Source organism: Esox lucius, chromosome 2 (assembly GCF_011004845.1).
Source record: "Esox lucius isolate fEsoLuc1 chromosome 2, fEsoLuc1.pri, whole genome shotgun sequence".
In the NCBI taxonomy this organism is placed as follows: domain Eukaryota; kingdom Metazoa; phylum Chordata; class Actinopteri; order Esociformes; family Esocidae; genus Esox; species Esox lucius.
Window position 1 is genome coordinate 24,101,533 of NC_047570.1, and position 72,089 is coordinate 24,173,621.

Below are 72,089 nucleotides of genomic sequence, written 5' to 3' on the forward strand. Positions count from 1 at the left end.
TGAAATTATGAAATAGGTTACAAAATTATGAAAAAGATTGGGAAATACTTTGTGTTATTATGAAATATCATAACATTATTTTAAACAGAGCATTATAAAAAATACAAGGTATGAGAAAACCATATTCATAATTCACCGCATCCCCATGAACTTCACAAACTTTACAACTTTGTAGAATTAGACATTTATTCACCTGGTGGCTAATTCCTTTTGTTCATTTTAAACGGTAAATCATTTAGGATTGAACTTAAAAACCCATACATCTCTAGCCATTGCTTGTGTGACTTAATTTTACCCTTGATATTCATAATATCATAAAAGAATATAATACATTCCACATATTTCTTTTTCTTAAAAAACAACACCGGCGCATTTGAGATTAGCTATGTTTTTTTTTTTGATATTTGTTCTACATCTGGTATACTTTCCTACTGATATCTATTCAAAAATGTGTCCAAGATTTGCTGACTACAGACAGCCTTCTCCATTCTCCATATGTAAGTGCACACAGACAGGCTGGAGCTCAGTCCCTGCAGACCCTTTGCCTGACACATCACACGCTGAGCCCACTACAATGAGCTGAGTCATAACCACTCCAGGAACAAACAATGAACTTCAATCACGATTGTCTTCTGCCCTTTACAACATCCACCCTGTTTTGTCCTGTAACAAAAAGGCAACAGTCACATGTCTGTGCTCTAAGCGCCTGGCAGCTGCTCAGCTAGGTGCTAGCGCCTTTCTTCTATATTTTCCCCTCAACTCCTCCTCCTCGATGAGGCCTCCAGTGTTCTCCTCAGGGAGTAACAAGGATCTTTCCCAGAAAACTCCAAAAGGCTGAATGTCTGATGTTGAAATTAGCTGGGCTTGACCACCAAGTTGATCAGTAAATAGGTGGATAGCCAGGCAGATCTATACTCTAAACCTGCCGTCTATACTCTTCTGTGCCTATAACGTAAAGCGCACTGTTACCTTAAATGTGACTGATGTAATGTTTACTCTCTGTCCAAGTCAGGCAAAATCCGTGACTGCTCTTTACATTACATATCAAGCATGCTATTAGAGACACCAAAAATATATAATTGGACATGGGAATAAGAAGACCATTATAAAATATTTTCTGGACTGTTCCAGAGCCAACTGATTAGTAATGGAGCTGAAACCGGCCCACTATACAATTTCAGGAGCATCAGTGATTGGAGTCAGATCCATCCGTAAGATGGAATTTGGATTTTATACCCCTTCCACCTCCTCTCTCCAAGTCATCAAAGCTAGGCTTGAAAACAGGGCATGAAGAGCCATCTCTCCGTTGGCCTCTTCAAAGAACAGGAAGTGTGTCAGAGGGACAGGCCTTGATTCCCAGCAAACGCAGGCGCAAGCGGCTATAATAACAAGCTTGTCTGCGTGTCTGTGGCAGAGGAGTTCATAGAAAGGGGCCTGATTCCTCTGGTACAACATGTGATGATAGACTTAAGATGCAGAAACTGCTGTTTAGGGGAAATGTGCTTGGAGGGGGGCTTTGGTGGCTTGTATCAGGGACAACCTTGATGGTTCCACTACGTATTGGTTCTATATCCATCGAGACCTGAAAAATCTCCCAGGAAAGTGAGATGAGATTAGACTATTAAGCATGCCATTCGCTCCAAATCACCCCATTTTTGTAAACATAAGCAGAAATGTGTGTGTTCAGTCATTGTCTTTCAGTATCAGTGCACTACTGAGAGACACACACCACAGGTTTCAATTTCTACCGTCATAACTCACTATACCGACTTTAATCCAAGCAGATTTACAGACTCCTGTCTGTCAAATTAAGAAATGACACTCGTTGGTTCTGCTGAACTGTGTCTGAACGGCAAGCAAGTAGGCTGAAGTGGTTTTGTGGTCGCTGCCAGCAGTTAAGATGGAGGCGGAGCGCACAATTACAGTGATTTTATCTCCTGCTCTAAGGCCAGGGGCATGTCAGAAGCAGACACCCCTAATGGAACATAAACTGGAGTCTTCAAGGAAGCACCAGCCCTGGCCCTTGACCTGCACACCTAGACGTGTGTTGGAGGTGGTTCCGGTAGCTTCCTGGCTAGGTTTGAAACTGTTGCACAAGACCAACCAGCCATGTTAACCTAGCGTTGGTTGTTAGATGCCCAGAATAATGGCCAAATGGGTACTTTCCACTAAAACTGGAAACATTTTTGTTGAAATAGTAATGTTAAGGTGCTACACATAGGATTTCTGCCTCATGTGCAAGTTAAGTGAATTAAAAGAATCATGCTCTTTTTAAAACAAGAAACCAGGCAAGCCTAGTTCAGCCGGACCGCAATAAAAAGTATTGCCCTCTTAAGATTCAAACCCGGGTCGCCCACGTGAAAGGCTAACCACTACACCAGAGCTCTACATTCGACAGGTGTCAGTATAGCCTCTACCCTGAACAAATCCTCTTTTACCACTGGCCGTTTTAACAGTTAATTGGCCATTCGTGAATGACATTGATACAGTTAAACTGACTAACGTTTCTTACTATGTTTACCTCCACCACAAATAGCGTCTATGAATTGTTAGCTTTTGCCACTGGCCGTTTGAACAGCTTATTAGCCAGTAATAGGCTTTACCAGTATCTACTAACTTCTCAGGAATAATTACAAGAATTGAGCAGTTTCTAGCAAGACTGAAGATGATCTTTTCCATCCCAGAAGTATACAACTTCAGGTTTCGGTTTAGCCAGTGAAGTTTTCGTCAATACGGAATAATTCACAATGCGTACTTCGCTTCACCTGCGAGGAGATACGAACTCGGGACATATAGTCCACAAGTCCGCTTCTCTAACCTCTACGCTTTTTAACAAGGGGGGGGTCGGTCGGTCGGTCGCTCACTCACTCAGTAAGTCAATAAGAGACATTTGCTCTTCTTAGCCGGCTCCGCTTACGCTTACGCATCTATTCCTAAACTATTGTTTTCTCACTTTTGACAAACTGTATCAATTTTCTGCAACTGGGAATTTACAAAGATTGGCCAGTTGACAAACAGCTTTCCAATTGGACAACAAAGGAAGACAAGACATAAATTAATGGATTGAACCTCTGTTGTGTCGTTGCCATGATCATTAACATCAATAACTGTAGAATCTGAAGTCATATTGATGTTGAGGTAGAATGGTTTATGACTTTATTAAGGAGCTCAGGTGTTTTTGTTTGATTTCTGGTGTATGTCTGTGTGAGGTGGTTCTGTGTGGGGGTGTAGGTGTGGACACATACATTATTTAAAAAAAAAATGAAATTATGCTCATATAGATGTTTTACAGACAGATAATGTCAGCTCGCTCATGGCTGATCTACCACCCCCCAAGAAATATTATTTGTGGGTAAGTAATACCGTAAAACTCATTCAACTATTATTACTGATTTATTACTACTAATTATAATATCCCAAATGTAATAGCCCATTTAATAAATTCATTATTTTTTTTTTTAAACAAATTAAGATTAAAAATATATAAATATATATATATATTCCCAACATTATGGAATGGGATTTCCTTGCTAAACAACTCATTGTAGTACATCAGAATTTGTATTGATGAACTATCAAGTTCTGAAACATTTATGTTGTAATGTTTTCTTTCTTTTCACAAATCCTCTTGTTCAATTGTGTCCATTTGTGTGAAGTCAAGGTTGTTTTGGTTGATGTTCCTATAAACAGCTATATTGATAAATGCACAAGCTGTGAACATTTTCCTCTTTCTAAAAAGTACAACTCTGTGGAGACAGTAGTTTCTGCTTTGCCCAGTCCCTCCCCTCCCCTTGGCAGATTTTCTAAACATAATCCTGATAGACTGACTGAGAACTGGTAGTAAGTTAGCTAACTAACTTTACAATACACAAAACACTATGACTTTTAATAATTAAAGATGATTATTTGGATACATTTTTGGAAGTTACCTTACACGGTGATGTTGAACTGGAGTATTACCGGAAATTAGTAATTTGATTCTACTCATTTGTGCCATGCATCTCGCTAAACAAAACGTTTCTGTGGGAATTGACATACTACTTATTTTGGGAACTGTAGGCATAGAGGCTACAGTAGCTATTGAGATCTTTATCTAGCAATCATCATGTAAAATAGCTACACATGGAATAGCAAACCATAGTCATGAAATCATTTGAAAGCCGCAAGGGATTTCTGGAATTTCATCTGCTAAATATTGTCTGCCGTGAGGATACATTTTTATTTTTATTTCAATGATTCAGAGTTTCCCAGTTTATGAAATCAAGAAATAAATTAAACTATAAGCATCAGCACTACAAATTCTAAATAAATACAAATAAATATTCCATCCCTAACTATGCCAGATTCCCTTTTTTTGGAATCTGTTGTCTCCCCATGTGCCAAGAGGCCAACTATAAGTAAGCAATTATTATTCATGAAATCTGTCTTTCAGTTTGGAAATTGTTCACTGCAGCAGCAGGTGAATGGCATCCATGGAGGTAGGTACAGTAGTACATTCACTTAGCCCAAATAACAGCCTATCTATTTTTCTTTTTTGCATAGTATGTAAATAATTTCAATGTGTTTCAGACAGGGTCTGTGATTATATGTATATCCAACACAGAAACAAATCAATTTCAATGACTCTATACTCAATGTGCAATTTAAATATAATGAGATAGTACAGCATCCCGCTTGCATTGTCAGTGTGGTTTTATTTTACCACAGTGGACAGTATAAAAATGTATGCACTCATGAACTCCAGCAGAGATGTGTAAGTTTGCTCAGAATCTATTGTCTTGGAAGGGAAAGAAACATTCAGCTTTCACCCTGTTGCAAAAAGTCTACACACCCCTGTTAAAACGCCAGGTTTTTGTGATGTAAAAGAATGAGACAAAGATAAATCATGTCAGAACTTTATCCACTTTTAATGTGACCTATAATGTAAACAATTCAATTGAAAAACAAACTGAAATCTTCAAGGGGGAAAAATGAAAAATAAAACCTTACAATAACCTGATTGTATACGTTTGCACACCTTATAACTGGGAATGTGTCTGTGTTCAGAATTAATCAATCAATCAAACTCATGTTAAATAGAAATCATTACACACCCGACATCATTTAAAGTGACTCTGATTAATCACAAATAAAGTTCAGCTGTTCTACCTGACATTTTCTTAGTTGCATCTCCGAGCAAAAGCCATGTGCCGCAGAGAGCTTCCAAAGCATCAGAGGGATCTCATTTTTGAAAGATATCAGTCAGGAGAAGGGTACAAAAGAATTTCCGAAGCATTAGATATACCATGGAACAGAGTGAAGACAGTCATCATCAAGTGGAGAAAATATGGCACAACAGAGACATTACGAAGAACTGGATGTCCCTCCAAAATTAATGAAAAGACGAGAAGAAAACTGGTCAGGGAGGCTTCCAAGAGGCCTACAGCAACATTAAAGGAACTGCAGGAATTTCTGGCAAGTACTGGCTGTGTGCTACATGTGCAACAATCTCCTGTATTCTTCATATGAATGGGCTATGGGGTAGGGTGGCAAGAAGGAAGCCTTTTCTTACAAAGAAAAACATCCAAGCTCAGCTGAAGTTTGCAAAAAAAGTCCCCCAAAAGCACGTGGGGAAATGTGTATATGGTCTGATGACACCAAGGTTAAACATTTTGGCCATAATTCCAAAAGGCATGTTTGGCGCAAAAACAACTCTGCACATCACCCAAAGAACACCATACCCACAGTGAAGCATGGTGGTGGCAACATCATGCTTTGGGACTGTTTTTCTTCAGCTGGAACCGGGGCCTTAGTCAGGGTGGAGGGAATTATGAACAGTTCCAAATACTAGGCAATTTTGGCACAAAGCTTTCAGGTGTCCGTTAGAAAGCTGAAGATTAAGTTCACCTTTCAGCACGACAATGACCCAAAGCACACCTCCAAATCCACAAAAATATGGCTTCACCAGAAGAAAACTAATGTTTTGGAATGGCCCAGCCAGAGCCCAGACCTGAATGCAATTGAACATCTGTGAGGTGATCTGAAGAGGGCTTTGCGCAGTAGATATCCTCGCAATCTGACAGATTTGGAGAGCTTTTGCAAAGAAGAGTGGGCAAATATTGACAGGAAAATATGTGCCATGCTAATAGACTACCTACCTAAAAAGACTCAGTGCTATAATAAAATCAAAAGGTGCTTCAACAAATTTTTTGTATAAGGGTGTGCACACTTATGCAACCAGGTTATTGTGACTTTTTTATTTTTCCCCCTTGAAGATTTCAGTTTGTTTTTCAATTGAATTGTTCACATTATAGGTCACATTAAAGGTGGAAAAAGTTCTGACGTTATTTATTTTTGTCTCATTCTTTTACCTTACAAGAACCTGGCATTTTATCAGGGGTGTGTAGACTTTTTATATCCACTGTATATATATACACCCTCTACGGGGTGTTGGAGGGTTCATGGGAGTTTGCCCAACCAATCCACATGTGTTTTGTGGATTTGGAGAAGGCATTCGACTGTGTCCCTCGCGGCATCTTGTGGAGGGTGCTTGGGGAATATGGGGTCCTGGGTCCTTTGCTAAGGGCTGTCAGGTCCCTGTACAACCGGAGCAGGAGCTTGGTCCGCATTGCCGGCAGTAAGTCAGACTTGTTCCCAGTGCATGTTGGACTCCGGCAGGGCTGCCCTTTGTCACCGGTTCTGTTCGTAATTTTTATGGACAGAATTTCTAGGTGCAGCCAGGGGCCGGAGGGTGTCAGGTTTGGGGACCACACAATTTCGTCTCTGCTCTTTGCAGATGATGTTGTCGTGTTGGCCCCTTCTAACCAGGACCTTCAGCATGCGCTGGGACGGTTTGCAGCCGAGTGTGAAGCGGTGGGGATGAAAATCAATACCTCCAAATCCGAGGCCATGGTCCTCAGTCGGAAAAGGGTGGCTTGCCCACTTCAGGTTGGTGGAGAGTGCATGCCTCAAGTGGAGGAGTTTAAGTATCTAGGGGTCTTGTTCACGAGTGAGGGAAGGATGGAACGGGAGATTGACAGACGGATCGGTGCAGCTTCTGCAGTAATGCAGTCGATGTATCGGTCTGTCGGGGTGAAGAAAGAGCTGAGCCGCAAGGCGAAGCTCTCGATTTACCAGTCAATCTACGTTCCTACTCTCACCTATGGTCATGAGCTTTGGGTCATGACCGAAAGGACAAGATCCCGGATACTGGCGGCCGGAATGAGCTTTCTCCGCAGGGTGGCCGGGCGATCCCTTAGAGATAGGGTGAGAAGCTCGGTCACCCGGGAGGAGCTCAGAGTAGAGCCGCTGCTCCTCCACATCGAGAAGGGTCAGCTGAGGTGGCTTGGGCATCTTTTTCGGATGCCTCTGGAACGCCTTCCTGGGAAGGTGTTCCGGTCCCGTCCCACCGGGAGGAGACCCCGGGGAAGACCTAGGACACGCTGGAGGGACAATGTCTCCCGGCTGGCCTGGGAACGCCTCGGTGTCCCCCCGGAAGAGCTGGAGGAAGTGTCTGGGGAGAGGGAAGTCTGGGCATCCCTGCTTAGACTGCTGCCCCCGCGACCCGGCCCCGGATAAGCGGAAGAAGATGGTATGGTATATATACACGTATATATATATACACTCACCTAAAGGATTATTAGGAACACCATACTAATACTGTGTTTGACCCCCTTTTGCCTTCAGAACTGCCTTAATTCTACATGGCATTGATTCAACAAAGTGCTGAAAGCATTCTTTAGAAATGTTGGCCCATTCTGTTTGTAATTTTTATGGACAGAATTTCTAGGCGCAGCCAGGGGCCGGAGGGTGTCAGGTTTGGGGACCACACAATTTCGTCTCTGCTCTTTGGGGATGATGTTGTCGTGTTGGTTCCTTCTAACCAGGACCTTCAGCATGCACTGGGACGGTTTGCAGCCAAGTGTGAAGCGGTGGGGATGAAAATCAGTACCTCCAAATCCGAGGCCATGGTCCTCAGTCGGAAAATGGTGGCTTGCCCACTTCAGGTTTGTGGAGAGTGCCTGCCTCAAGTGGAGGAGTTTAAGTATCTAGGGGTCTTGTTCACGAGTGAGGGAAGGATGGAACGGGAGATTGACAGACGGATTGGTGCAGCTTCTGCAGTAATGCAGTCGATGTATTGGTCCGTCATGGTGAAGAAAGAGCTGAGCCGCAAGGCGAAGCTCTCGATTTACCAGTCAATCTACGTTCCTACTCTCACCTATGGTCATGAGCTTTGGGTCATGACCGAAAGGACAAGATCCCGGATACTGGCGGCCGGAATGAGCTTTCTCCGCAGGGTGGCCGGGCGATCCCTTAGAGATAGGGTGAGAAGCTCGGTCACCCGGGAGGAGCTCAGAGTAGAGCCGCTGCTCCTCCACATCGAGAGGGGTCAGCTGAGGTGGCTTGGGCATCTGTTTCGGATGCCTCCGGAACGCCTTCCTGGGAAGGTGTTCCGGTCCCGTCCCACCGGGAGGAGACCCCGGGGAAGACCTAGGACACGCTGGAGGGACTATGTCTCCCGGCTGGCCTGGGAACGCCTCGGTGTCCCCCCGGAAGAGCTAGAGGAAGTGTCTGGGGAGAGGGAAGTCTGGGCATCCCTGCTTAGACTGCTGCCCCCGCGACCCGGCCCCGGATAAGCGGAAGAAGATGGATGGATGGATGGCCCATATTGATAGGATAGCATCTTGCAGTTGATGGAGATTTGTGGGATGCACATCCAGGGCACGAAGCTCCCGTTCCACCACATCCCAAAGATGCTCTATTGGGTTGAGATCTGGTGACTGTGGGGGCCATTTCAGTACAGTGTCATGTTCAAGAAACCAATTTGAAATGGTGCATTATCCTGCTGGAAGTAGCCATCAGAGGATGGGAACATGGTGGTCATAAAGGGATGGACATGGTCAGAAACAATGCTCAGGTAGGCCGTGGCATTTAAACGATGCCCAATTGGCACTAAGGGGCCTAAAGTGTGCCAAGAAAACATCCCCCACGCCATTACACCACCACCACCAGCCTGCACAGTGGTAACAAGGCATGATGGATCCATGTTCCCATTCTGTTTATGCCATATTCTGACTCTACCATCTGAATGTCTCAACAGAAATCGAGACTCATCAGACCAGGCAACTTTCTTCCAGTCTTCAACTGTCCAATTTTGGTTAGCCTCTTTTTCCTATTTGTAGTGGAGATGAATGGTACCCGGTGGGGTCTTCTGCTGCTGTAGCCCATTCGCCTCAAGATGGTGCGTGTTGTGGCTTCACAAATGCTTTGCTGCATACCTCGGTTGTAACGAGTGGTTATTTCAGTCAAAGTTGCTCTTCTATCAGCTTGAATCAGTCGGCCCATTCTCCTCTGACCTCTAGCATCAACAAGGTGTTTTCGCCCACAGGACTGCCACATACTGGATGTTTTTCCCTTTTCACACCATTCTTTGTAAACCCTAGAAATGGTTGTGCATGAAAATCCCAGTAACTGAGCAGATTGTGAAATACTCAGACCGGCCCGTCTGGCACCAGCAACCATGCCACGCTCAAAATTGCTTAAATCACCTTTCTTTCCCATTCTGACATTCAGTTTGGAGTTCAGGAGATTGTCTTGACCAGGACCACACCCCTAAATGCATTGAAGCAACTGCCAAGTGATTGGTTGATTAGATAATTGCATTAATGAGAAATTGAACAGGTGTTCCTAATAATCCTTTAGGTGAGTGTATACATATATTCATATATATATATATATATATATATATATATATATATTATATGGCCAAAAGTATGTAGACACCCATAGTGCATAAAATCCAACATATAGCCATGAAATCTCCATAGACAAACATTGGCAATACAGTGGGTTGTACTGAAGAGCTCAGTGACTCTATAGATGGAACTGTCATAGGATGCCACCTTTGTCACAAGTAGTAAGTAAGTTGGTGAGATTTCTACCCTACTATATCTGCCCTGGTCAACTGTAAGTGCTATAATTTTGAAGTGCAGGTATCTAGGAGCAATAACAGCTCTGCCACAAAGTGATAAACCATGCAAACACATAGAGCCCCGACTCCTAGTGCTAAATTGCATAAAAATCGTCTATCATCTGTTGCATCACTCACCACAGAGTTCCAAACTGTGTATCGAGAGCTTCATGAAATGGGTTTCCATGGCCAAGCAGCTGCACACAATCCTCATATCAACATGCGCAATGCCAAGCATCGGCTGGAATGGTGTAAAGCACGCTACCGCTGGAGTCTGGAGCAGTGGAAACGTGTTCTCTGGACTGATGAATCACGTGTCACTATCTGGCAGTCTGATTGACGAATCTGGGTGTTGGTGGATGCCAGGAGAACACTACCTACCGGAATGCAGAGTGCCTACTGTGTTTGGTGGAGGAGGGATAATGGTCTGGGGCTGTGTTTCATCGTTTGGGCTAGGCCCCTTAGTTCCAGTGAAGGGTCATCTTAATGCTATAGGATACAAAGACATGTTAGACAGTTGGGTGCTTCCAACTTTGTGGCAAGAGTTTGGGGAAGGCCATTTCCTGTTCTAGCATGACTGTGCCCCTGTGTACAAAGCAGGGTCCATAAAGACATGTTTCGATGAGGATGGTGTGGAGGAACTCTAATGGCCTGCACAGATCCCTGACCTCAACCCCATTGAATACCTTTGGCTGAATTGCAACAGCGAATGAGAGCCAGGCCTTCTCGTCCAATATAAGTGCCTAACCCCACAAATGCTCTTTTGGATGAATGGGCACAAATTCTCACTCCAACATCTTGTGGGAAGCCTTCCAGAAGGGTGGCAGCTGTTATAGCTGAAAATGATGTGTGTGTGTGTGTGTGTGTGTGTGTGTGTAGGGGGGGGGGGGGGGTAGGAGTTTGGAGTGGGACTTCCAACAAGCTCATATAGGTGTGATGGTCAGGTGTCCACATACTTTTGGCTATATAGTGTACCAAGGTTAAATACATACTGCATTCTGAGATGCCTTTCTGCATGACACTAATAGTGTTTATTTGACTGTTTATGGCGTTTCTGTCAGCTTGAACCAGTCTGACCATTCTCATCTGACCTCTAATCAATAAGGTGTTTTGCCCACACAACTGGCGCTCACTGGGTGTTTTTTAATGACATTATTCTCTGTAAACTCTAGAGACTGTGTGATGAAGATCCCAGAAGGTCAGCAGTTTCTGAGATGATGGATGCACCACATCTGGCACCAACAATCACACCACGTTCAGTCAGTTAGATCAGGCACCTTCCATATTGTTGAGTAATTGTTAAGTGAATACACTTACTGTAAGTTTATCGGAACAATGCGTTGTTGCGTCATCTTTTATTATAATGTTAATACTGCTACTGCACTGTGATTACTCTTTTCTGAAGTGTTTCTGTTTCAAACAGTGTCCGGATTTACTTTTTTTTTGTCACTGTTCGTTCACTTGTTACAATGTCACTTATTACACGTACTTGCAAAGCTTGCACATTTTTATTTGACCGAGTTTCTTGAATTATTCTTTTCACATAAACCTTTGTGGCGGCAGGCGCTAGAAAATAACGTAATTGCCTCTCGCGGGCAGCTGGAGTGTCGCCTGGCAGGTTTTAGAGCTGGGGGACAGCGGCTGTGCTGTGGGAATACAGTGGCATGTAGCCTAATCCTTAGGAGCTCGACTGGTGCTTTGTAAAAGCGTCTGCCGCCGGCACGCCGTCAATAAAATAACTGTACATGTAGTACTAGCAAAAATTGTGGCGTTGTTAATACAACTAGGCTAAAGAACAGATTTATTGGAAAGTTGAAAAATCATGAATTTGCAGTCAACAATGAAATAATATAGCCTACATTGCTTATCTTCATATAGCCTACTGTAAATCCACATTGGTGCTCTTATGAGAGATTATGAGAAAATTATGCGGAGTTTTGAGATAATAAACACGATTGTGTTTAAAAAGATAACCCAATTCAATATATGAATATTTTGACATACATTTTTTTTGTGGAATTGGTGTCAACTCCAAACTAACTATTTTAGGAGGAATGAGCTGATCTTTGGGTTTTTTATGCCTTCACTATCAATAGAAAAGCAATCATATGATACAGTTTAAAAATATACTGTTTTGGTTTATATTGATGATTGTTTATCTTAACATGATCCCTGGAGGAGTTAATAGATCGCCAACTTTTTTACCACATCGCTGATTATAGGTGTATATGTGCTAGTAGCCCCAGGCAAAAGAAAGAAATGCTTTAATAACAAAAAAGATTCTGCATATGATAATTGGTAAAGCTGGTCACAAAACATCACATGGACTTGATCAATGTTGTTTTTCCAAAATTACTATTATCATACAAAGTTTATTTTGTCTTTTAAAAGTTATTAGTAGGCTATTTATTCCCCTGGTCGCATGTTGTCATGGAGGCGGCTAAGTTTGGAATGAATGCTGCAAATTGGTATTTTGTGGTGGTTTTTTAGAAACAGACCAATACAGAGTAAGTCGATTCTAATGCAAAATTTAGAATCACTTGTTCTAGATTGTTTTGTAATACATTTTTATTACACATTTATCATTGCTAACATTCCTGATTAGTAGGCTACATTGAGCATTTGTTAAATTCCCCTTTAAAGCAGTTACCATATTTGCTCCCCAGATCGTTGAAAATTAGTGTTGTCAGTCAACTTACCTGAGAAAGTGACGGTAAAATACTAAAATAGCCTATAAATAAATAAAATATAAGCTATGATAGGACGCAATTAGAGATATGTGACTAACATTTTGTTCAAATGTCAATCAATCAAATCTGTTTTTGTCTTAATTTTAGTAGGCTATTTCGTCTCCATCCCAATATCGCTCTCGCACTTCTCTTCCGCCAGAGTGCCTGGTTAGCTTGCTGGAAATGATCTTGGGTGAGGGAGGCTGCTGCCTTTTTTTTATATTTGGAGACTCCAAAAGAATCTGGGCTGGCTTTCATGTGCCGCCTTCGTCCAATAACACAGACTACATCCAGCCTAAAAGTCGTCTAATCTTGGGCGAGGTGTCAATCATGTTCCTTCAGCGGTTGAAGTGCTGGTTTTGGTAACCGCCTCCTCTACGCTTGGAAGGGAGACGGTGGGGGAAAAGCTTGCCCCGGATCAAAGGCTAGTGTGGCGCTGTTGCGGTAGTAGGATGTACTGAGTAGCTGTTGACGCTTCTTGTGTCGTCGGGATATCGCTGATTTCTGGATTATAAATAAAACTGATGGGTTTCAATCCCAACTCAATGCAGAGAAATGGGTAAACTTCACTCGAAACATGGTAAGATATTATGTTTCTTGGACATTTTTAGCCCTAAACCTTGATGTAAGTGCACACTTGCGGTAATACTTTCGAGTAATGCCTACTCTTTCTGTTCTCTTTCTCTCACCGAAATTGTCCCAAAAGCTGCTATTTGTAAACCAAGGGAGAGTCCAGAGGGTGAGTAGCCTTTATGGACAGGCTATACATTTGTTGTACACCTTTCATTATATCGTTGAAAACAAAAAGAAACAATTTTCTAAGTAGCTTATGTGCAGTCTCTCTTCCCATTTAACTAGGCTATACACCCATAATAACCTACTCGTTGGAAACATCCGACGAAGTCTAGATCGACAATTAAAAAAATTGAAAAACAATGCAGAGGAAAGATGTACGTTGTAGCTTAAACGTTAGCCTACAGGTTGTTACATTGTAATAACAGGGCTTTTATGTTCGTTTCAGGCGACAGTTTTGTAGTTAATGCCTGTTTGGCAAGGAAAGGAATCGACGATTGGCTCGTGAAACAGAAATACTATTGCACGGGCTCGCGGCTTGAGCAACAGGACTGTCAACACAAAAATAAGTGTGGGCTGTCTACTCGGGTAAGTGAAGGCAATGTTTGAATATTAAGTTATTAGAATTTCAAAGTCACAATTGTTGAAATCTGTTTGAAGTTGACACAATGACGCCTGGGCGGTCATGCTTACTTAGATTGACTATATGAGGCTAAACAAGATAATATATATATTTTTTGTAAGATGAATTGTTGGCTAAAGTTTTTTTAACAGAATGTTTGTTTGTTTCCAATTAAGTTCCGCCTTTACAACTTAAATCCAAATGTCGATTTTCAATTACTGATCTCATTTCAATACGTAAACGGAATGAATGGTGAGAGTAGCCTATCTTCAGATGTTGCTGGCTAAATATCTCTTCAAACACACACGGACCGCGGAAAGTCCGCTTCTGAAGTAGCCTATTCAGAGAGGTTTTCAAGGAATGTTGCTTGATTCAGATTTCTGTGCATTTTGCAAACATCGAAAAGAAAAACAGGAAAGTTGTCGAATATAGCAACATTTTTGCTATTTGACAACAAATGGAATACATTGTTGATAGATTTAAGCTGACTTTACACGGATCAGCGTTTTTCTTAAAAAAAATATTAATACACTGTTGACTATACACCAAAGGCTCGACAACATACATTCTTGACTGTTGCAGGTGTGTGGCACAGTGTACGCCACTATTTAGAAAACATGCGGGAACCTATTGTCGAACTGGGAAAGTTTTACCAGTTAATATCATTCCCATTCAAAACTGTAAGCTAAATTATCAGTTGAATATACCGTGTGGGTGCTCTGGTTCAGGAGAATTAAAGAATGAAATGATGACAGCCTTGACGATACACACTTGGCCTATAATAGACTACACACATTTTTAGAGGGAAACCTTTGTAGCTTAAGTAAGCCTTACTATTAACAAATAATTTTCCAGTCATTTCCAGTCTGTCATCCTTGTCCTTTCTACAAATAAAAACACATGTTAGTACAACTTTTTCCAGAAAAGATCTTAGACTTTGCTTGTTTTGGACTCATTGCTTGCTTTGGTTGCCTGTCTCAGCATTCAGTGCTTACGGTGCATGGGAACAAATGTGCCCCACCACCAAGAACAGATGCTGCTGAGGTTTCTCTCTAGGTAATACATCACGGCTGAGTTGAAAGCATTGCAGTCTGACAGTCTGGTGACAGCGGTGCATTGTATGGCTGGGGAAGAGGTGGTGGAGGTTATGTCTGTTTCAGATTTGGCATCCCGTTAAACATACAGTGGCTACATCCCAAATGGCACCCTAGTCCCTATTTAATGCTCTCCTTTGACCAGAGCTCTTTGGACTACATAGGGTAGAAAGTGCCATTTTGGATGTGACCTGTGTTGTTGACGAGAGGAGACATCTATTTTGGAAAAGCTTCAGAGGGGCCCCTTTTGTTTATAGATGCTTGCTTCTCAAAGGATTGAGATTGCATGGAAAAATTCTTCAGGACTTTTCTGCTTCTCAGTTATACAGCCCAATGAAACAGAATGAAGCTAAGACACTCTTTTCAGCAAAATGAGAATCGCTTTGTTACCAAAACTATACCTGCATTGGTCAATGGGAATCATGCATTGCTTTCTTACATGCCTTTCATGGAAATGAGAACAGCATTGTGTTACCTAAACGAAAAGTGTTAGAACAGTTCATCATTGTTTCTTTTGTTAGGATTATCCCAAGCACGTTATTATTCAAGCATTTTGAAACGTTGCCACTCCAAGGCATATTTCTAAATGAAATCTTTATTTGATACCATTCTTCTTTAAAATTTAACAATTTATGGTCATTACGATAAGGAAGCACAAAATAGCAGTGCAGACCAGCCAGTCCATTTGTGTGGTTTGGAATGAGGCAGGCACAGGGATGTGCTTGTGATGAGCCAGAGAGAGACTTCTTTAGGAAGTGACAATCAGCCTCATGCATGCTGGAAAAATATATTGATCAAAGTCCAACCTTGGTCTAAAGTACACAGTTGTTTTCTCTATTCCATTTTTAATAGCAGCTCATTGCTAGGTGGTTTGCCGAGGTGTGAGTCCAGAGAGGTTGATGCGAAAAGCAGCACGGCTGAGATGTTTATGTATTGACATGCACAGGATCAAGTGTGTGATTGGGTTTCATGAAGGGGTCAGCATCAGTTCTGCTTGTTGCTGGCACATGGTGTAAATGCCATTTAGAGCCTATTTAGACTAAAACAAGTATTGTGAAAAGATCTAAATTTAAATAACACTAACATAATATTGTAACATAATTTTATATTCACAATAGCAATGAGAAACACGTGTGCAGTGCCAGACGTACTGACATTGTTGTTTACCTGGTAACTAACAATGTGCTGTCCATCAAAGAAGTGCCAGTGGTGATAGTAGAATTGTTTCAGTGTAAGTGTGAGATGGTTTTAGTTTGCTTCCCAACATCATCATAGTGTTAAAATACTCTTATCTTCTCTTAATCTTGACTAAAATCCATACCATGATAAATTGAATACCAAAATAGTCACAGTTTGTGACCATTTGAGTTAGCAGTGTGACAAACATTTCATTGGTTGCTAGTGTGCCAGTGAGAAATGTAGCATGGTGATATTTGTTTAAGTTCACAATTTGCTGTATTTTCATTATTGTGATTTATTCAGACAATGGGCATTTGACAGAAAATAAACCATATTAAAGTGTGTTTCCCTCTTTTGTTGTCAGCTTCTGTGTTAGCGTGCCACTGCCACTTCCTTGTCCAGGTGCATAGGGAAGAAGAGATATGCATTCTAAAGTGCACACACGTTCATAATGCAATTTCAGGGAAAAGTCAGTTTTAAAGTAACTATTGTGGCTTTAGTTTCATAGAGGAGAGTCATAGCTTTCTATGAGTTTATCATTTATGTTGCCCCTCTTAATTTTGAGTATGTCACCACTTGTGGTAGGCTGTAAATGGTAGTATATGGTGTTGATGTAAAATTGCTTTAAAAAAAAAAGTTTCTACACAGGCTGTCTATATTACCAAGACATATGATGGATTTGTAGCTGCAATTTAGATCATTTAGAGAATGGTTTGATATTACTACGTAGAGTTGTGTAGTAATAACACAGAGAAGGAAGAATATGCTATTCAATAGGTTTATGTCAAATATTATTGATAACAAGAATCAAACTGTTTCCCTAAAATTATGAAACGTCATACACATGTCAACTGGCCACAGGTAATGGTCTTTGTTGTTGTTATTTATCCCATGCCCATGGGCACAAACATCTTCACAACTCAATATGTAAATATATTAGAACCACTTGTGTCAGTCTTTGAAAGTGGATTAGCCTGTTTGACAACACCATCCAGCAACTTACCGTTTTTTTACTGCAGGAACAGAGATAAGACAGAATTTTTGTATATGATAGGTATGGAGCGAATCTTGTTAAGTGATTGGTTTTGGCCCGTGTCATCCCAACTCTACCTGCTCTCAGTCTTCCAATATACTGTGGATGGGACTTATCCTGGAGGCTTTTGGGTTCAACGCACTCTCCCATAACTTTTTCATCAGGGTGGAGAAGGATCTGTGTTCCGTTTAGTGTAGTTATAGAATAAGGAATTAGAGCAAAAAATGTAATAGGCTCAAGATGAGTGTAGGCCTGTGCCTCTGGGCGCGGTTTCTCACCAGAGCATTGTGGGATACATGTGAAAGGGTGGGATTGTTTTGTGGAGCATGTTTTCATTCCCCAGATGGTGCAAAGTGAGATTTGGCCAGGATGGAAAAGGAACCCTGCTGAAAAAGTTGGATGGTTTTAAACAATTTGGAATCGGCAGAGTTTCTATATTATAAATAACTGAATTCTATGTGCCTAATGGCTTTCACAGCGCTGTGGGAAAATGTATAAAATAAGAGGAAAGGTGTTAATGACATCAATATTTATTTGGACTCTTTTACCTTTGTTGTTTTCTTTCAGCAAAGTGGTCTTTAGTCAATTGTTTAATATTTAGTTTGCTTGGTTTGACATGGCTGTTTATGTATGTTGTTTATTTTAGGGCATATTTTATAATATGAGGCAATATAAATGTGTTAATTTTTTTGCGGTGATATTAAAACCATTTGGTATAACCAAGCCTGATAAAACAATTATTAATCGCGAGAAAGTGATACAAATTTGGTGAACTTTGTGATATTCTCAACTGTTTTATAAATAATGTATGACTTAATCGTAGCATGAAGGATTAGCATTACAAAACTCCTTGTCAAGTGGAAATTCCTTGCTTCCCGGAAGTCATAGGAAACACTAAAACCCTATCATTTCACCAAATGGCAGAGGTCTAAAAAAAATCGAAGCAAGGTGCGAATACAATACAAATCAAAACTCTATAAAAGTACTTCATATTGTTTATGATACCTGGAAAGGCTATTTTATTGACATCCAGCTGAATGGGGTCAAGGAGAATGTGGGTCAGATGGTGGCAGCACTGGGGAGTCCCTGCCCAGAATCTGTTTGAACTTGATTGATTGCTGCTATAGCCTACCACAATAATAATGAACATTCATGGAACATGTAGGTTTGTTGTGCTGATTACATTAGAAAGCATGTTTTCATGTTTTAGCTGAGTATGTACACAATGAGTTGTGTTAAGTGGTGGGTTATGTCATGGGCGGCCAAGGGGGAAGTGGTAAAGGGGAACAACTGAACTGCTATGAAGAGTTTCCTTGCATAACAGGCATTCTGCCTTAAGACAATATTTTACTCTTGTGTTTTTGAATTCCAGCGTTTAGTTATAAAATATACATTCTATATGGAGCTTAACAGTAACACCAGGTGCTATTGTTGTATTGTTGAAAGATGACCTTGATAATATGGTGATGTTTTTATATATCCTTTTCAAGTTAACATTACTTAGTTTGGGGATTCAGACAGTGTTGAGTTGTACCCTAAGCCAAGAAAATCACAAGGATTTCTTTTAATGATTTGTTAAAGCATTTTCTCCAACAACATTGCCAAGTTGCTCCTCCCTAAAGCCATCTCAGCTCTCCCCCTGTCCCCTTTTCCCTCCCTGGCTCCATCTGTTTCTTCCATTTACACTGTGGGCTTTACTGGTTGTTTCTGATTAAATGAGACTGCATTCAAAATGGGCCAGGGAGGGACAGGAAGGTGGTTACAGTGACGTCACAGACACCTCTGCTTCGTGAGGCCAGGCCTCTCTTCCCTCCAAAGCAAATATTTCCAAGAAGTTCCATCTCAGGTTTGGATTCTAAACCCTTAAAAACGGAGACAAAACAGCTTAAGCCATATGTGATGACGAACATTGCTCTGAATGAATGGCAAAGTACAACTTATGCCCGAACCCGCTGTGTCATACTAGGTGCCAGCTCTCTGATTTTGCACTCACATATGTTTTTTTTAGGTATATCTTTAATGTGCCCTCTGAGTTTGATAAAAGATGTGAGAGATTTTTGGCTTTTCTACTTCTTCTCCTGTAGTGTTTTTAATAGTCTTCACAAAGAGCGGTAACCTTGTCTCAGGGCTGAATGAACCTTTCAAATGCAGACTCATCTTCCTTCCTCTCTTTCTGTCCTCTCCCCATGCCTGGGCTGTTCCCACCAGCTGTCCCCCTGTGTGCTGTGTGTGACAGTGTGTCATATGCCCCTCTATCACCAGGCCTTACCCCTCACGCCCCCCCTGGGAGGGCAGGCCTGTTGTTGCTCTTTGAAGAGTCTGGGAGAGGTTTGGATTTGCGGTCTAAGAAAATAAAGTATTTGCCTTCAGGAAGAAAGCCGGGGTGTTGGGGGACTTGCACCTGGCTCTGTGTTTGTTTCCAGTGACAGGAAAGGAGAGAAGAGGAAGCCACGGATTGTCATTTACGTTCTGTATCTGGAGGACTGGCTGGGAGAAGGAGTGCCTAGGGCATCACAGGTCTCATAGATTACATAGATGAATTTCTAGAGGAATCTCCTGACTTATTCGTTTGCTACTTTCATTTAGAACTATTAGTCTGTTGTGATACCCCTGAGCAACATCTCATTAATTTTTGTGTAACTTCACAATGTTATTATTCTATTGTTGATTTTCTCTCCTTATTGTTAAGTTCCACGTCTCTGTGATTCTTTATCTGACTGCTGAAGTGTTTCACTGTGTATTTTGTTTCAGTTTGTGAAGTATAGGGGTGTGAAGTAGAAATGGCTTGGCTTTTGTTTATGTTAATGTGTGCTTCTGTGTGTGAGTGTGTGTGGATGTCGTGTGTCTGGGATGGGCTTTCCGGATGCACTCTGGAGATCAAAGCAATCCTTGGGAATGTGCTTTGAATCCCCAGGGATTAGCAAATGAGATGTGGGCTTTGTTTTCCCAAATATCTGGTCATTGTAGAGCTACAGATATATTCCCAGATCATTTCAAAGTGTTTCACTTTGCTTGTCCTTTTATATGATGCTTTGCGTTCAGTGGGGATTGTTTGTTAATTATGCTAGAAAAGAGAGTTTTCAGTGTCTTGAAATGGCTAATAAAAAATATCACTTTTAAACCACAACGCTTTTGATGTCTTTGATATCCACTTTAACTTTTAACTTTGAACTGTTTCGTGATAGAGGTTAAAGCCTCCAGTTTTGAGAAGGCTCATAGAGTTGATGTGCATTTGCTTATTGAGTATCAGTGAAAGATCTAATTAGCAGAGGATCCATCTAAATATAGAACTAATCATGCTGAGATGGATGCTCTTTTCTCTAGAATTTCTTTTGAAAAACTAGGTCCAGGAACCAAATGTATGCTCTTTTTTTTAATAATGTATTTTAACAATGCTAATTGAAATGGAATCTAGTGTTTGGATAGTGTGGAATATCATACTGGAGGACAATACTGTATCGGAAAACTATTGAGAACGTATTTGAAGGGAACTCACGTTTGCTGTAGAGTGAATACATTGTAGGGGGGCAGTGGTGGGTATGTGGTATGACAGGCTATTCAGTAGAAGCCTGTGATATGTACTGTAATAATACAAAAAAAGGGTATGATGGGCCCAATGTGAACAGTAGTGAATGTTCTCTTGCACAGGAATTATTGATCAACCTGGAGAGTATAAGGAGGGTCCACGACGGGAGGGAAAGACCGGGCGAGAGAGATTAAATAGAGAAAGGGGTGAGAGAACGAGAGAGAGCGGGAGGGAAACTGCATGGGACTCCTGTGGTGGCGTTGGGCTCCGCTGAGCTTTCCATGTGAAGATCAGTGCTCGTTTTAATCACACACTTAAAAGGCTCTGCTGAAGTGGGCGTTTAAGCGTTTAAACCCTGAATAATTCTCTCTTGTTTGTTTATGGGGTCCCCCTGCGGGCTGCACTCTGGCCCATGCAGTAAGCACTGAATAATTTTACTGATCAGTCAAAGTTGCTGCATTCAGCTCTTATAAATAGATCAATATCATCATCCATATAAAACTGCAATCAAACATGTAACTTATTCACACAGCCTTACTGCTACCAATTTGACAACATTGTGAATTGTAGGCAGTCTTTGTTTATGTATGAAGGGTACACCAATGTAACTACTGATTTTTACCAAAATATAACTGCCTCTGCTTAGTAGGAAAGGAGCAGTCATGTGGGGCCTGCACTTTTTACACAATACACTCTGTGTGCTGCAAAGGTCCTGACACAAGATGCTCATTAGGCTGAACCAAACACCATCGTCCAACAATCATGATCATCAAAAATCTAGTTTAGCAGTCTAGCTTGTTGACATTTCTGGATCGGGAAAGATATTCATAATATTATACTTAATAAGCCATTGGTTTGTTTGCCACTATACTGGGACATTTTTCCAAATAAAACAAGGAGGCTGTATGTATAACGTTAAATGTTTTTGAACTGGCAAGCACCGTTCAGTGTTCCTTATTCTTGTATAGCTGGCTAGCTTGTTAAGTTAATACATAAGACCAAACGATAAAGTAACATGCTTTTAGCAAGCCAACACATTTTAGACTACACACAATTGTATTTGAAATACTGCCAATGGCCTGGTTTGGCATGCTGTTCACTGTCAGATTGGTCAAATGTTCCCAGCTCTATGCCTTGTGGTTGGACTACACAGAATTCACGCCTATAAAATGCTTTTTTGAAATGCTATTGTGTGGCTACATTTGAGGCTGCCAGGTGTTGTATTCTGAATTACAACATTTCTGATCACAGTTCAACTTTGGCCAGTGTATTTGAGTTAATCAGGAGCATCTCCTGCACAGTTCCTATACACCTGACTGTACCAGGAAATATATTAATTGCTACTGTATGCAGAGAAATATGATAGTTCTGTGAGAGAGCAATGTCTTTCAAGATTTGGAAGTAATAGAGGTGCACTTGGTGTTTGCTGCACTTGTTAGCAGCATCCATTCTGTGTGATAATATGTAGGGATCAAAAAAGGTTAATCCGAAGCTGCCACAAACGAAAAGGAACGTCTTTTATCTGCCCTTAATGCTATGTAAATAAATAGGTAGCCTACCCTCAAGCATTTTTACTGTCTTGTAAGATCATTGACTGTTTTTGTTATAGTCAGTAACCTAAAGAATTAAGAACTCAAAGAGTATTTTTCTTTTTGTTTCTTTAAATTTTTCTTGAGATTTTCTTTTAATATGGGCTAAGGATGAAATTTGTGAATCCTTGTTTGGTTAACAACCATTTCTATCAAACAATGTGAAAGACAATGTAACTTTGAATATTTGTCTTAACCATTTAATTTGACCAGACAACTTATATATGATATGAAATGTAGGGTTAATAGGATCACAAGTTTAGCTGGACGGCTATCTTACTAGTGGTTGTTAACAAACAGTTTTATAAAAAGGAAAGTAGGCTAAATGTCAACATTAATATTAGAAGCACTTGAACTATGAATAGTTTAATTTAAATGTCTCTGCATTTCAAAGTGCAGATAAGCTTGGCTATATTTAGCCTCATTGTGCTCCGCATAATGATTCATTACCAGGTGCCTGATCATGTTTGTTGTGTTAAAAGCTTTTTGCCGTGGTTCCCTCACAAGGAATTTTCATTTTACATGTTGCAGGTGGCATGTGTTTTGTGTTCATTGCACACGTTGTAGAATTGGCACAATCAAAAATGCATAAACTGTGTCGGCACACCAGCACATGTAATTGACATGCCTTGCATAGCCTTTTGGCTTGTGTTTTAATTCAGAGATCGGTTGTCACAATCAGCCATTAGATAGGGAAGTCATGAACGTCTGATTCTGATTGCTGGCCAATTGACATGTGAATCACAATAAATATGGAGTTCATATTATCTCTGGCTGTGTGTGATATTGACAAGCTCCATAAATACTGGCCAATGGTGAATGAAACATCTAAGCTAGATGTAAACGGATAATCAAATGATGTCAACATTATTTACAGATTTAAAGTTTTGGTTATGTCAGGCTTTGTTAATGGTCCTAAAGATAGCTCATCAATGCTGGATTATATTACTGACCAGACCATGGTAAACCCTTCCAATTCCTCAGGATTCTTGTCTACCGCAATGTCTGTATAACACTGGGGTTAACATTTTCCTCTATAGTCTATAAGGTGACCATGTAAACATTAGCTAATTCTTTTCAGAAATAATATACTGTAGCAATTCCTCAGTTCTTATCTGAATGAAATATCTGGGTGTGTTTTGTTTGAGAGAAACCCAAACACAGGACAGGAGCGGGGGCACAGCTGGAAAGGAAGTCCCTGCTCCCCACTGCTCAGTGCTGTGTTTTTGCTCCACAGGTGTTTGAGTAGGGCTCTGAGAGAAGAGGACTTCACCCCATGCCACAACCGCTCACAGGGGCGGGGTCACCATGGAGGAGTTAAAGGGCATTTGCTCTGGCTGTTAACCTTCAAACCATTATGTTAAACACAGGCAGAGGAACCTGAAATGGGAGAGAAGCTTAGTGGGTTTTTGCACTACCATAGTTTTACATAAAACAATTCAATAACATTCACATTAAACTTAAATACAATTTTCAGTCTACACCAGCAACAACTTACTCTCGCTGCGCTGTAAGCGAAACACATGCCAGGCCAGGCCCTATAACCTCACTAACAATGATTAAGATGATGGTGATGGACAGAGACTTAAAACAATAACTGTTTGTCACCACTTCTTGACAGAAGTTGCCTATGCATCAGCTAACTCAAACATGTTGATTTTAGTGAGGTGCAGTTTGTGAACTACTCATTCTTTTAAAATTACTTTTTTTACTGACTTGAGAGTAATGAGTCTTTGTGGTGTAGTCATTCGAATTCAGTTTAAATTGGCTTCTTCAATTCCAAGTCAGCCACTGTCCATAATTTACAACACAGAATTTCTTAAAATATATTTAATTATGGCCAAAAATGTAGATTAACTACATACTTGGTTGCCCTGTCTTACCTATTCTTATGTGCATTTTATGTAATTAAAATGTAGACTATAGCCTATTATCAGGGCCGGCTCCAGGCATAAGCGACACAAGCGGTAGGGGAGAGGGGGCCCCAAATGAAATTTTGCTTAGGGCCCCCAAAAGACTAGAGTCGGCACTGCCTATTATGAACAAACAAATTCCCTAAGATTTAACAGGTGTGTGTGTGCGCGTGTGTGAGTATGTGTCTGTGTGTGTCTGTGTGTGGGGATGTGCGTGTGAGCAGGCATGTGCGTGGGTGCGTGTGAGCAGGTGTGTGTGCGTGTGAGCAGTGTATGTATTTGCATGAGCATGTGTGTGTGTATGTGCACATAGGTTGTGTGCAGATATTTGGTGACCACAAATTCTGTTTGGAACTATGAATAGAAACCCCTAAACCTGCCACTGGCACCAGTGTGCACTCTGTAGTAGAGGTGGCTATTTCTGACCCTGTGTTTATTTGCTAAGTTGAGAAGTTGTCTGTAATTAGACAGAATGTTAGTGTAAATTTCGGAGTTTAAAGTTTTGAGGTGGTGACACAAGACAGGGAGTAGGGAGGATGTCTGTCTGCGCTCAGTTGAAAAGGTCTTCATAGGCTACAATAAAGTCTGTGTGTGGTCTCTGGAGTCTGTGGTCATAGGTGTGGTGGCTGTGACTTTCAGGTCACTGAGTTTCCTCCCAGGTCAGCTTTAGAAAAGTGATAGTCTTAACCTTATTCTACCCATAATAAAAACCAAAAACCCTCTTGAATTGTCTGTAATGGGCGCCTTTACTGAATGACTTGGGACTAGTAAAAAAAGGTGGGCAGTCAAAGCAATTGTAGGCCAATTATGTCAAATCCTACTAAGGTACACTGCAGGGTGTGTTCATCTGGCGCTCCTCTGTCCTCTTTCTGTGGTGAGAGGCCAAAGTGCCTGTCACTTCCTAGCTTCCATAAAAAAATATGATTTTGAGGAAATGCCCTTGGATACATTGGTGTGCCATAGGCCATAAGATAATTAAGGTGTGTCATTCTGTGTCTTATGCCTGTACAACTCCAATCAATAATCTCTTTCTTTAAAAATGTACTTCTCTTCACTTAGCATTCAAAGAGAAGAGCCATAGTATAGTGATTTGTTAATCTTGGCAGACTGGGCCACCTGTAAATCAAGGTCAAGTGACAAGCAGTCTCCATTTCTTCCCCATCCCCAACTCCCCCTGGGAAAGGAAGTTATATCCCTGAGAGGGTTCATCATAGAGTCTTGGCTGCCTGGCTGGCGGGTATGCTAAAGGAGAGAAAGAGAAAGAGACAGAGGGATAGAATGAAATGTACAACTAGAGTTCATAATATTTATCTATCTCCATTAACTACTTAGTTTTCTGTGGCTGGTCTGGGGAAACTAAGTGCAGAATAAAAGAAGAGCTTTCAAGACCCTTGATCTAGCTGCCATTTCCTTCTATTTCTCCTACTCCTGTGAGAGACTTCTTTGATAAACAGCCTGATAAATGGTAATTGCTGTGGTTACATATTTTTTTCAAAGCTCTAATAAATACCTTTCCTTATGCCTTGAGAAACTGACAAGTTTCAGTGGAGTGTGTTGCCTGAGGGGAATAGCAGGCTAGCAGAGCTGTAAAAGATTATATTTGCAGGTGTAAAAGTTGTGTAAATGGGTCATTAAAGTGTTGGCTGAATTCAGACATGAAACACAAAGAGGCAGAGAGGGAGGGAGGGATGGAGATTAGCTCAAATCAGCATGTTTCTGAAGTACAGAGATGGCTGTAAATCTCAACTAATATTCTACAGAGCCTTTTAGGAGAAGGCCTTTGATGTGGATGAGGTAATGTGACCAGCAATGTTTGCAATGTTAATCTGATGTGGTATAAATGACTGGTGGGCAGGCCATCCACAATCAGATTATAAAAGCCAGTGGCAGTCATTCTGCCTGCGCACACACAAACTCTCCTGTATCAGCAGCAGGCTAATGCCCCAGGGAGACCCCCCAGGTCGAGGCTTGCAAAACAGTCTTTAGTAATGGATAAAAGGCCCCCAGAAAAGCAGCTCTGCACAGCAGAGAAAGAAGGGAAGAGTGTGATGCCATACCTCTCCCAGCAGTTTGTTTTTCAGTTTTGTTTTACTCTTCCTTCTGCCTTTTCTGTTAATAAAATGCCCTTGAGGGTCCAGAATGCTGGTATTGTGTTTGGTCCTGTGTCGTGTCTCTCCCCATTAGAATGCCTGTGAGTCAAGTGTAGTGTTCAAATGCATTGCATTTAGCTGTTACTAAATATGCCAATATAAAACCACCAGGATGGACATGGTCAAACACATCTCCAAACACATGGCTATTTCCGAGTGTTTCAAGGAGAGAGCTGTCTGTTTGTGTGAAGCCGCTGGGTGACCTGTCCAGTGAACTGAAGATAACAGGGTAAGCCCCCTGGCATTTACCCCTCCAGGCCTTCCTAACTCTCCTAGCCTTCCTGGTTAGCACAGCCCTGAGTTCAACTTGACTGCTGAACATGCACGCTTTAATCAAAAGGCAGCTTCCTCCATGCCTCCAATCTGACTGACTGGTTGACTGACTGCTGACACATCCCCAGCCGTGGCTATAATTGCCTTCCTGGATCACAGGCAGGAAGGGAAGGCAAGTGGGTGTGCTGTGAGTGAGCAGTGTCAGGCGTGGGGCCACAAGGTCTGCATCCTTAACCCTGCTGACCGCAAGTAAGGTGTCTGGTCCACTATTTCCTAATAATCTGCAAATTTGCATGAACTTTCTTCTGCTGTCTTTAGACACAAAGGCGGCTTGGAATTCAGTTGGGATTCTAGGAAACATTGTTCTTTTTCCTTTAATATCTTTTTTATCTGATTGCGCTGGACCTGGCGAACAAGTTTAAAGGACCTCAAGATCAAACCTCGGATAGAACTGTAAAAGGAAGCAGATGTGTGTCTTGGCACTTGTAACGTGCAGAGGCACTCCTTTGCTGTTATGCATAGTAAAGATCTCTGTTGGAGGCAGATTTTTGAGGAAACTCAAGAAATACCTCAAAGTAGCATCAGACGTTTTGGCGTGAAAGGATAGGCTGTAAATAACTGGTCACTGGTTCTGGCTCATAGAGCTACAGAAAACTGCCAAAAAAAGGAAATGCTTACAGTGTTTCTTAAGGGCGTTGAGCCACCAGAATCTGTAAGAACAGCTCTAGTTAACCTTGGCATAGGTCCTACAACTGTCTGGGGATGCAACACCTTTCGTCTTGGAGAAATTCCATGATTTGGTATTTTGTTGATGGTGGTGGAAAACGTTATTTTAGGCACCACTCCAGAAACTCCTTTAAATATAATAACCAGTGCTAAGGTTGACATGTTTTGGCTGGAAAGTAAACCAAGGGCCAATAAGGACTATATGCATCTTTAAACTCTAAATGGAATGCACTAAAATAGTTACTATACAATTGCAATTGCCAATGCACATTTGCATGCTTTGTATCTCAAAGCCATATCCAATATCTGTTGGATGATAGGTTATTACAGAGTGTCCTTATTTATAGTTTAGAAAGCTGAGAAGCTCGTCACTTTGACAATGACAACAAGAACCCTTTGTTCTGACGCTATCAAAGTTTACAATGTTAAAACAATCAGCAAACATGGCTTAGTCAATGCACCAGCAGACAGCCTCCGCTACACAAAGGGTCAGGCAGACATTATCATTGCAGGAATCATGACTACAATGAACTACATTATCATTACAGGAATCATTATGATAATGCACTGCTTTGTATAACATAACGTTTTTTTTTTTATTTGCAGTGCTGCCCAGTCGTTTTTGCATGTAATCATGATGGGACTTTCATTCCACACCTTCGCAGAAGCACCTATTTTCAGTAAACTTTACGTCCTTCATTAACTCACTTGTACTGTCCATGCAACATGCAGAGACCTACATAATTTTTGCTCAACATTTGCTTGCACACACACATTATTTAGCTATTTAAATGGGCACACCAAAGTTGACGGCCCTTAAAAAAATCCTACTTCTACTCATTCTAACCCTAATCTTAACATCAATAACCTAACATGTATGCCTAAACTTAACCTAGCCCTAATGCCTGACAGGTAATGCCTAACCTTAATTCCAACTCTATCCCCAATTGTACACTTAAGCCAAAACGTTGTCTTTTTCAAAATGGGTCCATATTAGTCAACTTTTTCTAATTCAACTACAGTTTAATAACATTTTTGTCCCCATAATATAGTTAGGCACACACACCCACACAAACAGCAATGATCACAAAAAAACAGGTCTACAGTAATTGCTGTCTGCACCCCACCCTGGTCGATGTGTTGCCTGCCAGGTTCACTGTGGTTAATGATAATCTGAGATCTTAATTTCATGTGTGTAAACCAATCTTCTTTGAAGCCATGCTAAGAGACAGTGCCGTGCTCACTACCTCACATCAACACTTCTTATCTTGGCTCGATCTCAAGGCATCTTGTTTTGTTGGTATGTGCAGCTCAGTCTGACTGTGGCTGTTAAGTCATATGATGCTGCATTTTGGGGGAGGGGTGTATTTCATTTCTAGAGATCCTGATTCTGGGAACACTACACCTTAAGCTCATTTGCAGCCCTAAAACCAATATATTTTTGCTGGTTCAGATTTAAGCTATCTTTTCAGCCATTTGTGTTCTTGCTAGTAGTATTAATAGCATGTCTAAAAATGATCGGTTCATGTGGATTTCTTTTTACATAATGAATTTAAAAATACATTTCAAATGTTGTGATGGTTTGGCTGAAGTTATATTGGTTATTCATGGCCCTTGTCTTGAGACTGACATCCAGTCAGGGTTGAGAGGAGTTTGTTTTAGGCAGACATCACCCAGGACCGTTTTTAAAATTATAACCTTCGCTTCTTCAAATGCTTTTGCGTTAGGGTTAGACAAAATAACCCACTATGGTTAACAGACAGACAACCACAAACCATTCCTGTGTTCTTGGTTTGGCTTTCACAATTTTCCTTCAGGCAGACAAGGTAGACTAACAAGAGGCGTTCATTTAGACAGTGCAGTCACACTGGGACCGGTGGGCTTGATGGCCCGTACAGAGCACAGGCCCTCCGACAATGTGTTGGGCATAGCACAGGCCCTTGTTTGCAGCTCAGAAATACACCTGTATTCAATGAAGGACCCACACTAAATTTGAATTAGTGCGATTTGCTATATATGCCCTTGAAAAGAAAAAAAAACTTATTGGGTAAAAGAGTCACTAGCAATCTATGACAAAAGTATATGCTTATTCTACATAAATTATATAAACAATAAATAAACTATAAAAAACTATTCAACTAAATTAATAATTTCAATAATTTTGTATTTCTTTCATATACAGATATGCAGTGATGATTGCTGGGTAATATATACAGTTGACATAAAAAGTGTACACACCCCTGTTAAAATGGCAGGTTTTTATTTAAAAAAAATTCTCCTCAAAGATTTCAGTTAGTTTTTTTTATTGAATTGTTCACATTTAAAGTGGAAAAAGTTGTATCTTTGTCTCATTCTTTTACATCACCAAAACCTGGCATTTTAACAGGGGTGTGTAGATATGTAGTTGCCATTACGTCGGTCAAGAACGTTATATTTTTAGAAAAGTTCCCAGGGAACTTAATTCTTGAGATATACGGTAGGTCTATTAACGTAATTTCATTGCTATTCTCTCCCTCAGTTGTGCTGCTTCCATTAGCTCATTTTCAGCCCTAAAACCAATCTTTTTGCTATAACAAGATACTGTCTTGAAATTACGAGATAAACTTAAGATGCAGCACCAAATTATTTGTTTTCACTTTACGTTTCAGGGCTTGCATATGATTCTGTAGTACCTCCAGGAATGTTTTATTGTATTAAGGTTTATTTAAATAAAAGTTGTTAAGAACATGATCCTTTCACAATACCGTGCTGCACACAATACACATGAAATACATAACGATACAATATAATAATTGTTTTTAAATAGAATAAAATATGTAATTATTGCACTACTCAAAAAAGAAATGATATCAGACAAACAAAATCTCAAACAGATACATTTTCCTCAAATGAACCTTTCAGTAGTTTTCTAAATGAATTCATTTAAATTGTCCTGCCTATGTAACTGGCGACAGATCTTTATGCATCTCCTAAGTTGTGACTCAATAAAAGGTTTATTGCTCTGCCATGGTGGCTCTGATGTGTGTCACCAAGCAGCAAGGCTAGCAGGACACAGACGTTGCTTAAACAAAAAGGTATTTTAATAAATAAACGGCTCAAAACGTCAGGAACAAAGAACAGGCAACAGCGGAGGAACTTAAATAGGGACATAACGAGGGGGCAAACAAGACACAGGTGAAAACATTACTACAGAGGGCAAGCTACGTTCGAAATCAAAGGACAAAAAACAAACACAACTGGCTAAGTTCAAAATGAAAGGCAAAACCCAAACAGAACAAAAATAGAATCTAACATTGTGCAGGAATAAAGCTGTGGCTTGGTTCCTATGCATCAATTGAGAAGTCTATTTTAATGAATAACAAAATATAACTGGTCAAGCAATAAATAAACCTACAAACATACAGAAAGGAATTCATTAAATGTCGCTATACCTTTAAGTTTCTTATTATGCAATTACTTAAAATGTTTTGTTATAGTTATAAATTAGCTTACAGTGGTGATATTTTCAACATGACTCTTCTTAGCCCATAAATAGGAAGACACAGGAGGAAATACTACACTATCACTGCTCGCCTTGTGAACATTGCTATTTGGTAGTCTAGAAATGGATCGGTGAGGTATCATGTAACCAAAATGTGTGCATTGATCCAAAAGATCTGGCTCCACTGAAGCACATGCATGTGACAGATCCACATACATAAACTCTGTTGAGACCTTAAATGGCCTTTTGTGTGAACACCCCTCCCCCACCCGCTCTGCGTCGTTGGCCTGTCTTGTGCTAGTCTAAATGTCAGACCTGACAGTGCTGCCTGGTAGAGCAGAGCAGTAGGAGGCATCCAATCCAACACTTAACTCCCCTAATGAGATTTTTCCTGGGTTCTGAATGAGTGCCAGTAACTAGTAACAGTGTTACAACCCAGCGCAGCTCCTCAGGCCCCCTGCCTGCCTCCATCATGCCCTAAACCCTAACTGGCTGGCTGGCGCACGATTAGGGGGAGCTGTCGTCAGAAGAGTAAATTGTCAGCCAAGGGCCCTGTGGGACTGTCCACAACCCCACACTCACATACACATACACACACACACACTCATACACTAAATGTGCTATCAGACAAATAAACACTTACACCGTAAACACACACAGAAGTGTAAACAGACTCACACACTTACATCTCGTTCATCTTGTTCAAGAAGTTTGACCATTAATTATACTGTGACTTTGAGCTCACTAGGGTGAATCAGTAACTAGACAAATGTGCGCCAGAGATGATTCAACTTTGCATAGTTAACACCAGCCTTGGTTATTATAGTGGTTCATTCTTGCCTGAATAAACAATATAGTTACTAGGCCAATGCACCACTCACCAACAGTAGCTGGAAACATTTGCTTAAACCTAAGCCAGCAAAGCTCTAACATAACTTTAAAAGGTAATGCGTTGACAAAACTCTCAGTGTTCCTCATGCTTGCATAGCTGGCTAGGGAGCAAGCAGTTAGCTACAACAACAACAACGTTAAACAATACTACAAACGTTTTCAGATAGCAGAGTTGTCCAACTCTGATAACATCCTATTCATGTTTGCTTTCCATGTCAACACTAAACATTTAGAAATGTTAATTTATGATTGATGTATGAATTGGCGCTGCAAAAGCTGGGCTGTTAACATCGTCTGACAAAAATATTGCTTAGCTTGTGTCATCATGTTTAAAGTTGTATGCATGCTGCCCCTAAAACTAAGTGTGAGTGTTTCATAAATCTGTCTGCAGTAGTTCAGTGTTCCTTTTTCACTTGGATTAGGCATGACAGATTTCTGCTACAACAAAGTGGTGATTAAGGTAATCAACAATAGCATTTTTATCATCAATAGTCCATTCCAACATCATCTAGCAGCAATGAGGAGGCACTGTTTTTCAGGGTTATTACAGTTTTCCACAATTAGGATGGATCCCTAAAATCCTCTTACATCCTTTATGAATAGCATTGGATATGTCAGAAGCGAACCATTGTTTATATCTGTTCCTCACTCAAAATCTTTTATAGGGAGCATGCCTGTCAGCACTGGAAGTGAAAAGTAATATACCTTCCCATTGCTACCCATTGTGCAACTTGCCCTTGTGGTCAATTGCTACTTGTTGCTATCATCTCAGTTATACACCCAATATAGCAATTCTGCTCCAATTTGGAAATTTATATTTTTTAAATATTATTGTACTAATGTGTTGTCTTTTATATTCTTCAATGCAAATCCATATTTGTATGTCTCCCATCGACGTGGGTCAGCCATTCAGATTCAAGGGCCAAATCAAACAGCCGTGTTGGACTGCGCAGGGAGCCTGTCCAGTAATGTAGCTGCTCGGATGTTGTCATGCACAGTCACACTTGGTTCTTGTGTTATGCTGCTCAAGGAATAAATCACTTCTGTGAAAGGGCTTTAACAACTTTAAAACACACTAGGGCCATACAATCCTCCGTCCTTCAGGCCCAGAAGGGAAGAGACTCTGAATGGTTTGGCTTCTGTTGAAAGTGAAAGGCTTTATACGTTGGTTTCGACAGAACATTAAACATCATGTCTGGAAAATGTTTTTTGGTGGTCCCAAGCATTGGAACAGTCTTGTTTATGTGCTAAATGCCTTTCATGATTCTCTGAAGCACTGTAGCATCTGCCAAACCTTTTTTGCTAAGTGATACCTCACTGTAGCCTTCATAGAACCTTCATAAACACTTCATAACACTTGTTGATACACACAGAACAAAGAACACCTTTACACAAAAAGCATTACACAAGGTTTATCCTCTGAGCAATTAAATCTTTTCTGCTCTGTTTTAAACGTGCAGATGGGCCTTCAATGCTGTTTTATATATCATTAGACCAGTGAAACACATTTGATTAGCATATATAGCATGGAATAGTTTCAAGATATGAAAGATCAAAAGACGCAGTGATCACTGAGTTCTACTTCAGATGATCAAAGAGGTGCAGCACTTGGCCATGTCTCTCACTCGGTTTGCCTTAAGCTGCACTCCTATTGTGAACCTTGAACCCACAGAGGGAAAAGGTTAGCAGGCAGTCCTGTGATTGGCTCATTGTCCTGACACGACATGTTAAGATTGATGGCTCTTTGAAGGTCAGTTGATTAGCATGCATATAGCTAGTGGCAAGTACGGTCATTGAAGATAAGCAATTAAGGTTGGATGAACAAAAGATGCAATCACTACAAAACAGTTAAGAATTATGTATTTTATTCTTTGATAATATACTTGTGTTTTAAAGCCCACATTGGCCCTGAAGCTAAAATTATAAAACCACCCTGAGGTCGTGATTTCTTTCCTTCCAGACTTTTATTGAAGCATCCAAGAAAAAATCCTAATAGTCAAACATAACATCAAACATTCAGCTTGCTTCAAAGACCCTAAGGACAATCTAGTATAGAGCACCTGGTTAAATAGTTTTAGGAGCATTTTAACTCATGGTTGACGTGCTAAGAAAAACTAGATGCCATTGTATGTGGACATGTATTCAACTACAGAGCTTTTCATTGAACTGCAAAGCACTTCAGAAATGTTATTCTGAATCAAGTTATGTTGAACAACAGAGATTCATTTGGGCTATACATTTTAGAATAAAGAAAAATACACTCTTTGTCCAATTTTGTATAGGCAACATGGTCTTCTACACTACTAAAAAGCATCCATAAATATTTATATTTTTAAATGTTTGTAATTCGATTTGTAATTTGTAATGGGGCATTTTTCCTTTTTTTTTATGTACCTAAATGTATGTTATTATATTTAATCAGTTTAAAATGCATGACTGAGTCCGAAAACCTGTTGTGATTGTTTCTTTTTAATTATATACCATATATGTGGCTTGCCTAGGCTTTGCCCTGCCTTCTTCTACACCTTTTGTAGAACATTTCTAAAAATGAGCACTGTACTCACTAGTCAGTATCCCTATTCTCTAATTCTCAAACCTGGGAACTGTTGGGTCCCTGTGAGATCCTCTTGAAGAAAATAGCAGTCAGTCCCAGAAACAATTGGGTGAGGGCATCAGATATGTGGGCTTGACCTTTTATTGATCTGACTTGGGATGGTGTGGGGTTGAATGAAGACTGTAGTGAGAACAATGTGTGTCACTGGAGTCAGAAGTGAAATTCAGGGGATTAAATATTTCTCGCAGTGCTGAATGCACCTTGTCCAGCCTGCCTGGTAAGGAGGTGCCTGAGCCTCACTGAAAGTGTTATTCCAGCTCCATTTAAGTTTTCTGACAGACCACAACAGGCCCTGGAGCTGCTGGACCAAGAGAGAGGAGCCATATCAGTATTTCCCCTACTTTTTCCCCCAACATAGGGAGGGGGCTGACATGCTGGCATCAATGACACAAAAGGCTTGATGAGTGAAATGCTATAACATCCACCCTGTACATCAGTCTCTTTTTCTGGTCAACATTATTTTCTTAACATTATTTAACATAACTCCCGAATTATAACCTAACTCCTCACTCTCAATTAGCCATTCTCTAAAACTGCTCATGAATCACCTCCCAGACTCCTAATAAAAGCCACTATTTACTAGCTAATGAGGCAATGTGAATTCCATGTACAGTATAGTGTGTTGCATTGGGGGTTAAAGAGGGGGTAGAAAATATAGTATTGCTGGATGTAGCACTGAACACATTTAAATAGTAATTTAGTTTAGTTTATATTTGTCCCACATAGTTTTTCCTTTGAAGATGTACGCAATACACACTATAAAGACACACTGCAGACTTATTTTGAAGGCAAAATACCAAAACTCTGTAATGTTTCCAGCTTGATGCTAATCTGTTTTAGCCGATTGTAGCTATCGAGTTGCGACAGTTGGTTAGCTAGCTTGCTTCTTACCTTTGGTTGTCGCTCAGACGATGGCTATCTTCTTTATATCAATGTTACAGCCACTTACTGACAGTTCAACCCAAACGAGCGTGTGCACAAACACATCCAGTTACGTTTCTCTGACTTCACTCGCTAGATTCATACTCTGAATGCCGGGTGCCGGACTTTGTTGCTCTGCTCTGATGCTAGTATGATAGTAAACTGCACGCAATGCTAAACTGCGCTCAGCTTGGAGAAATAAAAAAATATTTCATTAAAATATTAAGTTTTTCTGTGGCGGTGCATCACATTTTAGTAGTGGCGGCACACCGCTGTTATTACGATAGGAGGGAAACACTGCATAATGTCCTTTTAATAGAAAGCAAGGAAAGAGTGAAGGAATGAAATAATGGACTTTGCGCGTATGTCAAAACTCCTAGAAACAGAAATAAAATTAAGATCAAAGATAGTGTGTTCTTCTTTCCTTTTAGTGATGTTGTTTTTCTTCTCATATTTATCCTGCCATTTAGTCGTCAGATCTTTTGATGAATGGATAAGAGAAATAAGGCTAAAAAAGGGTCTAAAAGAGAAACCGCGAGAAAGAGAGAGGGGATGTTTTTACTGAATGTATTACATTTCTTCAACATATTCCAAGAGCAGATCCCAGAGTAACCCCAGCATACTAATAATACAGCTACCATCCATCATCATAGACAACAACCAATTAGCACATTCCTCTTTCCTCTGTTCTCATATTCTTGGCTAACTCCTCCATCATTTTGGGTCATTCATCAAAAAAACACAAAATTGCTTCAACTCAGTACTGTGCATGTGTGTGTATATGAAGGAGACAAAGTGTGTCTGACAGCGTGTATGTGGGTGTACGTATGTAGAGAGTTCGATTGGAGGTTTGTCGCTTTCTGTAAGTAAAGCCAAGCCGCCTGCATTGTTGATGTCAGAGCACAGACTTTGCATGGTGAGAGAGAGCCTGAAGGAATGTTGATTGAGGGGTGATTTTTTATAGGGTTTAGTGGAGGGAGGGAGACTGGGGACTAGGATTGGGTTACTGTGCAGTCCAGGGCCTTAATTGTGAATAGTACTGTAGATGCTGGCTCCAGTGCTGGTCTGCAAATGAGCATTACGTTGTCAGATGGAGATGAGACCTGACCTGAACAACTCTCCGTAACTTTCACCGGTAGTCCTGATGCCACTTTCAGGGACAGCCATCGCTGATTGCAGTCTCTCTCTCTCTCCCTCTCCCTCTCACTCACTCAGCATAATGTGGACTTGATCCATAGCCACCTGGTGAATGTTTGTCAACCTAAGGCATTCAGAAATTACAGATGTTTATTGACAGTTGGGGTTTAGTCTTTTGTTGGACTGGGTATCTTTTAAACCTGCACACCCAGACTCTCCTGTTACTCATCTTATCTGCTGCAGACGGCTCTGCTGGCTGCCTCGGGATGAGCGTCAAGCAACAAGACAAAACCGCTTCGTGTAACTCTCAGCACCGTCCCACTTCCTCACCGCCCACTCCTCTCCTCACCTTGGCTCCACTTTCACTGCTTCTACACAGACGCTATCTGATTTCTATCTCCTGGGCTGGCTGCTTACGGGCCTGTCCATATTTGTCGGGTTCAGGTGAAGTTTAAATAGCAGGCGGGTGGGTTTCAACTTAGTGGGAGAGAGTGGAATCTGTGTGAGAGGTTTTCGTGATTCAGACAGACATCCTCAGTCATAGCTATGGGGTGTCCCAAATGGCATTCCACTCCCTACATAGTGGACTGCTTTTGAGGTGAGCCATATGGCCCATGGCCAAATGTGATGCACTACTTAGGAAAAACTGGTCCGTTTGGGATGTGGACTCAGTCAGTGATGTGGTGAGTAGTAAGGGTCCTCTTGAGGGGCCACCCACTTTGTTTCTGACTGGGATAAGATCACACCGGCTGACCTCTGCCTCTGCTGGATTAAATCCAAATCCCTCCTACATGTTGGCACACTCATAACTCTGGGTAGATGGTCTAATTCTTGTTTGCTGGGAGTTCTTAACACCTCAGAACTGTCTAAACCGTCCAATCAGACTCAAGCTTCCTCCTCTTTCACTCTTCATTAAATTTTTTCGGTTTTCAGATAGCCCAGATCACCAATGGTCGGCCTTCTTAATCTCTACCTTGCGTCATCCTTTTTCAGGAGCACAGCCCTGACTCCTATATTGTTGGCATTGCTATGAAGAGCTAATGGATAGCGGAAATTCGGAGCAGCTGGCATTGGGGCAGAGATCAATAGGGCCTTTGCCTTCACGAAAGCTGCCTGACAGTTTCTGTTCCAAGGGAAAGCGACTTTGGGACTCGCCTATGTGGGATAACAGCCTGGGCAATTGACACAGGAAGGTCATTGATGGCCTCCGCATTTGTCTTGACTAGTCTGACTTTACCTTGACCCTTAACCTTTTGAGGTACTTCAATGTTCCTGTGGCAGGACTCACTCTTTGCCAGGTTAACTGTCAAGTTGTCAGACGCAAAATGTTCAGACCAACTGCAAATGTGCTGTATGTGTTTTGGCCAGGTGGCCCTAAACATTACCACACCATCCAAATGGGCCTCAGTACGTTTCCAAATGTGCATGATGTAGCATGATGTGCATTAATAAGCCTTTGAAATGTGGCTCCAAAAGTGTTTGTCTCATGTTTTTTTTGCCGGACCACGTAAGCGGAGCCGGCCTAGAAGAGTGAATGTCTTACTGAGTCCGTCCCTGACTGACTGACTGACAACCCCTTGTTAAATAGCGTAGTGGTTAGACACGTGGTCTCCAGAACAACAGGTCCCGCGTTCGCTTCTTGTAACAGTCCAATCGCATTATACCTGAGGTTCAAGACAGAACAAACTTCGCTGTCTGCTACGTAATAGGAAGCGTTAAATAAAATGGTTCTGGTGGATATTAGGATTTGTTCACGGTAGACAAACTCTTCGCAGGCTTCACAAGCATTAACAATTACAATATGAATGTACGTTTCATTGGAAGTGAATGTGCCTAGATAATGAGAACAACTGAAACCTCTCTGTTTAGTTTATCTCTCTGTTGGTTGCGCACTGATAACCATTTGACCACTATACGTAACTGCTGATTTCTAACAATTGCATGTCTATACATTACACTTGTAACGTATACTATACTTAATACTTGTAAATATCCTGCCCTCTTCTATTTGCACATCTGGTTAGATGCTAACTGCTTTTTGTTGTACTGTACTCTTATTGTTCAATGACAATAAAGTTGAATATAATCTAATCAATAGTGATTGCCACAGTGGCTTGCAGATTAAAAAAATATCCAAGGCCTTGATGTACAATGAAAACTTGCCCTTCATATTAAGAGCTCCGGATCTTTTTGTCCAAGTAGCTTGAAGAATTAAGTTTGAGCCACAGAACTTCTATAAAACAATTTAAGACAACGCTTTAAACAGCGTAGCAAATAATCCTGTGGTATATGGTATACACAGTGTACCCCCCAAACGAATGTGGCTGTAATGGTTATTTAGCCAATGACGATAATGCCACAGAGACACCTGAGCCACGGTGAATCCCTGTGCTCACATATCATGCAGTTCTACTGGTATGGACTCATCAACTCGGCTGCCAGGGTAGGAGAGGTCCTAGGGTTGGGTGCACTGAAAAACAAGCCTGCCAGCATATCGCTGTCTCCGATGACGACAAACCCTATCACAGAAATAACCGTGCAGACTACCCAGAATTCCTCACAGGAAGAATGTGATTGAGACCTACGATTGAGGCCAATCTGCCAGTCAAGTTGTCCACCCCTTTTAGATCGTTCAGTTACAGCACTGTCTTTTCCTAACTTCTGGTTTTGTTTAGCTCACAGTTGTCAAATAGGCTTCAAATACGTATTTCGACTTTGACATACAAGAGGTATGCATCCCCATGTAGAAATATACCCTAGATACATATAATCAAATATGTGTGTTGCTGGGAATGGTTCCTTATAAATACACTAAAATGAATGTGTCTCTCCATGTTTCTCTCTCCAGGAGGTGTTAGACGAGACGTGTGCAGAGGGGATCAGTGATGAACATTACCGTTTAGAAGGTAGGCTGTCTGTACCCATCTCCTCCCCCCTCCTCTCTTTAAGCCCCAGAAATGTGCTGATGAGGTGGATGCTTGGAATCCCCCCGTCTCTCTTTCCCTTTTACCTACTACTCCTTCTCATCCTCCCTTTCTCTCACTCTGACTCACTACCTAGCAAGCACCTCCGTGTTTTTCCCCATTGAGTGATACTCTTGAATTTCAATATCTAGGAGCAGAGGAGAGGCCTCTTCCACCAGAACCCAGATGGGAAAGAGCACCAGAACTCTGTGGGCCATTCCAGATATAGTTTAAGGTGGCTCGGCTGACTGCTTTTCCCTTATGATGAAATCAATAGGAGAATATGAATCGGCCATCCTGTGTTTGCAGCTACAGTTGTATGTGTTCTCAGATACCATTGGCCTGATTGTAACAGAAATTGAAGCTTGGCTGATTTACTGCACCCAGAAGATGTTAAGGGCCTGTTTCTTTTTGATGCTTTGCTTGCTTTGTCTCGCTAGTTAGAAGTGGTTTGTTTTTGCATTCAAGTTTTCCCATATCACCCTGCTTCTTCGCAATCTACACCGGCTTTCCATTGAAGCTCCAATCTGCTTCAAGGCTATGGTTCTTGCCTATGGAGTAACAAGATGAGTTTCTCTTCCCAACCTTCAGGCAATTTTCAAACCCTTAATATCTACCCATGCTCTTCATTCAGCCACCTCTGGGCTCTTGGCCATCCCTTCGGGGCAGTTCCCGATCCTTGCAGTCAAAACTCTTCTCTGTCCTGGCGCCTGAATGGTGGAACCAGTTTCCCTTGGAGGCTAGGATAGTAGTCTCTACTTATCTTCAAAAAAACATCTGAAATTCACCTTTTCATGGTAGTTAAAATAGAACCCCGTTTCCAGAAAAATTGGGACGCCGAGCAAAATGCAAAAAAAACAGAATGCCTTTCTTGAAAACGACATAATCTGAATGGCAGCATTTCTTGCTCCAAAACCTGCATTTATTGTTCAGTATTAATGGTGTCTTCACAGATGTGCAAGTCACCCATGCCATGTGCACTAATGCATCCCCATACCATCACAGATACTGGCTTTTGAACTGTGCCCTGATAACAAGCTGGATGGTCCCTCTCTTTAGTCTGGAGGACGCGGCGTCCATTATTCCCAAAAATCATTGCATTCTGTTTTTCTTTACATTTTACACAGCGTCCCAATTTCTTTGGAAACAGGGTTGTAGTTCCACTGTTACCACCACTGTCTGTTATCTTTAGTTAAACTTTTGATGTTTGATGTTTTTTATTTATATAGTATTTATACAATTACACTTGCACAGCATTATAATTACCAGACTGAGTTGCTACTGGACCTTCTATTGTGGTTAAGTTTACCTGGTCTAAAATTGCCAAGACTAGTTTATTTTAAAGGCTGGGCCAGGTACTGTATGCTTGGGTCTTCATGGCATTCCAACTCATTTCACTGTAAGAGTCTTTTAAGACCTGGTGAAAAGCATGAAAAAAGCATTACAAACCTGTTATAGATCATACATGTGGCCATTCCCACCACACATTGTTTCTGTCAAAAAACTTCCTTTAATGTCTGGATGTTCCAGCTGTCTAAGCCATTGCAACTGGTGCACATGTACTTTTGCAGCATGGATTTGATTCCAACTCACTGCTCTTCAGCAAGAACTATCCATGTTCCAGTTGAATAAATCGTAAATGCCTGAAAATATATATCTAAAAATTCCTGTCTTTTCTTCCCCTAATTCTCAGAAGTGTAAACAAACCATGGTTCACTTACAGCCTCTGTAGACAACTCCCCTTTGAGATACACTTCAGTCAGAGTTTTTGTGAGCTGACATTTTCAAGATAGTTCTTGATTACCGTTGGTACAATACTTCTTTATACCTGGGAGTTCTCTGACATATCTGCTGCACATCTGTTAAATCACATTTAAACGGTTATTGAGCCTTCTGGCCTTTTGACTCTCTAAATCCAAGAAATGAACGTGGTGTGTTGGAGTGGAAAGGCATTAACAGCCAGAGAGAGATTAAATATAATAGGAAAGCTAATGCACATATCGAAACCAACCTGTGGTTCTTAATGGCTTCAGTAAGCATTTCCAAAGACAGTTTGTGAAGATCTTTTTTTTTTTTTCAAGCAGGATGAAAAAGGGCAAAAGGAGTCATACAAGCTTATTATGATCTGTGCCTCTACCATGAGTTACATCCTTGGTGCCTTTTGAAATGTAGTTTTGACAAGATCATTAAATGAGGCTTAGAAGTCCTGTTGAACTGGTCACACTGGATTGACACAGAAAAAAGCCACACTTGGCAAAAGGCTGAGAGTGGGTGGCCACAGTCCTGCCAGTGTATTGGTGTGATATCTCTGTGTATTGCTGTATTTCTGCGTGTGTGTGTGTGTGTGTGTGTGTGTGTGTGTGTACGCTCAGGCTTGTGTGCTTGTGTGCATGTGTCTATATAAATATATCGTGGTAAGGCTGTTAGATCAGGAATGATGACATAATGAAAGTGCCTGGAGAATTCAGCTTCACCCTTAAAGAGGACGCTGACTGTATGTCACTGACTGCATGCAGGTCATAGGTGAAGGGGGAGAGAGCAGAGTGCATCTACATAGGGAATAGTGTGCTATTTTGGTATGCAGTCTTTTCATTAGCCCACAGATAAATATCACAATCTCTTCAACATTCGACCCGAAACCCAACACATTGGCCATCACATATGGCACAATGTTCCCTTTCAGCACCTGGGGGTTATACTTTGTCCCCCTAAAAGTTGGTATTTCCTCCATAGGATGCTGCCTTTCATTGTGCATACAGCCAAGGGGACGGGAGACAGAACAGACAGGTTCCTCTCTTTGATCTGCCTCAATCAGGAGGAAAGAGAGAACAGGGCTGTTGTGTCTGTCTGCTCCTTTGGCGAGCACAACAAACAGTGTTTCAGATTTGACTTGGCTTAATTAATTAGTGATTCTGTTTTACAGCCGGTCGGTCTGATCCTTGTCCAAAAGGTTTGAGAATGGAACTTCAAAGTGCAGCGGGTGAGGGGCTTTTTTTTGGGGGGTGGGGGGGGGGGGGTTGTGGAGTGGGGCGAGTGAGGGGCCCTGTGTGTCTGTGTCCTCACGGCTCCTCCAGATCTGCAGTGTTTATTGTCTCCAGGATCGGATCCACACATACTGTAGTGCACTAACTTCAATCCACGGTGTGTTCTAAGTGCATTGGTGTATTCATGGCCTCTGTCAGTGGCCTATCAGGGTGGGTTTTTCATTTGTAGTACCCAGGTCGGAAGTACCTCGGAGGTTTTCACTTCATTTTGATGAGCGTATATGAAAGGACCGGTGTTGTGTTTAGTTACAGGAGGAAGTGGTGGTGGGCTAATGTAGTTGATGAGGACGTGTGTAGTGGTGTGTGACACATGAGAAGTCCCCCCGCTAGACACTGTCTGGGCTTTATATCTGGCAACACTAACAATCCAGCATTATGAGCTCAGCTGCAGTGGGCACAGAGACAGAGAGAAGGCTCCCATAGGGTCTTTGATGTTCAGATAAAAGATTGTTCCCAGTTTAAAATTTAATTTCTCAGGCCCTCTTTATAGTGTATGGTCCTGTTCTTTGCATTTTATTAGTGAGGTCTGTGTTCAGTTAATCCACGTCACCCGTTCCTGGGGCAATGCTTGCATTTCCCAATTGTATTCAATGGTAATGATTTGCATCCAATGTGCATTGTGTCTATGGCTTATATGTAATGTGGTTTCATGTGTCCTTTATAGTGGCTTTGCCCCCAGAGAAGACGGTGGACAGTTGCTGTGTGGAGGAGAAGATCCAGGGGAAAGAGAGCCAGGTGCCTGCAGGGACACAGAAACAACTCCAGTTTGAGGTGAGTGTGAAGTTCAAATAAGAACAACCAGGATGGGGCAGTTGGGGTTGGGGTGTTTAGGGAGAAAACTAGAGCAACAATAGAATAGTGATGGATTTGAAATGGGTTGCAGGAGCTGGAGTGTGCGGTCTCAGTAGAGGAAGACAGTAGACAGGAGTGGACGTTCACTCTGTATGACTTTGACAACAATGGGAAGGTCACCAGAGAGGTAAGCGTTGATACCTCTCAGCAAATATATCATATTTACATTTATGCATACAATCCTATTTCTGCCTGTTCACACAATACATTCACACCCATTTTAGTTTGTTAAGATTGACCCATTGTTTTAAAATAGCAGCCTGAGTAATATAGCCAGATTAATTGGGAAGTATCCACTGATGAGCAAAAACATTATTACAACTCACAGGTGAAGCGAATAATGTTCATCCTAACAAGGTCTGGGTAGATTAGAGATTAAGGGAACAATCAGTTTTCGTAGTTGATGGGTTGGATGTAGGAGAACTGGGCAGGAGTTATGGTCAGCCGACTGGGTCAGAACATCTTTGAAACGGCATGTGGGGTGCTCCGGTCAGCAGTGGTGAGTACCTACCCACAGTGGTGAGTACCTACCCACAGTGGTGCGAGGAGGGACAAACCACAAACCAGCGACAGGGTGTTGGGCTCCCAAGGCTCATCGATGCGTGAGGGCAATGAAGGCTACCCTGTTTGGTCCGAACCGACAGAAGGTCTACTGTGAAAATGTTAATGAGATATGCCCTGTTTACCTGTGGAAGTGATGGCACCAGGATGCACTGTGGGAAGACGACAAGGCGGTGGAGGGAGTGTTATTCTCTTGGTATTATTCTCTGCTGGGAACCCTGGGTCTGGGCATTCATGTGGATGTCAATTTGACACATTCCACCTACCTAAACATTGTTGCAGACCAGGTACAGCCCTTCATGTTAATGGTATTCCCTGAGGACAGTGGCCTCTTTCAGGAGGATAATGCACCCTGCCACACTGCACACATTGTTTGGGAATGGTTTGATGAACATAATGAAGAGTTCAAGGTGTTGCCCTGGCCTCCAAATTCCCCAGATCTCAATCCGATTGAGCATCTGTGGGATGTGCTGGACCAACAAGTCTGATCCACGGTGGCTCCACCTCACAACTTACAGGACTTGAAGGATCTGCTGCTAATGTCTTGTTGCCAGATACCACCTTCAGGGGTCTTGTAGAGTCAGGCGCTGTTTTGGCGTCACGCCGAGGAACAACAGCATATTAGGCAGGTGGTCATAATGTTTTAGTTCATCAGTGTACAGTTAGAAACAGAACACACATAGGGTACCTATGTTTTTTCTTTGTAATGAATATACTGATGAGTGACAGTAACAAACCATTAAATATTTGTTAGAGGATTGGGCTTTACAAAGGCAGGCTCCGCACAGGCAGCACAAGGTCACTTGATTTAGATTTCTGATCTCCTAGCCCTAGTCCTTTGGCCCCTTCCTTTGTTCTACAGAGAAATATAATGCCAGCTCATTGGAGATTCAAAACTGAATACAGAAAAGGCGTTGTGTCTGTATTTAAACTGCTGTAGTGTTGCAAACAAACGTACATGCCGTAGCAGATATTCAATTTGTCTGAAAAGGTGTTATTCTATTTCAACAAAACAGTCAACTAGGAAGCACATTAAGGAAAAGTTATTTGCTTTTTCCTTCTCTGCAGTAGAAGGCTGGCCTCTTCTGCCTTGTAAAGATCTGAGTAGTGCAGTCAGAGAGGCCTGTATTTCTTTTTTTGAAATGGTGTGAAGAGACTGATGCCGTCCTCTGTGTGGTTGAATGGTTGGATCTCCAGTTTCTTTGGCATTGCCCATAGCCCCCAGGCACATGAGACGGCAGGCAGCAGCTCACAGCTTTCTTCTCCAGATCCCTTTATTTCTTCACACATACGAAAAAATGGAAACCAAAAATGATACAGGAGGCTTTTTTTTTTTTATGTCTAAGCGTTTGAAACGGTATCTGGAGCCAGTCCCCAAAGAGCTTATAATAGGCCTTTATCTTGCAGTCAGAGAGAGGCAATGCGAAGGCAGGCAGTTGGACTATTTAGAGAGAGAACCAGAGCTAGCTAGCCTTAATAGACACTAAAAGCATCCTAATTTCTGAGGATTGTTTGAGCCCCTCTTCACTGCAGCGGTAGTCCAGGGAGCACTTGTGGTAATTTACCTTCAGAAGGAAAACACTATGAATGTTTGAAATTTGTAAACTCACTGTTGTTGATCCATCTTTGGATCCATTTCTCTTCCTGAACAGGCTTCTAAAGACCTTAGCTGTTTTAGATGTTGTATGTATGCTCTGTGCTCTACTGTCTTAGTATGGAGATGTTATTTCTCTGAGTCTGACTCCTAGCCCTGAGGCAAAGGTCTGTACTATGGCCCTGAGCAACACGACATAAAAAGATAAGGAAAGCGAGGTAGTTACTAGTTTTAAAAGCTTTTTATTGAACCAATTCCAACATAAAAGAGTGAGAGAAGGTGAAAATAATGGAAGAGTAGAACAAAGCTGCTTTAGAGTAAGCTACAGATCAGTTCTGACGGATCAGATCTCTAGGCACATCTCGTCCCACCTCACTGACATTCATTTTAATCATTAATCCCATCTTTGCACTTCTTGATTACTGTACAAGAATGGAATAAGCCAACTGACAGCCCAGCATGTTCTTCTCTCCCTCTCCTCTGTCTGCCTGTTACACACAGATAGACAACAGTAACTGGATTGTCAGATGTGTACTAACTCGGAGCCTCACTCTCTCCTTTCCCCTCAGGACATCACAAGCCTGCTTCACACCATCTATGAGGTGGTGGACGCGTCGGTCAACCACTCCCCCAGCAGCAGCAAGACACTCCGGGTGAAGCTCTCCGTGGCCCCTGACTCCAGCCAGCGCTGGAGGAGCTGTGCTCAGGGCACTGCAGGTAACCACTAGGATGGGGAAGGAAGGAGCTGAAGACCAGGAGACAAAGGAGGGTGTAGCGGGTGGAGAAGTGAGGGGGAACAGGAGTGGAGAAGGGGAAATGTGGAGGGGAGGAGCGAGGGAAGAAGAGGTTGGAGAGAGAGCAGGGTACTTTGGGCTCACCTACCTGACTGTTTGGCTGTCAGCACATCCAGAGGCTTGTTTGTTGTCAGGCAGAAAGACACCTGCTACACAGGACTGTCAGACGCTACTTTCTCTCTGTCTGCCTGTCTCTCCATCTCTTCCATCGCTCCATCTCTCTCAAGCACAATGGGGTTCATTTTTAATGATGGGAGTAGTGACAGAGCCAAGAGAGCCCCCCCAGTGCCTTCAAATACTCTGAAAGAGTCCTTTTGAAAACCCCATCCATTTTCCTTTACTCTATAAAATTTTTTTCTTCTTTCCCACCCCCCACTTCTCAGAGCTGTCGGGACCATACATTCAACGTAACTTCTTTAGCTGACAACTTGGTAAACAAGTACTGAGAAAATAAGAAAAATAAAAACCAACAACATCCTGTTTGTTTATGTCCTGTTGTTGTGGCTATTTATAACTGTCAAGTGACTCAAAAGGTGCAGGTTTTGAAAGCAAACGGCTGACTGGCTGTCTTCATAATTCTTCACTACTATAGATATAACTTCATGAATTAACTCTGGGTTGTATTTTTGATTTGATTTTATGTCTTATATGAGGCCTGTAGTTGAAAATAGAATAAATGAATCATTGTTGTTTTTCCTCTCTTATACTGTAGATCTTCAAAGTAAAAGGCTGTGAACAAAGGATTCTTTCTTCTAAGAGAAATAGGCCTGTGTTGTGTGACTGTTCTGTGTGCGTGTGTGCGCGCTCTATGTTTTCAGCTCTCTTTGATAATGTCCTGCTTTCTCTCTCTTACAGACATGCCCCACCCCAGAACCAAGACTGACAAGTGCATTGAAGACTCTAAGAGTGCAGAGAAGAAGTATCGAGCCCTCCTCAGGTAAATGTTCTACAGCCTGGATCAATCATAACTTCATATCATGTATACCTCTGAAGCCAGTTATTCAATTGTTATGAACCAAATGTTTATGATCTGCCACACGGCTCTCGGTATCCCTTCAGGCGCCATCACAGCGACCATCACACTGTCCAGCAGCAGGGACCAACCCAGGTTCAGAGGGAAGGATGCCAGCGCCACTGTGTGGATGAGAACCTGGAGCGCAGGAACCACTATCTAGACCTGGCAGGCATCGAGAACTACACATCCCGCTTCGGAGCAGGTGAGCCGGCCCTGGCAGGCTGTGCCAGGGGTGTGGAGAGCCAGCGGGCAGGGGGCAATGGGGGCCTAGGGTTACGGGGCGATGGTAGAGAGATCGGAAAGCTAGAGACACTGATCAGCTGGAGTATCACTGTCCTTTGAAGCTGCGTCCAGATGTAGAAAGGCCTTCGTTATCTCAGCGCCTGCTTGGTGTGTGGAATCATTTTCTGTACTATAGCAAGCTGTTGTAGGCCTTTATGGGTTATTATTCTAAACTGTGTTCATCTACTCTACAGCACCCAACACTGAGCCTGTGAAAGCAGAACCACAAACTCGACCGCCGAACCAGATCAGGTCTCGCTCTCATGAACCAGAGAATGGCCACTCCTACTCCCACCACCGGCGCTCGCAGGTGGCCACGGACAGCAGTGCCGTCCCGGGCCCAGACACCTCGTGTCCCCCACGACTAAGCAAAGACTTGGGTAAACACGCCCTGCGCTCCCCTAAGTCACACAGCCGCACCCCCCCCACACAAACTGCCATGGGCAGAGTGATGAGGAGTAGGGGGGCTCCACCCCCCCCGGCCCTGCCCAGCCAGACCCCACCTCACCAGTCCTCCGCCCCCTACCGCAGGCACAAGCAGAGGGCCAGGGAAGGCCAGCAGCAGTACCGGGCCCTGGGGGCTACAGTGGGGCCGGTGGTGGAGAAGGAGCAGGTGAGGGACCTGCCTGGTGTGTTGCTCTATGAAGGAGGGCTGGCCCAAATGGTTCAGAGGCACGAGCACCATCATCATCATGAGCACCACCACCACTACCACCACTTCTACCAGTCCTGAGAGGCAGTCTGCTATCCCCTGCCCTGCTGCCCCCAACCACAGAACACCTTCTCCCCGACTCAGCATGGCCAGTAGACTCTGAAGACAGGCCCCTCCCTCACAGCACGGACAGTAGACTCTGAATACAGGCCCCTCCCTCACAGCACGAACAGTAGACTCTGATGACTGGCCCCTCCCTCACAGCACGGACAGTAGACTCTGAATACAGGCCCCTCCCTCACAGCACGGACAGTAGACTCTGATGACAGGCCCTTCCCTCGCAAGCATGGCCAGTACACTCTGAAGTCAGGCCCCTCCCTCGCAGCATGGCCAGTAGACTCTGATGACAGGCCCCTCCCTCACAGCATGGCCAGTAGACTCTGAAGACAGGCCCCCCCCTCACAACACGGACAATTGACTCTCAAGACAGGCCCCTCCCCCACAGCATGGCCAGTAGACTCTGAAGACAGGGCCCTCCCTCATAGCAACAGCACAGCTAGCGCTGTGTCATTGTTAAGGAGAGCTGACCCTGTGGTTTGAGAGGACATCAGGAGGGTTAAGTTGTCCAGACAGAGGGAGGTCTGGGGCATATTATTATGGGGTTGTTCAGGCATGAGTCCTTCTGAAGCAACAGAAAGTGTCTAGGTCTTCTGGTGTGGTAGTAACCATGAACCAGGAGCCGAACAGAACGCCTCAGAGGAACAGAAGAAGAAACTACATATATATATATTTTAGGGCTGTAATACATCAGAGCACTCTCATAGCTCTCTCGCTCTGTTTTTTTTACTCTGATGGACTAAGTTACTTTATAATGTCATACTGGCACCACCAGCATGGTGCTCTATTGGAATGGGCTCTTTAGTGGGAGAGGAAATAAGGAGAGGGGCCGGTTTGGAAGGAAAGACTGTGATTTACTGTATAAAGAAAATTATGTATGAAGGAAAATAGTTATAAAATACAGATGCCCAGTGTCCAGTGTGTTTGTTTGGGAGAACGAGCATGTGTGTATTTTGTGCTTGTGTCCATATGAGAGAGAATGTGTACATACTGTATGTGTGAGAGGATATTTTAATGTGTATGTACGGTGTGTGAGAATGTGTTCCCTGTCTGCTGTGACACCCCTGTTGCCACTGAAGACCACTTGAAAAGCACTTGTTGGTGCTGTTGCATTGGAGACACTTTGGGCTGTCAGAACAGAGGACAGACAGGCATCAGATAAAAAAAAGACTAAATCACCCAGCTCCTGATTCTCACATGCAATACAGGACACTCCCTGAGAGAGAAAAAACGAAAGGATTTTAAAAAAAACTTTTTGAGTGAAAATAGAAAAAGCTAATCAGCTGCTACCTCTAGTATTACTTTTATTAGAATTGTTGGTATTAAGATGATTATTATCATTCAGATGTTTTCTTCTCTTTTTTAATAACGCAATTTGCAGTCACGTAGTGTTGAAACTCTGCAACATATGTTACCTACACATTGTATGTACATGTTTAACACTATAGGTATGCTGTTCTTCTGTTTTTATCAACATTACAAGCTTTATTATTTTAATAGTGTGATAGTGTCAACAATCTCAAGCTTCATTTTTTCCTATACTCTCCTAAGGTAGAACTCCGACTCTAAAACCACACGCAATTATTTTGTGTTTAACTTCTGAACACTGTGACATTGTTCTGATTTTCTCCAGTTCACAGGGAGACTCTGGACTACTGTATGTGCATTGGAACTGGAAATACATAATGTTTGCCAATCCACAGCAGCCCTACAGTATACTCATCCAGGCCAAGTTGTAGGGAGGGAGGCACATGACCTTCTTGTGTCTCCCCGTGGCATTCCCCTATCCCCAGCTGTCAGCATCCCTTTCACCAGGCCGCTATCAAGCCATGTGTCCCCAGTGCTCAGCCAACAAGGCTTTGTTTATGACGCTGGCTGGGCGGGCCGGGCTGGGGTGGAGGCTTTCAGCTGTCCGTCCCATTCCTCTGGTGCTAGGTGTCACCAGGCCCAGACCATAATTCACCCTGCTGAAGGCCTGCTGTCAGGGACAGGCAACTCCAACCACACAGGACTTTTGAAATCCCATCCCATCATGGGTGAACCATCAGAGTACCACCACCAAGGTTCAGGACAGGTTACTACGGTTTGCATCTAGGTTTCACAAGCACCTGACTGAGTATCATCTGGTCAGGGAAAATGGGAAACACTGTAGTCAGTCACCATTAGACCTAGCTACTGGCTTAATGTTGTGAGCAGGTTTGAGGAGTGTGTGGACCTCAATGCCGGTGTTACACTCATGTTTAAGGTATAGACTTGGCTACAGGTCTTCTTAAGTGCACATTTTGGGTCAGTTGCAGGAATCCTATGCATTCCAGTCCTGTCCTGGGCTCCAGCGTTGCCATGCCCTGCACAGCTGCAGACTGTCCATTAGCAGAGGCAACAGTCAGGCTGGCCTCCCCACGGGACACTGTAACCCTCCTCTCCCACCCTCAGGGGAAACACAGCTGCACCCCATTCCAAGCCCTCTGAGATGCCTACCGCCCTGGAGCCTCTGCCTTGCATTGGCATCTGTCTGTCTGGCCTGCCAGTAGCCTGTCTGCATAGCCCATAACAACACTATAACTCTTGTTGTTGCATTCCTGTTACACGACATGCAACACTGGGGCTAAACAGCAGAGGTGTTGATTCTAGCACCTGCCCCTAGGGTACTTATACTGGAAATGGCTGCATTGGGGACTCTGTCGAGGCAGACGGGCCACACTTCCTTCATGGTGGTCCTCACTATGCGTGGATTGGGGTGTAAACGTGTGTGCATGTCTGTGGGAATTTCAGCGAAGGTGTCTGGATAACTTTGGTTTGCTTCACGAAAGAATGTCACGTGCAAACTGTTGAAAACAGAAACGCCCCACACCAAAGGGAAACATTTTCTTATTTTTTAAACCCCCTCATAATATATGTGCAAGCCAGTTTGGTTGGGAAGCTTCAGGCAGCCTTTAGTCTGATCTAGGCAGGGTGGGCAGCTGAGTGACACAAGACATGGCCAGTAGTGAGGGATCTGCTTGTGTTCTCATTCTCAGTTAAAAAGTTAAATGTCTTATCTCTTCACCATCTTTGCTCGGCAGCACATAGGCTATTGTAGTGTATATTGAGTGGTGCCCTATCTTTCTATAGTAAGGTATTAGTCAGGCTATGCCAGTCACCTGAACACATATCTATAGTGTTTCTGATATGGAACCCTATTCCCCAATGCACAACTAGGGCCATGGCCTACATAAGTAGGATACTTTATGGATTAGGACACCTCTTTAAGGGGCCACTCTAGCTTTGCCCCTGACAGCGTTGGCATATACAGTTCTACACCCATTCTCCAGAAGGAATCTTCCTCATCTGTAAAAGTATTCAGTTTCAGTATTCACAGCCAATACACCTATTTCTCTATGTATTCCACCACTAATTTCTTTTGTAGGATTTATGTATCTACTTTTTTAACTGATGTAAATAGTATATGGACTGCAGAAAGGTTATATCTTTGTCGTAGAAGGAATAAACTTATTTATAATATTGAATGACTGAGGGAATATACAGTATGCCTGCCAAGCTATCACACTTGCCTACTATTTTGTCACTTATCCACAACATCAGCTGAGCCAATCAGTGGTAATTGGGAAGGACAGTTGTCTCTTTTTACCGCTTTTCTTTCACTTCTTGTTGCTTGTAAATTAAACATGTCTAGCACTAGCTGTTCAGTTCCTCCAGACGTGCATATGCTCTCTTCTTCCCTAATGTATTTTTATAAGACTTTGTTTAGTTTATATAGATGTTTTTTTTATTTTTTATTAATTGCTTATTTATTTGATAGCAGAACTGTGCCAAGGAAAATTCCCATTCATTAAAGTATGAACCTGTTCCCCAAAATATGTTTGCTGACTTCACTTCACATAGATCTGTTCTGTGGTGCTGCTGTGGGTATTTGTGTTGAAACTTTTGATGTCTATGTATGTTTGTGTATGTGTGTGCCTGTGTGCCTGTGTGTGTGTGTTTGTGTGTGTGTGTGTGTGTGTGTGTGGGTGTATGTGGGTCTGCATTTTACTATGCATGTGAAATATAAGAATGTGCCCAAATAATCTATTTTTCTGCATTTTAAGTGTATTTTTTAATGTATTAAATTTGTAAATACATTTGGAAATAAATAAATTAACTATACTAGCCAATATTTTTATATTTTGCATGTATTTAAAATCCTTTATATATATTTCACATTTTGTTACCAAATGGAGTGTGTATATGTACCACATAATGTAAAAATAAAAATGCTCGGTGTATACAAAGGAAATAAACATAATCATCAAATTACACCATATAAAGATAGACTGTATATTTACCAGTTGCACTGGATAACCACTCTGTTAGTTTCCTGTAGGAGTGAGGTGTGAGGAAAATGTCAGGTTTGAGAGTCTTTTCCCAACGTTATTCCAGTCATTGGCGGCTGATGTTTAAAATGTATGACGGCCAAGGTGTCTACTAGAGCTGGTTGTGGTTAGAATGGCTGATGTTGAATAGTGAGGTAGAGGAAGGATGTGCCTAAGACTGAAAATATATATTTTACCGGTGAATCTGGTGATGCGTAATGAGGGCCAGTTGACCAGAATGTAAAGGTCATAGTGTTCAGTGTTGAAGGGGAGGATAAAACAGATGGCAGTGTGGTCAATTACATAACATTTAAAGAGGAGTGTTTCAGTGGTAAGTCTGTAAACTTTGTCGCCGTAGTCCACGATTGGCAGGATGGCAATTTATGTAATTCATACTTATCATTGTGGGTTTCTTGATGCCTTCTTGTAGAACAATAAACCAATTGTGGATTTAACTGTGGACTAAAGGTGGGAGATATGGGTATGTAATGACTGAGCAGTCAAGCCATTATTCCAAAGTATATGTTGGTGTCGACATACTCTTGACACTGACCCATGTACAGCAAAGATTGTTCAGGGGAAAGCAGGCTTTGAGTGACCAGACTATTGAGATCTGCCACCCTAACTTCAATAGTCTGGAGTCAACTATTTACAAAAGAGTTGAGAGGCAGCCAGCCCTCCACTGGTTTGGAAGCCTATCCCCTTGCTTTTGGGTGAATTAATTGTAACACTATGATGGCTTCTGATTGGTTCTGCAGTGTGTTGTTATTCTTTCACTATTTTTGTGTCCGCCCTAATGTTTAAGTCCCTGGCCCTGAAGCACTGAGACTGGCTTGTTTTAGGGTGGTCATCACAGTGTTTCGTGAGGGGCCAGTTGTATGCAGGATAAATGTACCCACAGTGAGTGCAATAATATTAAAGCATAAAGAAAATAGGGTCAATCCAGGCTAGACTGTTCTCTGACAACCCTAGGTTGCTGAGTCTATTAATGACAATGAGACGGTTGAGGGAATCAAAGACGCACTAGTGTGTTCTGGGGGCTTATTTTCCGTAGTTTAATCTGCGTGTGCATTTGTATATTGACATGCTGCCTGTGTGTTTGATGTTCCCGGTAACATGTGGGAATGAGCAGGGAGGAGGACGCTAGAGAGGGGGTGTGGAGGATCCTTTCTACCCTGTCCCGTGGAGCCTTGGTGGGATCCCAAATCTGTCTGGCCACAGCTGCCCATCATGCCATGCTCTCTGCATGCACACACTTTGATATGTGGCTTAAGCCCTTATCTTTCGTTGGGACGACCGCAGTGTCCGCGATTCTTGGCAACGTGATCTGCCTTTCTCTCGCAAACACAGCCCATTTATATCGGCCACGTTGATATTTGGGGGACTGCATCATACAAACATGATCTATCCCTTCAACACTGACACATCACACCAAGACATTTCCAGAGCTCTTTCTTTTCATTTCACCTTTCAATACATCAGTCACATGCCCAGCTGACTGCATGGTCTTCACAGAGATATGTTATCCAGTTCTAGCCATGAGTGGGCATGAAAACCAAAGCAATATCTAAGATTATTCTCAAAGTCATTCTTAGGATTTGGGGATTTCTTTGACTTTGGGATGCATTTTATACTTGCAGGTCATCTTTTTTAGGTAAGAAAAAAAAGGCTTCTTTCCCTACTGTGTGAGTCTAGTTTCCTGTCAAACCTATCAGAGCAGAGTGGCACAGACAGGCTGGTTTAGCAGGATGTCCAGAGAGATATCACACTGGAATAATTTGACTGATCAATATCTGGATCACTCCATCTCTATTTCTCCCTTTCTCTTCTTTTTCTTTGTCTTCTGTTCTCTCTTTCAATCTTCTTGTTTGTCTGTGTACTTGTTCTAAGTGTTGTAACTGCTTGTGAGAACAAGTATTACCCAAGGATAATTCAGAAAAGTTAGGAAATATTTTGATACAACTTTAGGGATACTGCTGAGATCTACAGCACACTCAGACAACTTGATTGCTGGCAAAAAACGGACCTTAACAGAAGATTGAGTTTGTAGGTAACTAGCACTCTAGGATGCAGTAACAAAAGGAGCCAAGTCCGACCTGATGAAAAGTGATCCTAGTCGGAGCCCTGCTTGTAAGCAATATTCTGCAAGTGAAGAAGCCTTCACAGTGATGTATTTATGAACCTCTTTGGTGAAAAACCATAAAAAAATGAATTACAGACTCCAGAAAGGAGGTGTTAACACAAATAATGCTAATAATTGCATTAATTCCAACCTTTTCAATGTCCCAGTAAAAAAAAAAGTAAATATAAGTAAATATAATTAACCTATTTGTTTTGGCTAACTCTAAATACTCCCAATACACAATTTGAAATGACACAGAGAAACAAAAAACAAAAACAATCTGAACATTGTTTGTCCATTTTTGGTTTGTCAAATCACAGAATGTTCACAAAGTTTTGTTTTGCAATAAATCCTCTTAAACTGTGAATTATCAGTGATTGTTACAACTGCACGATCACCATAAGCTTTAGTACCTAAATGCTCAGACAACATAATCACTACAAGAAAGTTAGAACATTTATACAAAAATGCTTTAATTAGCTCTGGATAAAGGCTACTAAATGACTTAAATGTGAAAGTAACCACTTGATTTTAGACTAGAGGAAAGCCAGAATGTTAAAAGTTAATCCTTAATAGAGACATTTATCATGGGCAGACAGCCACAGTTTGTTGCAATTTGCATGTCATAATCAATTATCTATACAGTGTCCTTGGAGAACAGTTTTTAGATTAGTTTATGATCTGGCCATTTGAGCCTAAAAGATAAATGAATAATACTGTTTATAAAAACACTGAGCTCCGTCTATGAAGCTATGAGGATATTACATATCCATTAAACTCTCAGATTCACAGTCTCTCCTAAACTGTGTAATGTAAAGGCTTAATGTAACAACTACATTTGGTTATTATTAAAGGAATATTAAACAGATTTAACTATAATATATTCGTTTATTAATTGAATCATACTCTAACATTTATACATCAACTGTATTGAAGATGAATAATTATGATGCTGTTTTATAAAAGCGTTGTGAATTATTTTATGAATTATGTTTCCAAGGTAATGCCTTCTGCGTAATGCGTACGACTTTACAAGAAGGGTAATGGAGATTATCATTGCAAAATGTTAACATACAGTATTACAAAAGGGGCAATGAATAATGGATTGGAACCTTTTTTTAACTTTGGCAAAACACACTTGAATTTACAGACCCCTCAAACTCAACTCTGGACCTCGAATCCTGTTCCTTTTATCCCTGCAACCCTCTAAACAGGGACTTATTTAGACTAGGGATACCAGGTGAGTGCAAATAATCATGAGGTAGAACAGACAACCAGCAGGCTCTGGACCCCATAGAGCCTCCCTGTCCTAGAACATACAAATAGTGTCAGAGACGATTTAGCTAAGATGGACACCTCTCACTTAGGTAGATTTGTTTGGAGGAACTAAAGGTGTCCAGAGGATTCTACAGTCCAAACCAATTGTGGTAGTCCAGAGATTTCAGGGAAGGGCACCGTGCGATGGGCATGCTGAGGCCCTGACCGCAGTGTCCTTGGAGGGATTTTGTACTTTTAAAGGAACCAGTGTCCTTGAATTGACTTGCTGTTTTTAAATGAGAGTAACCTATACTGGTCACTGTTGGACTGACAATATTTGAAATCCCACTACATATACAGGGCTGCCCAACCCTATTCCTGTAGACCTACTGTCCTGTAGGTTTTCTCTTCAACCCCCATTTGTGACTAACCCATTTAAGCTTTTAATCCGGAAAATTATTAGAATCAGGTGTGTTAGATTAGATATACAGATCCATAGAGCAACATTCAGAAAAATCACACCCAACTGAATTAATGCATCTGTAAGAAAAACAGAAAAAGCGTAATAAAATAAAAACATCCTTACGATGACTGTACGGTACAGTCAATACACTTAGTTGGCTTGTAGATACTTCTAAATATTATTTGGAAATGTCAGCACTCTGTAGGTAATGAGTGATGCCCATAAGGTTATGTTGTAAATGTTAGGTTGTGCTGTAATCCAAAAATGTTTTGGGCGACTGCCTCCAGGGATAAGCTCCCCTATACTACACACTTGAGTAAGACGTAATGCCTGTGACAACTGGCTTTTCCCTCCTGTTTCCTTACTTTTCTCTTTGAAGATGCATTCCAATCACGTAACCACCCCCTGACTTTGCCAAGCTTTTCTTAAAATGTTGGTTTTTTTTACTTGAAAATGGAAAGCGGTATTAGAGCACCTGTCACCTTCTCCAGAGCATTTTTTTTAAAATCAGGATAAAGGCAATGATTCAAAATGAGCACTATTATGAATATTGTATACCTTCAAATGTTTTCTTGCTGATAAATCATAAACTGCCAGTTGTAATAATGGAAAATTATCCTCTTCTGCTCTGGTGCCCTGCTAGATTGGGCGTGGGAGTTGAGGCTGTTGGGAGGGGGTTGAAAATGAACTCTATCTCGTTGTTGCCAAAAGTAGTAGAAGCAATGATATTGACTCAAATGTGGAAAAATGAAAGGCTGCCATATGTGTTCTCTGTGCTTTGTCTTCAGCAGATATGCAGCGAGAGCTTTGAAGTGCGAATTGGCCCAGTGGGGTGCTAGCTTCTGTAGAGACGAGATGCTAAACGCTACGGATGAGAAGGACACAAGGTACTCGATTACCAATACAGGACCGAAAAGAAAAAAGCAAATCCAATGATAATGTACATCTGTTCCAGAGTATTTATGGGTTTAGATTTTTTTCATGGAGGATAAGTTGGCCCCTTTTTAAAACAGCATCTCTGAACTTCAAAGCCTAGATTCACGGGATAATGCAAATGATTGGAATATGCCGTTTTCTGCAGACTCAAGTGCATGAAAAGAAAGAAAAAGAGAAAAAAGAAAATGAAAGCTAATTGGTGTGGCAGCCTTTTATGTTTAAAAAAGAGGGGGTAAAAAATAAAACCACTTCAATAATTGTCAAGTTCACGAAATTGAGAAAGGAGCTGACAAAGTGTTCCAAGTTCTGGCTGTCTGCCCCTTTAGTCAGTCGCTAGCACTGAATATCACTTTTACAGTCTGTTGACATTTGTGCTGGGCCTTGCTTGTTAAACATTTTATGTGACGACATTGGCTGGATTAAACAGTAATCACTTGGTGGACATGTGAAGAGACGCGAGTCTCTCTCTGTGTCCTTGTTTTATTATACTGTAAATCTGTGTAAAAATCCAAAAAAAAAAAATATTTAGGCATCAATTTTAGGGTAGCCTCTTAGACATGGCCAAAACTGTGCAAGGCCTGGGGAACATACAATAAACAAATATGTTTAAAATAAGTGAAATGCCAGCGTAAATCAGTGGTGCCTGTTAATAGATCAACTCAATCAAATACCTTTTTTGAGTTCAAAAGGGTGCTCCTAGATTATTGTTTAATTATAAAATTGTGTGTAGATGGCCAGAAAAAAACAGAATGAAACCCATTCGAAATATATTCATGTTTGTAGAGATCCATACATTTTTGTCAAGCCTTTTGCAAGCTACATCATCATTAGGGGACCCAAACTTCACACTAGCTTTAAAAGATTTAACAGGACCTGTAATGCTGACGGATGTTTGTTCTTTTGAAGCAGTATGTACAGTGTTTCCTGTCGGTCTTCTACTTAAATTTAAGTAGTGTTAGTCACGTAAAGACAATCAGCGAACACAGCACTTACCAGGTAATCTGATGCTGCTATATTATTGTGCTGGGGGATATGAGGAATGCACTTTCTAACTTTTCTCAGTCTCCTCCAGTTTTACATTTTAGGAGGAGATGAGGTCCTGGTCCACACCTGCGGAGTACCTGGTTTGGGGGGCCCGTTGCTGTCCCTGTCCTTGTCCATCTGATCATACTTTTGACCTAGTCTAGAATCAAATAGACTCTGGATTTAGCCCAGAGAAATGTATAAATTATTCCAATTGGACTCTTAATATCTCACCCGGCACAGCCAGAAGAGGACTGGTCACCCCTCTGAGCCTGGGTCCTCTCTAGGTTTCTTCCTAAAATTTGTCCTTCTTAGGGAGTTTTTCCTAGCCACTGAAATCCAACCCGACTGTTGTTTGCTCCTTGGGGTTTAAGGCCGTTTGTCTCTGTAAAGCACTTTGTGACAACTGCTGTTGTAAAAAGGGCTTTATAAATCAATTTGATTGATTGATTGATGTGTGGGGGGAGGTTAGAGGATTGACCTTAGACAAAAATGTTGATATTCATTGTTTTTTCCCTGTTAAGGCCTATGTACACTATGATATCTTCTCATAAAAGCATTGAAGACACAAACATTTTGTAAATTGCAGTCTCACTTAGCTTTGTCCCGCAACAAATATTATAACTAGATACAGTATAAGCAAACGTTAAGGTGCGTAACGTTGTATTGCCTGATTGATAAGTTAGTCGCATTAAGGCTTGGCAGAAAGACGTTTCTCGTATACAAAGGCATGTGTATAATCTCTATGGACTATACTTACCGCCCGGGGGTTTGTATTTCTTAATCACTATCAATAAAGTTGTTATTAATATTTATTTTCCCAGAGTCCTCCAGAGTCCTTTAATGACATAATCTCTTACCAAGTTACTCGATACGTACTAAGTCTGAAATAAGCATTATTCTGAGGCATGTACAAAGGAAAAACCCCAGAAACCAGTTGGGCTGGGAAGCATACCGAAGCCTTAAATTGTATTTTCTGTATTTAGCTGAATCTGCAAAGGAAGGACTTGCCGAGGAAGGGACCGTATATCTGCCAAGGAAGGACTTTACAGGGACCGAGAGAACAGAACAGGGGTTAGATATTAAGAAGAACCCTTCTCAAACTCAAAGAGAGTGGGCTAGTTGGAGATGAATAAAGAAGCCAGCCTACTCCATCCAAAAGTTGCTGCATTGGTTTTAGATCATTGGGTCTCTTTCTTTTTGCAACATCAAAGGCAGCTCTTCTTCTTTGAAGTGGCAGCATGCTGTTTAAGGTACAGCATGAATGGAGAGATGTCAAGCTGCAAGGTGCCTCTGTAGTTTACGTTGAGTGCTGTCGAGCGCTGTAGATGAAAGGATCAAACAGAGTTTCAAAATGAATGTCCAACAAGTAGGACCCATCTCAGACAGCATACGCTCAGTGGGGGCCCTAGCGCTAACCTTGAGCGGCCGTACCTGCCACACCCCAAACCCAGGCCGGCCACGAACTGGAGAGGGGACCAGACTTTCCTTGGTGTCTCCGACTTCATGGTGTCTGGAAAAAAAAAACGTAATCTTCTCTCAGATGTGAGCTTTAATCTTCCTGTCAATTAAATCCTGATTGACACACACAGACACTTGCGACCATTTGTGTGCGCGCTCATGCTCAAACACACTCGCTCCCTGCCTATGTCTCCTTTGAAACAGGTTCTATACGGCTCTTTTAAGTTCTTCCCTCTGTCCCTCGCCCAGCTCGCTGGCCCTGGAGAGCCTGACAAATTGGACATCAATCTTATGAACATATGAGTCAATAAGTTATTTTTATTATTGCAATAAATCTGTTGCTAATTAACCTCTCCATAATTTAACCAGGATAATAATGTACAAGACCTGCATCTGCCACCCCCTTTTTATCTTTCACTAAGCTTAGTCTGTATCAGTAAGCTTATATAATTTTGATTAATACATGGACCTTGGATAGACCGCAACATAGACATACACTACCGTTCAAAAGTTTGGGGTCACTTAGAAATGTTTCCAGCTACAATAAACATTTACAGCAATGTCTTCTATGTATTTCTGATCAATCTAATGTCATTTTAATAAATGACAAGTTTTAAGTTTTTCTTTTGAAAGCAAGGACAGTGACCACATACTTCTGAATGGGCTGTACATTTCCATTAATTTGAGTCTCTTTTTATGAGTGTGGAACCTCAACAGTTATCTCAACAACCATCCAAAATGTTTTGCTACACAGCAATTCTTCCCAGTGAAGCTGGGCTACATCTACATTGGATCTTATAATTTCATTTTGGTCAACACACTGCAAGTTCTCAACTGAGTGATTTCAAAAATATATTTCTGCTAACCTTCAAACCATTACATGGACTTGCTCCTACTTATCTCTCTGAATTGGTCCTGTTACACATACAGTACCTATACATACGCTAAGGTCACCAGAAACAGGCTCCCAGACTGTACAAAGAATTTCTAAACAAAAGGCTGGAAGCTGGGCTTTTTCCCATAAGCTCCATCATTGTGGAATGATTAACCGATTAATGTGAGAGAAGCAGACTCAGTCACAGACATGTTCCCCCTTGCCTTCCACGTACAATGGGAGTGAACTCTGTGGGCAATACTCAGCCCTCTCTCAGGGTGGTTGTGGTTGGTTGATATCCCTTTGGTCTGGTGCTTGGCAAAGTGGGCAGAGTTACATCCTGCCTGGTTGGCCCCGTCCGTGGTTACCTTCAGTCTCCATGCTGGAGGACTAGAATCAGTCGGTCCTGTCTTAGTCCCAACTGTTTACACTGCATTAATTTACATGACAGGGGACAAGGGTCAGTCTGCATCATATAATGTGCTATCCTTTTGGATCCAAGGAATGCTCTCTATAATTTTATTGGTGTCCTGTTTAACCTTAGGAGGACATGAGACCTTGGAGGAGACCCACCTGTTCATCCATGTCCAAGTCCCCCTGGTCATCCCTGTCCTAGTCCACCTGGTCATCCCTGTCATCCTTATCCTAGTCCACCTGGTTATCCCTGTCCTAGTCCACCTGGTCATCCCTGTCATCCTTATCCTAGTCCACCTGTCCTAGCCCATCTGGTCATCCCTGTCCTAGCCCACCTGGTCATCCCTGTCTTAGTCCACCTGGTCTTCCCTGTCCTAGTCCACCTGGTTATCCCTGTCCTATTCCACCTGGCCATCCCTGTCCAAGTCCACCTGCTTGTGCAGCTCATCTGGATTCAGATGAAAGACCTGGCCTACATGCATTTAATGACCTGTTGGTCATCCTGTTGAACATGCAAAAACATTGATGAAGCCCAAAAGTTAGCGTGTGCTATAAGTCTGGCTCTTCTCTAGGTTTCTTCCTAAGTGTCAACCATACTACGATGGCTTGCCTAGCCACTGTTCATGGATGATGGATGATTCTACATCCCTCCCAGTCCCATCCTTGCATGATTGATCAGACACCACAAAGCTCAGGTGTTTCAGATTCCAAAGCTTGCACTAGGAAATGCTTGTTACATTATACCATAGTCCTAGTCATAAATATTTCCACTTATGTCTGAACTATAAACACCTGGCCTTAAATCAAGCTAACTACATGTGTTTTCACTATGTAAAGAACATGCATGATGAAATGGGGGAGTTGGAACTTGGTGTTACATATGACAGCAAAGCAATGTTTTTGTGTTATTTAGTGCTTTGTAGCAGCATTAGTCCAGCGCAGGGATCATATGGAGCAGGACTTTACTTCAACGTCCAGTAAAACCATATGCTGATTTTGCACCCATGTTGGGGTTTGGCATCGAACTATCTGTGGTAAAGATTTAAATGATCTCCCTCTGAAATTCCCCTCTTGCACCCTTCCCTTCTCAGTCACTAGGGCACAGGTACGAATCGAGACACTTGTGATCTCACATTTGGACAACTCAATCTGTTTTTAGACCTGGGCAATCAGTCCCTGACCTTTTCTGAACACCCAAAACCTTAATATAAATCCACAGCATATTTAGCCACTGCCTTCTTTCGTTAATTAATGCTTGCAAGAATTATTTTCCTTTTAATATTGAGTTTGCTAATAGCTACTTCATTGAGTAAAATGTACTTGCTGCTAATGACTTTCGCGGTTGTCTCACCTGGCTATCAAAAGCTCAAATCATCAACTGTCATTCTGGATATGAGTCTGCTAATTCAGTGGTTCTCAAACTTTTTGGGAAACTGTACCTGCTAGTGAATTTTTGCTTGCGCTGAGTACCCTTGAAGTACCCTCCCCACTCTGATTTTTACCAGTAAGGATATGGTCTCAGTAAGCATAAATCTTCATAAGTATGCCCTGTGGATAGGCCAAGCATTTCCAGCGGTCCAAGTGCCCGGGTTGAGAACCAATATACCAAATGACTAAAATGTAACACATTTGCACCCAGACGTTGTCTTACACCAAATAAGAATAACAACAGTGACAGCTAAATCGTAGTTTCTCTGTCACGTGACTCCCTGTACTACTGTAACAAGATTTGTATTTTGCACGAGTGGCAACATTTCCTTAAAGATTTCAGTTCCGTTTAACAAGATATATTTCGATTCACTGCAAACAATTGGAGGGTTTTACCCCCATCTGACACACACCTTTCAGCCTAACTCTCTAACACATCTGCGATAAGCAGTATTACACAGTACGTCTAAAGTCAGCTTTAAGAAGTCGTATTACACTGTACATCTAAAGTCAGCTTTAAGAAGTCGTATTACACCGTACGTCTAAAGTCAGCTTTAAGAAGTCGTATTACACTGTACTTCTAAAGTCAGCTTTAAGAAGTCGTATTACACCGTACGTCTAAAGTCAGCTTTAAGAAGTCGTATTACACTGTACGTCTAAAGTCAGCTTTAAGAAGTCATATTACACTGTACGTCTAAAGTCAGCTTTAAGAAGTCATATTACACTCTACGTCTAAAGTCAGCTTTAAGAAGTCATATTACACTGTACGTCTAAAGTCAGCTTTAAGAAGTCATATTACACTCTACGTCTAAAGTCAGCTTTAAGAAGTCATATTACACTGTACGTCTAAAGTCAGCTTTAAGAAGTCATATTACACTCTACGTCTAAAGTCAGCTTTAAGAAGTCGTGCCGGTGGCCTCGGGTGGTCTAAGCCTCTGCATACAGTCCACACATACCGCTTCCTATTTCTTTCTTCTGTCAATGAAGTGAATACTACATCTCCAAAATACACCTTTAAATAAGTTATGCCTTAGATCCACAAGGACTTAAGAATAATCTCATTAGTGAGACAGGAAATATGGAGGAACGGTCCGTAGGCTTTAGAGAATTGTCTAGCATCATTGCACCTAGAATGAAAATAGCTTCACTGTTAGTTGTAAGGGAGGAATAAATATGGCAGTATTTCTGTCATGTAATGTATGATTTCTGCCAAACACTGTATATTAGATCTATTTTTATACCGAAATTCCTACAACAAAAATCCTACAGCTATCCGTCACTACAGTATACCATCTAGGAAGTGCAAGAAATGTGTATTAACAACACAGCAACATCTGGATGTACCACATTCAGAAACTTACAGAAAAACAAGCACATTTCCATTATATCAGCACAGATGAATCGGTAGTTGGACATAGATGAAAGTATTTTCACTGTGTGCCCTTTATGTTGACCCACACTAGGCCACCACCCCTAGTTCATATCAAGTATATTCTTAATTCATCAGTACCCAAGACAATGCTGTAATGTTGGAACAAAAACCAAGCCTAATCCTTTAAATCAAACACGTCTGTTTGGCTTTCATTATTTACATCCCCCCAAAGGACATGAAAAATGCAATAAATAATAATGTCACACAGAAGGAAACAACAATGTCATAATAATAAAACAACAGAGTCCACAAAATCAGATTTTTTTATCCACTGGTAGCCTGTTTTATTTCTCAAATCAAAGAATGAGGAGGATATGGCAATCAGAATGTGATATGTTTCCAGGGTTGTGTTTTTATGAGCTCTTTCAAGATTATATCAGAAACACAGCATGATGCATAGATGCAAGCTTCCAATGGCTAAACTATTATTTTGCCTTGTTTTTCTAACTCCAACACCTCCATTGCATACTGATGTGAGGGGAGACGGCATTACAATTGTATTCTGTGCTGCTTATTTAGAAGGACAACATACGGCACATTTCCATGATTAGAGAATGACTTACATTTTAATCATAGTCTCACATCAGATTATTTCCATGCTATGTGACTGACAATTAACTGGATAAATGTCTTGGTAAATCAGTGTGGATCCTGCAGCGATTCAATGGTAATATTAGATGGAAAAAAACAAATATTGTATCATTTATCCGCAGTACTTGAGTGTTCATTTCATCCAGAGTTTTTGAGTTCTATATAACATTTGAATCCTAATAGAAAGTGACTGAAAACGTGTCCAAAGAAAACTGTTGAAGGTGGAACCTACACAATAGCATCAAAGAGTATGTAACTTACACAACAGTTCCCCCAGGTGGTTGAATTAGAACACTGCAGCCTATACTATTGGGTAGGACAACTTTAGTGGCACCCTAACCCATAATGTGTTGGTGTATCATCCACTTGGTATCTTGTAGAATTATGAGGTTCCTCACATGTATTTTAAAACAGTCAGACATCTACTGTGTGATAATTTGTGTAGTAATATTGAGTAAGTTCCCTTTTGTTGTTACACAATTCCCCTATAACACATTTTCAAAATCCCCTTCAAAGAGGATGTGATCTCTATTCAGGGCTAATGGCATAACCATGGTTCTGAATACCAGCAGTGGTGCCATTTTGCAATATGGTACAATCATTATGAGGGGTGGATCAAAAATGATTGAATTAAAGTAACAAGCAACAACTTAAACAATGCATTAAATCAATAACTGATACTGCGGTCTAGTATCTTGAATGAACATGGCTCACCTTCAGTTAAATTCTACAGGAGTTATATCAAAGGTAAGAATGCATCTGTTTATTCAGCTCATTATGCTTTATATGACTTTGTAACTGTACTTCTGTCCCTGTAACCTATAACCCTTGTTAATAACACCATTACCAGTACTTCAAGTCTTCTGTCTATAAATGGATAAGACGATCATATCATATCTCATCATATCATATCTAGGTTCCTAGACAGTTGAAGCAGAAAGAACACATAATAAAATATACAATACAAATACATGCCAACACTCAGGGTCTGTGTGTCTTTTCATAATCCTTATTGTGTTATATTATTTTATATTATTGTTAGCCTGAGTTACCAGGGGTGGCAGAGAGGTCCATTTAGTGATGGCTCTATTTAGTACTGTGCTTTAAAACATGATTCTGGACTTTTCATCGACATTTCATCACGGACATAACTCTTATCCTAAAATACATTTAATATTCTGGCCATGTCAGCTTGCAGTCTAGGGTGATTTCCTTTGGTTATGTTTTCTCAACCTGAACTATCTACATATTATTTTAAACTGATCTAGATAAGGTTTAGATTTAAATGATTTTCCTAAATATAATTATTACATTTTTTGTGACATTAAAGTAAGCTATTCTAAAACAAATTGAAGCATGAGTATGTTAGGTATTTCATTTATTGAGGGCAAAAGCCGACTGTAATTTCACTGCCAGGATAAAAAAAAAATATTTTTTAGGATGTTTTAAGTCCTGTACTGTTACCTCCAAGGACTCACAAACTCTACAATGGGAATTATACAAACATTTTCTCTTTTACACTACTGGAATCGCGTAAATATGGTCCCATGACTCATCTTGTATGGCGAAGTTTTAGGGACTTTATTAAATGAATACATACACAATACATACATACATTTAAATGAATATATACTGGTGTATTTCTACATTTAACGATTTATTTCGCAATTTAATATTTCACGATTTATTCATGTTGCAGTCATTGGGAAATCTGTCGTTTTGAATCGATTGAATCCGGCATCTCTCACCCATAAAAGTGGGAAGGGCAGGCGCTACCGAATACTGTTTTTTGATTGGTGAATCGACTTAATTGGCACTTAGGCATCGACATGTCTGCAGGCTGCAGTGGATTAATTGGTGAGGACTGAGGAAAATGCTTTCTACTGCAGATGAAACTGAATCTGCTGAAGATATTACGATCTGGACGCCCATTATTCGAAATTCCGGTTTGATCGATTCAACGTCTAGGCCTAGCAACATTGCAATCAGAGCTCTCCGTGCGTTACATACTCCGCTGTAGTGGGTCTTCTGTGTTTTCTAATACAATTCCATGTCCTGGTCTGACAGGGACTCCAGCACTGCAACCTCTTTGGCAATTTCTCTTCAATATTGTCTCTAAAGATTGTAATATCTTCATCAGTTTCAATTTAATCTGCCATAGAAAGCATTTTCCTCACCAAGTCATCCAGTGCAGTCGGGTGCAGCCATGTTAATGCACAGGCTAAGCGTTAGTTTTCTTTCTCCCGAAAAGCTCTGAGGCCAGTAGACAGTCCATACAATTGAAGGCCAGCCATGTACAGAGTATACCAACTTAACATTACTTTAACAGTCCTATTAATCAACACTAATTCATACACAAAATCTCAGATTTTTCTGTATGTATTAGCATATACATTTCATGTGTATTGTGCATACAGTCAATTCATGAGTGACTTCATAGGAAGTTCTAGCTTGGTTCAGTAAGGAACTAAATTTCTTCTACTGTTTTTATAAGTATTTCCCCTAAAGGGAATAAGTATTTAGTAAACATATATATATATACACATACATATATATATATATATATATATATATATATATATATATATATATATATATATATACACACACACACAAACTGTATATTTCTATTTTATAACTAATGGAGGACCACAAAAATATAATAACACAAAAAACTAAAAGAAATTCATAGATATGATGGTAGGTTTCCATAAAGTAGGCCTCAATACTTGAGTCAGTGCTGGTTGTTCTGTAGGTTGGTCTTGACTGGTCCTGGTATTGCTGCTCATCACTGGGAAGGAGGTACTTGGACAGTGATCATTGGCTAGAAGACAGAAATATCACAGTCACTTGAAGTGATCCTGTTTTGTTATAAAAACTTTAATTAATGACCACGAATGCAGATTATCTGTTACAGCTAGGTATCTGTTAAAAAAAATTTCACCCCAAATATCTATCACTAGGCTGCTCCGATGAAGTTCAAGTTCTTATTGCGGTGCTCGCTCTGGCAGCCATATTTGGTTGCTAACCCCACAACTGTGTTGGTCAGTTGCACCTCCCTCCAGAACATCTAGGCTAATCCATGAGCAGGATTCAAACACTGGTTTTGCACAAGCTGTGCATGTGATCTATATTCTGCCTAAAGACTCTGGACACAGCCCACCTGTATTTATTAATCTGCTGGTCACAGGAACATGCAAAAACCTGGATGTGACCCAAAAATATGTTTGCCTATAAACCTCATCCAACAGAGATAGAAGAGGACTGGCAATTCCTGTCTGTCTAGGCTTCTTCCTAGGTTTTGACCCTACTAGGAGGTTTTTACTAGGCACAGATCTAGTTGTTCATTGCTCTTTGGGGTTTCAGTTTGGTTATCTCTATAAGCATTTTGTGATAACTGCTATTGTAAGAAAGGCTTTATAAAATACATTTGATTTGTTGATTTACCACAGGCTTAGTATTGTTAGCCTTCATCTAGACTTTCACAATGATGACAGTTGGAGATTCAGTTGGAATTTTCCTTCAGTTAAAACAGACTCAGGGAATTAACCCATCTGTTATTTGCTAGAACTGCCCTATGGATCAGTTACTTTCTGATCTAGAGGTTTCATCTCACCATTCGTTGTGATGGGGAGCAGCAGTTGACCACCTTGCTGCTGTAGACAGCCAACGTGACAGAGACGGCGATGAGAACAGTTTGTATTAGGATCCACTCCGCATAGAAATGTGTAGTGGAATCCTGTTGACAAGAATTTGAGCTTTGTATTGTAAATGTTTTCATTTTGTATTTTATTTCACTGAGCCAATTACCATTATGTAATTATACACAAATATATATACAGTATACAGTATATAGTATACAGTATACGGTATATATACATTAGTGGTCAAAAGTTTGGACATACCTACTCATTCAAGGGTATTTCTTTATTTTTGCCTTGATGAAAGCTTTGCACACTCTTTGCATTCTCTCAACCAGCTTCATGAAGTAGTCATCTGGAATTTCAATTAACAGTGTTGCTTTGTTAAAAGTTGTCTGTTGTTTTGTGACAAGGTAGGGTTGATAGACAGAAGACCATCATTATATCTGTACTGTAGTAGTCCATATTATGACAAGAACAGCTCAATTAAACAAAGAGAAGGAAAAGTCCATCATAACTTTAAGAAACTGTAAAGTAAACATATGATCTCTGCATGTGTGGTTCCCACCATGAAGCATGGAGGAGGTGTGATGGTGTGGGGGGGCACACTCAACCACACTCCACCACAGCATTCTGCAGCAATACACCATCCTATCTTCGTGGGACTATTATTTGATTTTCAACAGGATAATGACCCAAAACATAGGTCCAGGCTATGTAAGGGCAATTTGACCAAGGACACTGACAGTGCTACATCAGATTACCTGACCTCAACCCAGGTCAGATGCTTTGGAATGAGTTGGACTGCAGATTAATGGATAAGCAGCCAACAGGTGCTCAGGATATATGGGAACTCCTTCAAGAATTTCAGGTGTCTACCTCAAGAAACTTGTTAAGAGAATGCCAAGAGTGTGCAAAGCTAACATCAAAGCAAAGGGTGGTTACTCTCAAGAATCTAAAATATAAATGTATTTTGATTTGTTTAACACTCTTCTGGTTACTATATGATTCAATGTGAGTTACAGTTGTGCTCAAAAGTTTGCATACCCTTGGAGAATTGCTAATATAATTGCATCCGTCTCAGGGAGACGGATGCAAAAGCAGAGTCTCCCTGAGATTTTAATACAAACAGAAAGAAAACAAAACTGAGTGCTGTGCACTGAGATACAAAACATAGACAAACCACTGGAACATGGAACGCCTCAGTAACAACACAATGACTGACAAGAAACACTGGGGGAGGAGGAACTTAAATACACAGACTAACAAGGAGAACAGAAACAGGTGGTGGCTAAACACAGGTGAAAGGAATGAACTGATTTACTGAAATGAGAACAGGAAAGACCAAGGACATGACAAACCAAGGACACACAGAAAATGTTATGGGATTCACATTCAACTGTAGTTCAAAACCAAAATGCACAATCATAAAACATAACATGGCAACAAAGAAAAAAATGAACTGACCCCTGTTCAAAAGTCTGCAAACCCTTAGTTCTTAATACTGTGTATTGCCCCCCTTTAGAATCAATGACTTAATAAGTGATTGAACAGTGCTGATTGGCATTTGCAAGGCTTTGTATATTTTTTTATATCCATATCCAGCTTTATAAAGTTCCATTATCTTGTTATGCAGGTCTTTTGACAGTTATTTTCTACTACCCATGGCTCAGTATCTTGCCTGCTCAGTGCATCCATGTGAGAGCTAACAAACTCATTGATTATTTATACACAGACACTAATTGCAATTTAAAAAGCCACAGGTGTGGGAAATTCACCTTTAATTGCCATTTTCACCTGTGTGTGTCACCTTGTGTGTCTGTAACGAGGCCAAACATATCCAAAAAGGATATGTCATCTTTTGAGCAGGGCCATTTGGGTGATTTCTGTTATCATTATGATTTAAAAAGGATCCAAACAACTATGTGATGATAAATGGCTTCATATGATCACTATCCTTAAATAAAATTTTTAAAAATTATCAGTCATATTTTCTAAATCAATGCCAAAATGTTACAATTTCTGCTAGGGTATGCAAACTCATGAGCACAACTGTATTTGTTGTGATGTCTTCATTATTACTGTACAATGTGGAAAATAGTAAAAAATAAGGAAATACCCCCGAATGAGTGTGTCCGAACTTTGGAATGGTTCTATACAACACCTTTTCTAAAAAAGTTGGCAAGCTGCATAAAAGAAAAACACAATGCAATGATGCACAAATCATTTAAACCTTATATTCAATTCTGTGCCAGCAACACGTTTCAAAAAAGTTGGGGCAGGGCAATAAAAGACTGGAAACGTTTTGTAACTCAAAAAAAAACTAAACCTGGTGGAATATCACAGAACTAATTAGGTCAATTGGAAACAGGTCAGTAATATGATTGGGTATTAAAAGATCATTCCAGAGAGGATGGTTCTGTCAGAAGTGAGGTTGGGGAGGAGACCACTCTGTGAAAGACAAGTGCAACAATTTAAGAATAAAACTGCAAGGAATTTGGGGATTTCATCATCTGCAGTACATAATATCATTAAAAGATTCAGAGAATCCGGAGAAGTCTATGTATGGAAGGGACAAAGCCAAAAAAAAACAAGATTGGATGGCCATGATCTTCGGGGCATCAGGCGGCTCTGCATTAAATACTTTCTCTAGAGGAAATCACTGCATGGGCTCAGGAACACTTCCAAAAAGCATTGTCTGTAAACACAGTATGTTGCTGCATCCACAAATGCAAAACTCTACCATGCAAAGAAGAAACCATATATTAACAAGATCCAGAACCGCCGCTGCCTTTTCTGGTTCCAAAGTCATTTAAGTTGGACTGAGGCGAAGTGCAAAACTATCTTGTAGTCAAATCAATCTTGTCAATCGAAATTTGAGATAGATTTGAGATTATGGATTCTGCATGCTCCAGGCTAAAGAGGAGAGGGACCATGCAGCGCACAGTGCAAAAGCCAGCATCTATGATGGTACTGAGGGGGTGCACATGGCATGGGTGACTTGAAGCCACCATTAATGCTGAACAATATATACAGGTTTTTAGCAACATATGCTGCCATCCAGACTACGTCTTTATCAGGGAAGACCTTGCTCATTTCAGCAAGACAATGCCAAACCACATTCTGCATGTATTACAACAGCATGGCTCCATAGTAAAAGAGTCTGGATGCTAAACTGGCCTGCCTGCAGTCCAGACCTGTCATGCATTGACAACATTATGCACATTATGAAACTAAATATACGAGAAAGGAGACCAGGAAATGTCGAGAAGCTGCAATCCTATATCAAGCAATAATGGGAATAGATGTCACTTTCAAAACTACAGCAATTAGTCTCCTCAGTTGCCAAATGCTTACAGAGTAATATTAAAAGAGGATGCAACACAGTGGTAAACATGCCGTCCCAACTTTTTTGAAACTTGTTGGTGGCATCAAATTCAAAATGGCCAGGTATTTTTCCAAAAATAAGGACATTTCTCAGTTTCAACATTTGATATGTTGTCTTTGTACTCTATTTAATTAAATATATGGAAACATTATTTGCACATCATTGCATTCTTTTTGAATTTGCATTTGAGGCAGCGTCCCCACTTTTTTGGAAAAGGGTTGTGTGTGTGTATATATATATATATATATATATATATATATATACAGTATATATAGGTAGATGAGGTCACCCTATGAGTTAGTATTGTATGTATAAACAGATGGTGCTTATCCCAGTTTCAGGATTACGTCCTCCATTTGAATGTACCTAAGTGAATTTGAACTACATCTCAAACTGACATATGATGTCTGTCCATACTCACCATGACTGAATAGCA

At 41.2% G+C, this 72,089-nt stretch overlaps 1 protein-coding gene across 5 annotated transcripts; it reads left to right on the forward strand.

The window, feature by feature from the left end:
- The first annotated feature begins 13,075 nt into the window (after window positions 1-13,075).
- nkd1 (NKD inhibitor of WNT signaling pathway 1) lies at window positions 13,076-57,867 on the forward strand. Of its 5 annotated transcripts, none has more exons than XM_034287190.1 (12): window positions 13,076-13,258; window positions 13,385-13,417; window positions 13,700-13,839; window positions 39,249-39,306; window positions 43,072-43,178; window positions 43,291-43,386; window positions 45,984-46,131; window positions 47,064-47,145; window positions 47,268-47,425; window positions 47,700-47,885; window positions 48,037-48,118; window positions 57,254-57,867. In XM_034287190.1, the coding sequence occupies exons 1-12, from the start codon at window positions 13,234-13,236 to the stop codon at window positions 57,399-57,401; spliced, it is 1,263 nt and encodes a 420-aa protein (XP_034143081.1). In that variant the 5' UTR covers window positions 13,076-13,233; the 3' UTR covers window positions 57,402-57,867. The 5 variants fall into 5 exon arrangements, with proteins under 5 accessions (XP_034143081.1, XP_034143083.1, XP_019912349.2 ...); XM_034287192.1 differs by having other exon boundaries at window positions 57,257-57,867; XM_020056790.3 differs by having other exon boundaries at window positions 13,078-13,258; window positions 47,700-48,118; window positions 57,254-57,395.
- Window positions 57,868-72,089: the final 14,222 nt, after the last annotated feature.

What these genes read in the sequence shown, in the direction of transcription:
- nkd1 (XM_010896573.5), top strand. Translation starts at nt 13,234, where the DNA reads ATGGGTAAACTTCACTCGAAACATG. An exon ending in TGAACATTACCGTTTAGAAG is followed by an intron (nt 39,307 to 43,071) that starts GTAGGCTGTCTG and finishes TGTCCTTTATAG; the next exon opens with TGGCTTTGCCCCCAGAGAAG. An exon ending in AAGTATCGAGCCCTCCTCAG is followed by an intron (nt 47,146 to 47,267) that starts GTAAATGTTCTA and finishes GTATCCCTTCAG; the next exon opens with GCGCCATCACAGCGACCATC.